Here is a 72,089-nt window from a genome sequence, read left to right as displayed (position 1 = left end):
CCCTCAACCTAAACCTAACCCTCACCCTCACCAAAACCCTCAACCTAAACCTAAACTTAAACCGAACCCTAACTCTCACCCTAACCCTAAACCTAACCCTCATCCTAACCCTAAACCTAAACTTCACCCACACCCTAGCTCTCACCCTAACCCTAAACCTAACCCTAACACTCATCCTAACCCTCCCCCTAACCCTTACTCTAACCCTCACAGTAACCCTAACCCTCACCCTCAAACTCACCCTCAGCCTATCCCTATTCCTAACCCAAAACCTAACCCTAACAAACGCATGCACCCTCATTCTTACCCTAATCCTAACCCTTTCCCTAACCCAAAACCTCCAAGTAACTCTCACCCTAACGCTAACCCTAAACCTAACCCTAACCCTAACCCTCAACCTAACCCTCACCCTAAACCTAACTCTGACCCTAAACCTCACTCTCACCCTAAACTTAACTCTAACCCTTACCTAAACCCTAAACCTCAACCTAACCCTAACCCTAACCCTCACCCTCACCCTCACCGTAACCTTAACCCTAAACCTAACCCTAACAATAACCATAACCCCAATCCTAAACTTCAACCTAAACATAACCCTAACCCTAAGACTAACCGTAAACATAACACTAATCCTCAACCCCACCTCACCCTCAGCCTAACCCTAACCCTAACCCTAAACCTCAGGGTAACCCTAACCCTAACCCTAAAGCTAACACTAACCCTAAAGCCAAACCTAACCCTAAAACTAACCTTAATCCTCAGCCTCACCCTGACCCTAACCCAAACCCTAACCATAACCATCACCCTAACTCTAAGGCTAAACATAACCCTAACCCTAAGCTTCACCCTAACCCAAACCCTAACCTTAACCCTCATCCTAACTCTAAGCCTAATCCTAACCCTAATCCTAATTCTCACACTCACCCTCACCCTAACCCTAATCCTAAACCAAGCCCTATCCCTTACCCTAACCCTCACCCTAATCCTCAGCCTAGCTCTCACCCTTACACTTATCCTAATCCTAAACCTCATCCTAACCCTCACCCTAACCCTATCCCTAACCCTAACCCTCACCCTAACACTCAAGTTCATGCTCAGCCTAAGACTAAGCGAAAGCCTAAGCCTAAACCTAACCCTAACCCTCAGCCTAACCCTCACTTTAACACTAACCCTAAACCTAAACCTCATCCTAACCCTAACCCTAACCCTCACCCTCACCGTAACCTTAACCCTTTCCCTAACCCTAACAATAAACCTAACCCTAACCTAACCCTCACCCTAACAATAACCCTCACCCTAACCCTACCCCTCACTCTAACACTTACCCTCACCCTAACACTAACGCTAACCCTCTCACTAAACCTCACACTAACCCTAAAAATCACCCTAAACCTAAACCTCACCCTAACACTAACCTTAACCCTCAAACTCACCATAGCCCTCACCCTAACACTAACCCTCATCCTCACCCTAAACCTCACACTAACCCTAACACTAATCCTCAATATTACCTTCACCCTCACCCTAAAGCTAACATTATCCCTCACCCTAACCCAAACCCTCACCCTTACCATAACCCTCACCCTCAGCCTAACCCTCATCTTTACCCTTACCTTCACCCCCATGATAACCCGCACATTAACCTTAACCCTCATCCTAAACCTAACTGTACCCCTATACCTCACCCACACCCTAACACTAACTCTAACCCTAACCCTGACACTAAACTTCACCTTAACCCTAACCCTAACTCTCATCCTCACCTGAACCGGAACCCTAATCCTAAACCTAACAATAACCCTAAACAGAACCCTGACCCTCAACCTAACATTCACCCTATCCTTAACCCTAAAATTAACCTTAACCCAGGCCTCGAACTAACCCTCCAACTAACACTAAATCTAACCCTAAACCTCAAGCTCTCCCTAACTCTAATTCTACCCTATCCCTAAACCTCACCCTAACCCTAACCCTCACCCCCACCCTCACCCTCACCCTCACCATAACTCTAACCCTGACCCTAACAATAACACTAATCCTAACCTTAAACCTAACCCTCACCCTAAATCTAACCCTAATCCTATCACTCACCCTCATGCTAACCCTAATACCAACCCTAACCCTCACCCTAACCCTAATCCTCACCCTCAACATAACCCTAATCCTGAACCTAACCCTCACCCTAACAATAAACCAAACCCTAAACCTTAATCTAACACTAAACCTAACCATCAACCTCACCCTAGCCCTCACCCTAAGCCTAATCCTAACCCTAATCCTCATATTTATCCTCACCCTAAAACTAAACTTAACTCTCACCCATTCCTTAACCTTAACCCTAATTCTCAACCTAACCCTAAACCTCAATCTAACCTTCACCCTAACCAGAACCCTAACCCTAACCCTAGCCCTCACCCTTACCCTAATCCTAACCCTAAAACTCAATCTAACTTTCACACTTACCCGAACCCTAACCTGATCCCTAACCCTCACCCTCACCCTCACCCTAACATTAACTCTAACACAAACCCTAAAACTAAACTTCATTCTAACCCTAACCCTAACCCTAACCCTAACCATAACCCTAACTCTAACCCTAACCATAACAATAACCCTAACTCTCACACTCACCCTAAACATAACCCTCACCCTAACCCTAACCCTCACCCTATCCCTTAATCTCATGCTCACCCAACCCTCACACTAAGCCTAAACTTCAAACTAACCCTAACTCTAAGCCTCACCATCACCCTCAACTTCACCCTCACCCTAACCCTCACCCTCACCTCGCCTTCACCCTAACCCAAAACCTGACCCTTACCCTCACCCTAACTCTAACCCTCACACAACCTTAAACTTAACCCTCACCCTCACCCTAAGCCTCACCCTAACCCTCATCATCACAATAACCCTAAACCTAACCCTAACCCTTATCCTCACACTAACCCTCACCCTCACCCTAACCCTAATTCTAAGTCTCACCCTCACCCTAACCTTCACTTTCACCCTAACCCTCACCCAAACCCTAACCCTCACACTCTCCCTAAACCTCACCCTTACCCTAAAGCTAACACTAAAGCTAAACCTCACCCTAACACTCACACTAAACCTAACCCTCACTCTCACCATAACCCTAACACTAAACCTTACCCTAAACCTTACCCTAACCCTTACCTTCACCATAACCCTAAACTTAATCCTCACACTAACCCTAACACAAACCCACACACTAAAATTCAACCTAACCCTCACCCTAACCCTAACCCTAAACCTCAAGAACACTCTCACCTTCAGCCTAACCCTAACCCTAACCCTAATCCTAACCCTGAATCTCAATCTCACCCTGAATCTAACCGTAACCCTAAGCTTCACCCTCACCCTAAACCTAACCCTTAACCTAACCCTCAATCTAACACATACACTCACCCTCACCCTAACCCTCACCCTCACCCTCACCCTAAACCTCCCCCTCCCCCTAACATCACCCTAAACCTTACCCTGACCCTAACCCTAACCCTAAACCTCATCTTCACCCTAACCCTAACACTAAACGTATCCCTAACACTATCCCTAACCCTAAGCCTAACCCTAACTTTAAAACTAACACTCACTCTCACCATCACTCTAACCATAACCCTGACCGTATCCCTAACCCTCACCCTAACCCTAACCCACACCCTAACCCTCACCCTAAAACATACGCTCCCCCTAATCCTAACCCTAACCCTAACCATAAACCTAACACTAACCCTAACCCTAAACCTTACCCTAATCCTCAGCCTCACCCTCACACTAACCCAAACCCTAACCCTAAACCCCACCCTAACTCTAAGCCTAACCCTAACCCTAAACCTCACCCTCACCCTCACCCTACCCCTAATCCTAAACCTAATTCTATCCCTAACCTTAGCCCTCACCCTAACCTTAAACCTAGCCCTCACCCTAACCCTAATCCTAACCCTAAACCACAATCTAACCTTCACCCTAACCCGAACCCTAACCCTCACCCTCATGCTCGGCCTAAGCCTAAGACTAAGCTTAAGCCTAACCCTAACCCTCACCCTAACCCTAACACTAACACTAACCCTAACTCTAACCCTAAATTTCACCCTCACCCTAAACATAACTCTAACCATAACCCTAAAACTAAACTTCATCCCAACCCTAACCCTAAGCCTAACCCTAACCATAACCCTAACTCTAACCCTAAACCTAACAATAACCCTAACCCTAACCCTCACACTCACCCTAACCATAACCCTCACCCGAACCCTAACCCTCACCCTAACACTTACCCTCACCCTAACATAAACCCTAACGCTAACACTAACGCTCACACTAACCCAAAGCATCACCCTAAACGTAAACCTCACTGTAACACTTACCCTAACCCTCATCTTCACCCTAAACCTCACACTAACCCTAACACTAATCCTCAAACTAACCCTCACCCTCACCCTAAACCTAACACTAACCCTCACCCTAACCCTAACCCTCACCCTTACTGTAACCCTCACCCTCAGCCTAACCCTCAAATTTACCCTTACCTACAACCCCAACCTAACACACCTAACCCTAACCCTCAACCTAATCCTAACTCTACCCCTAAACCTCACCCTCACCTTAAACCTAACTCTAACCTTAACCCTAACACTAAACTTCACCCTAACCCTAACCCTAACTCTCAACCTCACACTCACCGTAACTCTAACCCTAACCCTAACCCTAACAATATCCCTAACCCAAACCCTCACCCTAATCATAACCCTCACCCTAATCCTAACCCTCACCCGAACAATTACCCTCACCCTAACACTAATCCTCACACTAACCCTAAACCTAACCCTAACCCTAACCCTCACACGAACCCTCACCAAAACACTAACCCTAACCCTAACTCTCACCTTCACCTTAACCCTCACCCTATCCCTTAACCTCATGCTCATCCAACCCTCACAATAAGCCTAAACCTCAACCTAACCCTAAACCTAACCCTCACCATCACCCTCAACTTCACCCTCACCCTAACCCTCACCCTCACCCTCACCCTCACCCTAACCCAAAACCTAACCCTAACCCTCACCCTAACCCTAACCCTCACACAACCTTAAACTTAACCCTCACCCTCACCATAAGTCTAACCCTCACCCTAACCCTAATCCTCACACTTACCCTAACCCTAACCCTAACCCTTATCCTCACACTAAGCTGAACCCTAACTCTAAGTCTCACCCTCACCCTAACCTTCACCTTCACCCTAACCCTCACCCAAACCCTAACCCTAACCCTCACACTCACCCTAACCCTCACCCTCACCCTAAAGCTAACACTAAACCTAAACCTCACCCTAACACTCACACTAAACATAACCCACACTCTCACCATTACCGTAACACTAAACCTTACCCTAAATCTAACCGTAACCCTAACCTTCACCATAACCCTAACCCTAATCCTCACACTAACCCTAACACTAACCCACACACTAAAACTCACCCTAATCCTCACCCTCACCCGAACCCTAACCCTCACCCACAACCTCACCTTCAGCCTAACCGTAACCCTAACGCAAACCCTAATCCTAACCCTGAACCTCACCCTCACCCTGAACCTAACCCTACACCTCACCCTCACCCTCACCCTCACCCTAAACCTAACCGTAAACCTATCACTAACCCTCACCCTAAACCTAACCCTCAACCTAACCCTCAATCAAACACATACACTCACCCTCACCTTAATCCTCACCCTAACCTTCACCCTAAACCTCACCCCCACCCTCACCCTAAACCTCACCCTAAACCTTACCCTCACCCTAACCCTAACCCTAACCCTAACCCTAACCCTCACCGTCACCCTAACCCTAGACCTAACCATATCCCTAATCCTAACCTTAATACTAACACTCACTCTCACTGTCACTATAACCATAAACCTAACCATATCCCTAACCCTCACCCTAACCCTAACCCTCACCCTAACCCTCACCCTAAAACATACCCTCACCCTAATCCTAACCCTAACCCTCAACCTAACCCTAAACCTCTCCCTAAACCTCATCCTCACCATAAAACTCATCCTAACCTTTACACTCACCCTAAACCTAACCCTAAACGTACACCTCACCCAATCCCTCACCCTAACCCTCAACCTCAACCTAACCCTAACCCTCACCTTAACCATCACCCTCACACTAACCGTCATCCTAAACATAACCCTAACCTTAACCCCAAACCTCTCCCTAACCCCCACCATAACCCTAAACCTAACCCTAACCCTCACCGTAACCCTTACCCTCACCTTCACCCTACTCCTCACACTAACCCTAACCCTCCCCCTAACACTAACCTTAACCCTCATCCTCACTCTAACCCTAAACCAAACCCTAACCCTTACCCTCACACTAACCCTCACCCTAACACTAACCCTAACCTTAAGTCTCACCCTCACCCCAACCCTCACCCTACCCCTTACCCTCATGCTCACCCTACCCTCACACTAACCCTAAACCTCAACCTAATGGTAACCCTTAACCTCAACCTCACCCTAACCGTAACCCTAATCCTAAACCTAAACCTAATATTCACCCTCTCCCTTATCCTAAACCTAACCCACACCCTCAACCTCACCCTCACCCTAACCCTCACCCTCACGCTCACCGTAAACCTAACCCTAACCCTCACACTAAGCCTGACCCTAATCCTAATGCTTACCCTAAAGCTCAACCTTACCCTAACCCTCACCCTAACCCTTACCCTCACCCTAAACCTAAACCTAAGCCTAACCCTCACACTAAACCTAACCCTCACCTTCACCCTAACCCTAACCCTAACAATAATCCTAATGCTAACCCTAAACCTAACCCTCACCCTCACCCTAACCCTAACGCTAACCCTAACCCTAACAAAAACCCTATTCCTAAGCCTAATCCTAACACTCATCCTCACCCTCACCTTAACCCTAAATCTAACCCTAAGCCTAACTCTAACAATAACCCTAACCCTAACCCTAACCCTAATCCTAACCCCAACCCTCAGTCTAATCCTCAGCCTAAACCTAAACCTAATCCTAAACCTCGCCCGAACCCTACAGATCACCACAACCCTAACCCTAACCCTCACCCTCACCCTAGTCTAACCTTAACCCTAACGCTAATTCTAACCATGAACCTTACCCTCAACCTGAACCTAACTTTAAAACTAACACTCACCCTCACCATCAACCTAACCCTAACCTTAACCGTATCCCAAAACCTCACCCTAACTTTAACCCTCACCCTAACACATACCCTCACCCTAATCCTAACCCTAACCCTCAAACTAACCCTCACCTTAAACCTAACCCTCTCCTTAAACCTCAGTCTCAACCTAAACCTCACCCTAAAGCTTACCCTCACACTAACCATCACCCTAACTCTAACACTAATACTCACACTAAAACTAACCCTAACACTAACCATCACCCTAATGTTAACCCTTACCCTAAACCTCACCCTCACCCTAACCCTCACCGTCACCCTAAGATTCACCCTTTCCCTATATATCACCCTTACACTAACCCTCACCCTAACACTAACCCTAACCCTGACCCTTAGCCTCACCCTCACACTAAGCCTAACCCCAAACCTAACCCTAATCCTAAACCTAACCCTCTCCCTCAACCTCACGCTAAACCTAATGCTAACCCTAACCCTAACCCTCACCCTAACCCTCACCCTCAACATAACCCTAACCCTAAAACTCACCCTCAACATAACCCTAACCCTAACGCTCACGCTAATGCTAACCTTAACCCTCACCCTCACCCTAACTCTCACCGTCACCCTAACCCTCACCCAAAACCTAACCCTCACAATCACCCTAACCCTCACCCTCACCTTAACACTCACACTTTCCCTAATTATCACCCTAACACTAACACTCACCCTATCCCTAACCCTAACCCTGACCTGAAGCCTCAGCCTAACCATCACCTTAACACTAACCCTAACCCTGACCCTTAACCTCACCCTCACCATCACCCTCACACTAAGCCTAACCCCAAACCTAACCCTAATGCTAAACCTAACCCTCTCCCTCACCCTCACGCTAACCCTAATGCTAACCCTAACCCTAAACCTCACCCTAACCCTCACCCTCAACATAATCCTAACCCTAAAACTCACTCTCAGCATAACACTAACCCTAACACTCACTATAATGCTAACCCTAACCCTCACCCTCAACCTAACCCTCACCCAAACCCTAACCCTCACAATCACCCTAACGTTCAACCTCAACTTAACCCTCACCCTTTCCCTAAATATCACCCTAACACTAACTCTCACCCTAACCCTAAAATTAATCCTGAACTGAAGCCTCAGCCTAACCATCACACTAGCCCTAAGCATAACCGTAAACCTAACTCTAATCCTAAACTTAACTCCATCCTTCACCCTCATGCTTACCCTAATGCTTTCCCTAACCCTAACACTCACCCTCACCCTAACCCTAAACCTAACCCTAACCCTAACAATAACCCTAACCCTAACATTAAACCTATCCCTAACGCTCACGCTCAGCCTAACCCTAACAATCACCCTCACCCTAACCCTAAAACTAAACCTAACCTTCACCCTAACACTCACCCTAACACTCACACTAAACCTAACCCACACTCTAACATTAACCCTCACACTAAAACTTACCCTAACCCTAACCCTAATCCTTACCCTCAGCCTAACCCTAAACCTAATCCTCACAATAACCCTAATCCTAACCATAACCCTAATCCTAACCCTCTCCCTAACCCTAACCTAACCCTAACACTCACCCTAATGCTAACACTCACCTGAACCCTCACCCTCACGCTAACCCTCACCGTCACATTAACCCTAACCCTAACCTTACCCCTAACACTCACCCTCACCCTAACAATCACCCTAACACATACCCTCACCATAATCCTAAACCTAACCCTCATCCTAACCCAAACCCTCTGCCTAAACCTCATCCTCTCCCTGAAACTCATCCTAACTTTTATCCTCACCCTAAACCTAACCCTAAACGTATCCCTCAACAGAACCATCACGCTAAACCTAACCCTCAACCTAACCCTAACCCTAACGCTAAACCTCACCCTCAACCTAGCCCTGACCCTAACCCGAATCCTAACCCTAAACCTCACCCTAACCCTCACCCTCAACCTCACCCTAACTTTCACCCTCACACTAACCCTCACCCTCACCCTAACCCTCATGCTAAACATAACCCTAACCATAACCGCAAGCATCACCCTAACACCCACCATAACTCTAAACCTAACGCTTACCCTCACCCTAACCCTAACCCTAACCCTAACCCTAAACCAAAACCTAACCCTTACCCTCAGACTAACCCTCACCCTAACACTAACCCTAACCTTAAGTCTCACCCTCACCCTAACCCTCACCCTAACCCTTACCCTCACGCTCACCCAAACCTCACCCTAACCCTAAACCTCAACCTAACCGTTAACCTAACCCTCAACCGCATCCTAACCCTAACCCTAATCCTAACCCTAAACCTCATCTTCACCCTCTCCCTTAACCTAAACCTAACCCTCACCCTCAACCTCACCCTCATCCTAACCCTCACCCTCACCCTAACACTAAATCTAACCCTAACCCTCACCCTAAACTTAACTCTCAACCTAAACTTAACCCTAACCCCCACCCTCACCCTCACCCTAACCCTAAACCTAACCCTAACCGTCACCCTAACCCTAACCCTAAACCTAATGCTAAAACTATAGCTCAACCTTACCCGAACCCTCACCCTAACCTTTACCCTCACCCTAAACTTAACTCTAAACCTAACCCTCACACTCACCCTAACCCTAACCCTAACAATAATCCTAATGCTAACCCTAAAACTAACCCTCACCCTCACCCCAACGCTAAACCTAACCACAACAAAAACCATATTCCTAAGCCTAATCCTCACACTCATATTCACCCTCACCCTAACACTAACTCTAAAACTAAGCCTAACCCTAACAATAACCCTAACCCTAAACCTCACCCTAACCCTAATCCTAACCCCACCCCTCAGCCTAATCATCATCCTAAACCTAAACCAAATCCTAAACCTTGCCCTAACCCTAAAGATCACCCTAACCCTAACCCTCACCCTCACCCTCACCCTAGCCTAACCCTAACCCTAAACATAATTCTAACTATGAACCTCACCATCACCCTAAACCTAACCCTAACCCTAACACACACCCTCACCCTCATCCTTACCCTAACCCTAACCCTATCCCTAACCCTCATCCTAACTTTAATCCTCACCCGAGCCCTCACCCTTACACATACCCTCACCCTAACCCTAACCCTAACCCTCACCCTAACCCTCACCTTAAACCTAACCCTCTCCTTAAACCTCACTCTCAACTTAAACCTCATCCTAAACCTTACCCTCACCCTAACCATAACCCTAACCTTTACCCTAATCCTCACACTAACACTAACCCTCACCCAAACCCTAACCCTCACACTCACCCTAACACTCACCCTCCTCCTAACCCTCACCCTTTCCCTAAATATAACCCTTACACTAATCCTCACCTAACCCTAACCCTAAAGCTGACCCTAAGCCTCACCCTCACCATCAACCTCACCCTAAGCCTAACCCCAAACCTAATCCTAATCCTAAACCTAACCCTCTCCCTTACCCTCATGCAAACCCTAATGCTAACCAAACACTAACCATCACCCTAACCCTCATGCTCAACATAAACCTAACCCTAAACCTCACCCTCAACATAACCCTAACCCTAACCCTCACCCTAATACTAACCCTAACCCTCACCCTAACCCTCACCGTCACCCTAACCCTCACCCAAACCCTAACCCTCACCATCACCCTAACCCTCACCCTCACATTAACCCCCACCCTTTCCCTAATATCACCCTAACACTAACCCTCACCCTTACCCTAACCCTAATCCTGACCTGAAGCCTCACCCTTATCATCCTCCTAACCCTAACCCTTACTGTAAACCTAACCCTAATCCTAAACTTAACTCCCTACTTCACACTCATGCTTACCTGAAAGCTATCCCTAACCCTAACCCTCACCCTCACCCTAACCCTATACCTAACCCTAACCCTCACCCTCACCCTAACTCTAACAGTAAACCTAACCTTTACCCTAAGACTCACCCTAACACTCACACTAAACCTAACCCACACTCTCACCCTAACCCTCACACTAAACCTTACTTTAACCCTATCTCTAACCCTTACCCTCACCCTAAACCTAAACCTAAACCTAATCCTCACACTAACCCTAACCCTAACCATAACCCTTATCCTAACCCGAATCCGAACCCGAACCCTCACCCTAACACTCACCATCACCCTAACCCTAACACACACACTAATCCTCACACTCACCCTAACTGTCACCACCAACATAATCCACACCCTCACCATAAGAAACACTCTAACCCTAACCCTCACCCTAAGCCTCACCCTCACCATGACCCTCGCCCTAAGCCTAAGCGTAAACCTATCCATAATTCTAAACCTAAACCTCTCCCTTACCCTCATGCTAACCCTAACGCTTACCTTAAACCTAAACCTCACCATAACCCTCACTCTCACGCTAACCTTAACCCTAATCCTCACACTAACCCTAACCCTTAACCTAAACCTAACACTAACTCTCACCCTCACCCTAACCCTAACCCTCAGCCTTACCCTCACCCTCAGCCTAACCCTAACCCTAACACTAATCCTAACACTGAACCTCACCCTCAACCTCATCTTAACCCTAAACTAACCCTCACCCTCATCGTCACCCCAACCATAACCCTAAGCCTATCCCTAACCCTCATCCTAACCCTAAACCTAACCCTCACTCTAACACATACCCTCACCTTAAACCTAATGCTATCCCTCACCCTAACCCTCACTCTCTCCCTAAACCTCACCCTCACTCTAAACCTCACCCGAACCTTTACCCTCACCCTAACCCTAACCCTAAACCTACCCCTCACCCTAACCCTAATCCTCACCCTCACCCTAGCCCTCATCATATCCCTAACCCTATCCCTAACCCTATTCCTAACCCTCACCCTAACCTTCACCTCACCCTATCCCTAAACCTCATCCTAACCATAAACTTAACCCTAAACCCAACCCTCATGCTAACCCCCACCATAAATCTAAACCTAACCCTAAACCTGACCCTAACAATCAACCTAACCCTCAGCCTCACCCTAACCCTTAAACTCACAGTCACCCTATCCCTCACACTAACCCTAACCGTCACACTAACCCTAACCCTAATCCTCACCCTAACCCTAACCCTAAACCTAACTCTCACCATCACTTTAACCCTCACCCTATCCCTTAAACTCACACTCACCCAACCCTCACCCTAACCCTAAACCTAACGCTGGCCCTAAACCTCACCCTAACGAAAACCCTAAAGCTCAACCTCAAACTAGCCCTCACACGAACCCTAATCCTAACACTAACAATCAAACTAACCCTAACCCTCACCCTCACCATAACCCTTACCCTAATCCTCAACCTAACCCTAAACTTAAACCGAACCCTAACTCTAAACCCGACCCTAACACTAGCCCTCACCCTAACACTAACCCTCACCCTTACCGTAACCCTCACCCTCAGCCTAACACTGACCTTTAACCTTACAGACACCCTCACCCTAACCCTAACCCTAACCCTAACCCTAAACCTCACCCTAAAGCTAACACTAAAACTCAACCTCAAACTAGCCCACACCCTAACCCTAATCCTAACCCTAACCCTCATCCTAACCCTCACCCTAACACTAACCCTAAACTTCGCCCTCATCCTAACCCTAATACTAACACTAACCCTCAACCTAACCCTAACCCTCACCCTCATAGTAACCCTTACCCTAACCCTAAACCTAACCCTAAACTTAACCCTAATCCTAACCCTCTCCCTAACCCTAAAACTCACCCTTACCGTAAACCTTACCCTCAGCCTAACCCTCAACTTTAACCTTACCGACACCCTCACCCTAACTCTAACCCTAACCCTAATATTCAACCTCACCCTAACACTTAACCTCACGCTCACCCTCAACCTCACTATAACTCTAACCCTAACCCAAACAATAACACTTACCCTGACCCTAACCCAAACCATAACCATAACCCTCACCCTCAGCCTCAACCTCAGCCTAACTGTAAGCATAAGCCTAACCCTAATCCTAACCCTCTCCATAATTCTAACCTAACCCTAAACCTAATTCTAACCCTCACCCTCACCCTAAACCTGACCCTCAAGCTCATCCTAAACTCACATTAACCCAAACACCAATCCTCAATCTAACCCTCATCCTATCCTTAACCCTAACCCTTACACTAACCCTAAACCTAATCCTAACCCTCACCCTTATCTTAACCCGCAACCTCAGCATAAACCTCACATTTATCCTTACCATTATCCTCACTCTAACCTCATCCTAACCCTAAAACTCATCCTAACCCTCACTCTAACCATAAACCTAACCATCACGCTAACCCTAACACTCACCCTCAACCTCACCCTCAGCCTAAACCTAAGCCTAAGCCTAAGCCTTACCCTAACCCTCACCCTCACCCGAGCCCTCAGCCTAAGCCTAAGCCTAAGCCGAACCCTAACCCTAAACCTCACACTCACCCTCACCCTCACCCTAACCCTAACACTAACCATAACCCTAACCCTAAACCTCAAACTAACCCACAACCTCACCTTAACACTAACACTAACCTTAACCCTAACCCTCGACCTAACACTCCCCCTAAACCTAAATCTAACCCTAAACCTCACCCTAACCCTAACCCTAATCCTAACCCTAACCCTAAACCTCACCCTATCCCTCACACTAAGCCTCACCCTCACCCTCACCCTCTCTCTCAATGTTACTCTAACAATAACACTAACAATAACACCAATCCTAACCCTAAACCTAAACCTAACCCTAACCCTAACCTTAATCCTAACACTCACCCTCACCCTAACCCTAATACTAACCCTAAACCTTACTCTAACCCTAACCCTCACATCACCGTAACCCTAATTCTCATCCTAACCCTCACCCTAACCATAACAAAAAACCTAAACCTCATCCTAACACTAAGCCGAACCCTCACCCTCACCCTAGCCCTCACCCTAACCCTAATCCTAATCCTAATCCTCATCCTAACCCTCACCCTAAGCCTAACCCTAAACCTCACCCTAAACCTAATGTTTACCCTAACACTCACCCTAAACCTCAACTTAACCCAAACCCTAAGTCTCACCCTAACCCTGAACCTAACCCTCAACCTAACCCTAACCCTCACCCTCATGCTCACCCTCAGTCTAAACCTAGCCTAACCCTAATACTAAACCTAACCCTCACACTCACCCTAAACCTTACCCTAAACCTAATCCTAACCCTAAGCCTAACCCTCACCCTCACCCTAACCCTCACCCTAACCCAAAATCTAACACTAACCCTAACACTAACCCTAACCCTCAGCCTCACCCTAACCCTAATTCTAACCCTAAACCTCACCCTCACACTAACCGTAATCAGAAACCTAACCCTCAACCTATCCCTAACCCTAAGACTCACCATAACCCTTACCCTAACCCTCCCCTTAACCCTAAACTTATCCCAAACCCTAACATTCACCCTAACCCTAACCCTCACCCTCAACCTCACCCTCAGCCTAACCCTGAGCCGAACCCTAAACCTAACCCTAACACACAAACTCACCCTCACCCTAAACCTAATCCTAAACCTAACCTTAACCCTAACCCTAACCCTCCCCCTAACTCTCACCATAACCCTAACGCTAACACTAACCCTAACCCTCAACCTAAACGTCACCCTAACCCTAACTCTAACCCTAAATTTCCCGCTCACCCTAAACCTAACTCTAACCCTAACCCAAACCCTAAACCTCAACCTAAACCTAAACCTAACGGTAACCCTTACCCTAACCCTAAACCTAAACCTAAACCTCATCCTAACCTTAACCCTAACTCTCAACCTCACCCTCACCATACCGTTACCCTAACCCTAACCCTAACAATAACCCACACCCTAAACCTAACCCTCACCTTAACACTTACCCTCACACTAACACTAACCCTAAATCCAACACTAACTCTAACCATCACCCTAAAGCTCACCCTCACTCTAACCCTATTCCTTACCTCACTCTCACCCTAGCCCTCACCCTACCACTAACCCTCATTCTCACCCTAACCCTCACCCTCACCCTCACCCTCAGACTAACCCTAACCCTAATCCTAATCCTAAACCTATCCCTAACCCTCACCCCCAATCTAACACTCACCCTTACCCTAACCCTAAAACTAACACTAACCCTAACCCTAAACCTCATACTCAGCCTCACCCTAAACCTAACGCTAAACCTAAACCTCACAGTCACCGTCACCATAACCCTAACCCTAACAATAAACCTCACCCTAACCCTAACCCTAAACCTCACCCTCACCCGAGACCTTACCCTAACCCTAATCCTAACCCTAACCCTCATACTAACCCTCCCCCTAACCCTAACCCTATCCCTCTTCCTAACCCTCAACCTCACCCTCACCCTCAGCCTAAACCTAAGCCTAACCCTACACCTAACCCTAACACACACACTCACCCTCAACCTAATCCTAATCCTATCCCTAACCCTAACCTCAACCCTTCCCCTAAATCTCACCATAACCATAACCCTCACCCTCACCCTAAGCCTAACTATAAACCTAAACCTCACCCAAACACTAACTATAACCCTAACCTAAACCTAACTCTAACCCTAACCCTCACCCTCACCGTAACCATAACCCTAAACCTAACCATAACAATAATCCTAACCCTAATCCTAACCCTCACACTTACCATAACACTCACCCTAACCCATATCCTAAACCTAACACTTACCCTCATCCTAACACTAACCCTAACCCTAAAACTAACCCTCACACTAACCCTAACCCTAACCCTAACCCTAAACCTCAACCTAACCCTCACCCTCAACCTAACCCTAACACTAACCCTAATCCTAACACTTACCCTAACCCTCCCCCTAACTATATATCTAAACCTCACCCTCACCCTAAAAATAAGCCTCACTTTTACCCTTACCACAATCCTCACACTAACCTCACCCTAGCCCTAAACCTCATTCTAACCCTCACCCTAACCGCAAAACTAACCCTCACCCTAACCCTCACACTCACCCTCAACCTAAACCTAATCCTAAAGGTAACCATATCCCTCAACCTCAACCTAAAGTTCACCCTCACACTAACCCAAACACTAAACTTATCCCTAAAACTCACCCTAACCCTCGCCCTAACCCTAACTCTAACTCTAAACCAAACCCTCACCCTAACCCTAACCCTAACCCTAAACCTCACAGTAACCCTAAACCTCAACCTCACTCTCAACCTCACCGTAACTCTAACCCTAACTGTAACAATAACACTATCCCTAATCGTAACAATAAGGATAATGCTCACCCTCAGCCTCACCCTTACTGCAAACTTAACCCTAAACATAACCCTATCGATAACCCTAACCCTAAGCCTAACCCTAACCCTAACCCTAAACCTAACCCTAACCCTCACCATAACCCGAACCCGAATCCTAACCCTAACACAAACGCTAAACCTAAACCTAACCCTAATCCTCAGCCTCACCCTCACCCTAACCCAAACCCTAAACCTAACCCTCACCCTAACTCTAAGCCTAACCCTAACCCAAAAACTACACTCACCCTCACCCTAACCCTAATCCTAAACCTAACCCTATCCCTAACCCTAGCCCTGACCCTAAACCTCATCCTAGCCCTCACCCTTACCCTAATCCTAACCCTAAACCTCAATCTAATCTTCGCCCTAGCACTAACACTAACACTCACCCTAACCCGAAGCCTAACCCTAAAACTAACCCAAACTCTCACCCTAAATCTCACCCTCGTCCTAAACCTAACTGTAAACCTAACCCTACACCTAAACGTCATTCTAAACCTAACCCTAACCCTCACCCTCAGTGTAACTGTAACCTAACCCTAACCCTAACCCTAACAATAACCCTAACCCTAACCCTAACCTTAACCCTCACCCTTACCCTAAACTTAACCGAACCCTAACTCTCACCCTAACCCTAACCTAACACTCACCCTTACCCTAACACTCACCCTCACCCTCACCCTCAGCCTAAACCTAAGCCTAACCTTAAGCCCAACCCTAACCCTCACACTCACCCTAACACTTACCCTTATCCTAATCCAACCCCTAAGCCTAACCCTCACCCTCAACCTAACCCTCACCCTAACCCTAACTCTAACACTTACCCTAACCATAACCCTCAACCTCAGTCTCAACCTAACCCTAAATCTAACCCTAAACCTCAACCTCACACTAACCCTAAGCCTAAACCTCAACCTAACCCTAATCCTAAACCTCACCCTCAGCCTAGCCCTCACCCTAACCCTAATCCCATCCCTAACTCTCATCCTATCCCTCACCCTAATACTAACCCTAACCCTCACCCTAACCCTAACCCTAATCCTAACCCTAACCCTCAAATTAACCCTAACTCTCACCCTCACCGTAACCCTTACCCTAACCCTCACCCTAACCCTAAACTTAACCCGAACCCTAACTCTCACCCTAACCCTAACCCTAACCCTCACACTAACCCTCACCCTTACACTAAACATCACCCTTAGCCTAACCCTCACGTTTACCCTTACCATCACCCCCACCCTAACACTCACCCTAACCCTACACACTCAACCTCACCCTCACCCTAACCCTAACTCTAACACTAACCCTAACCCGAACGTTAATACTTAACCTCAACCTCAACCTCAGCTTAAACTTAAGGCTAACCATAACCCTCACACTCACCCTAACCCTATCCCTAATCCTAATCCTAACCCTAACCCTAACCATCACCCTCTCCCTCAGCCTCAACCTAAATCTAATTCTAACCCTAAACCTCACCCTTACTCGAAGGCTAACCCCAACCCTAACCCTAATCCTCCCTCTAACTTTCACCCTAACCCTAACCCTAACATTAAACCTAAACCTCAACCTCAACCTAACCCTGACCCTAAACCAAACTCTAACCCTAAACCTCACACTCACCGTAACCCTTACTCTAACCCTAACCCAAAGTCTAAACCTTACCCTAACGCTTAACCTAAACCTCAACCTCAAACTAGCCCTCACCCTAACCCTTATCCTAACCCTAACCCTCATCCTAATCCTCACCCTAACACTAACCCTAACCTTCACCCTCACGCTAACCCTAATCCTAACACTAACCCTCAACCTAACCCTAACCCTCACCCTCACCATAACCCTTACCTAACCCTCGACCTAACCCTAAACTTAACCCGAACCCTAAAGCTCACCCCAACCCTAACCATAACCCTCACCCTAACCCTAACCCTCACCCTTACCGTAACCCTCACCCTCAGCCTAACCCTCACCTTTAACCTTACCGACACCCTCACCATAAACCTAACCCTAAACCTCAACCTAACACTAACCCTCACCCTCACCCTCAAAATCACCATAATTCTACCCCTAAACCTAACAATAACACTTACCCTAAGCCTAACCCTAACCGTAACCATAACCATAACACTCACCCTCACCCTCACCCTCAGCTTAAACCTAAGCCGAACCCTAACCCTAACCCTCACCATAATCCTACGCTAACCCTAACCCTAATCCTAAATCTAACCCTAAACCTAACCCTAATCCTCAGCCTCACCCTCACCTAAACCAAACCCTAACCCTAAACCTCAGCCTTACCCTAAGCCTAACCTTAAACCTAACCCTCACACTCACCCTCACCCTAACCCTAATCCTATACCTAACCCTATCCCTAACCCTAACCCTCACCCTAACACTCAACCTAACATTTACCCTCACCCTAACCCTAACCCTCATACTAACCATAACCATCACCCTTAACCTAACCCTCACCCTACTACTTAACGTCACCCTAAAACTAACCCTAACCCTAAAACTAACCCTCACACTAACCCTAACCCTCACCCTCATCCTAGCCCTCACCCTAACCCTAATTCTAACCCTCAACCTCAACCTAAACCTGATCCTCATCCTCACCCTAAACCTCACACTAACTTGAACACTAATCTTATATCTAACTCTCATCCTATCCCTAAACCTACACCTTACATTAACCCTAAAACTTACCCAAACACTCACCCTTATCTTAACCCTCAACCTCAGCCTAAACCTCACCTTTACGTTTACCATCATCCTCACCCTTACCCTCACCCTAACCCTAAACCTCATCCTAACCCTCACCATAACCGTAAACTTAACCATCAACTTAACCCTAATCCTCACCCTCAACCACACGCTCAGGATAACCCTAAGACTAAGCTTAGCCCTTACCCTAACTCTCACCCTCACCCTAGATCTCACCCTAACCCTAATCCTAATCCTAACCCTCATCCTAACCCTCACCCTAGCCCCAACCCTAACCTAATCTTCACACCCACCCTCACCCTCAGCGTAACCTTAAGCCTAAGCCTAAGCCTTACCCTAACCCGAGCCCTCACCCGAGCCCTCACCCTTAACGTAATCCTAAACATCACCCTAACCCTAATCCTCACCCCAACCCTCACCCTCAGCCTAACCCTAAGACTAAGCCTAGCCCTAAACCTAAACCTCAACCTAATCCTCATCCTAACCTTAACCCAAACACTAACCCTAACCCTAACCCTCACCTTAACCCTAAAACTAACCGTAAACCACACCCTCACCCTAACCCTAAGCCTAACATTAACCCTAACCCTCACACTCACTCTCACCCTAACCATAATCCTAAACCTAACCCTATCCCTAACACTAACCCTCACCCTAACGCTCACTCTCACCCTCATCGTAACTCTAAACCTCACCCTAACCATAACTATAACCCTAACCCTAACCATAATCATAACCCTCACCCTCAGACTCACCCTCACAGCCAACTTAACCCTAACTATAACACTAACAATAACCCTAACACTAACCCTAACCCTAACCCTAATCCTCATACCCACCCTGAACCTCAGCTTAACCCTAAGCCTAACCCTAACCCTAACCCTAACCCTCAACATGACCCTAACCCTAACCCTAATATAAAAACCTAACCCTAACCCTAATCCTAAACCTAAACCTAATCCTCAGCCCCACCCACATCCTAACCCAAACCCTAACCCTAACCCTCACCCTAACACTAACTCTAATCCTAAACCTCACCCTCACCCTAACCCTAACCCTAAACCTAACCCTAAACCACACCCTAACCCTAACCCTCACCCTCAACCTCAACCTCACTGTAACTCTAAACCTAACCCTAACACTAACCCTAACCCTAACCCTAACCCAAAACCTAACCCTAATCCTCAGCCTCACCCTCAAACTAACCCAAACCCTAACCCTAACCCTCACCCTAACTCTAAGCCTAACCCTAACCCTAAACCTCCCACTCACCCTCACCCTAACCCTAAACCTAAACCTAACCCTATCCCTAACCCTTACCCTAATCCTAACCCTAAACCACAATCTAACCTTCACCCTAACCCAAACCCTAACCCTCACCCTCATGCTCGGCCTAAGCCTAAGCCTAAGCCTAAGCCTAACCCTAACCCTAACCCTCACCCTAGTCCTAACACTAACACTAACCCTAACTCTAACCCTAAATCTCACCCTCACCCTAACCTTAACTCTAACCCTAACACTAAAACTAAACCTCATCCTAACACTAACCTTAACCCTAACCCTAACCCTAACCCTAACCCTAAACCTAACAATAACCCTAACCCTAACCGTTACCCTCAACCTCACCATAACCCTCACCCTAACACTAACCCTCACACTAAAACTTACCCTCAACCTAACAAACCCAAAAGCTTACACTAACGCTCACACTAACATCTAAGCATCACCCTAACGGTAAACCTCACCCTAACAATAACCCTAACCCTCATCTTCACCCTAAACCTCGCACTAACCCTAACCCTAATACTCAATCTAACCCTCACCCTCACCCTAACCCTAACACTAACACTCACCCTAACCCTAAACCTCACCCTTACTGTAACCCTCATCCTCAGCCTAACCCTCAAATTTACCTTTACCTTAAATCCCACCCTAACCCTCACCCTAACCCTAACTCTATCCCTAAACCTCACCCTCACCTTAACCCTAACTCTAACCCTAACCCTAATACTAAACTTCACCCTAACACTAACCATAACTCTCACCCTCACACTCAACGAAACCATAACCCTAACCCTAACCCTAACAATAACACTAACCCTAAACCTCACCCTAACCATAAACAAAACCCTAAACCTAATCCTCACCCCAACACTTACCCTCACCCTAACACTAACCCTAACCCAAACACTAACACTCACACTAACACTAAACCTCACCCTAATCCTAAACCTCACCATCACCCTAACCATAACACTCACATTCACCCTAGCCCTCACACTAACCCTATTTCTAAACCTGACCCTCATCCTAACCCTAACCCTCATCCTCACCCTAAACCTCACACTAACCCTAACCCTAATACTCAATCTAACCCTCACCCTGACCCTAACACTAACCCTTACCCTAACCCTAAACCTAACACTAACCCTCAGCCTAACCCTCAACCTCAGCCTAAACCTCACCTTTACCATTACCATCCTCACCCTAACCCTCACCCTAAATCTAATCCTCACCCTCACTGTAACCATAACCCTCAACTTAACCCTCACCCTAACCCTAACTCTAACCCTAATCCTTAATCTAACACTAACCCTAAACCTCACCCTCAACCTAGCCCTCACCCTATCCCTAATCCTCATTCTTACCCTCACCCTAAACCTAACCTTAACCCTTACCCTAACCCTAATCCTAACCCTAAACCTCAACCTAACCCTAACACTCAAGCTCACCATAAACCTAACCCTAACCCTCACCCTAACTCTAAACTTAATCAAACCCTAACTCTCAACGTAAACCTAACCCTAACCCTCATTCTCAACCTCACCCTCAGCCTAACCCTACACCTAAGCCTAACCCTAAACTTCACACTCACCCTAACCCTTATGCTAATCCTAATCCTAACCTTAAGCCTAACCCTCACTCTCAACCTAATCCTCACCCTAATCCTAAATCTAACATTAAACCTAACCCTAACCTTCAATCTCAGCCTCACCCTAACCCTAACTCTAACCGAAAACCTCAACCTCACCCTAACCCTAACCCTAACCCTAACACTAAACCTCACCCTAACGCTAACCCTAAACCTCAACCTCAAACTAGGCCTCAACCTAACCCTAATCTTAACCCTAACCCTCATCCTAACCCTCACCCTATCACTAACCCGAACCTTTACTCTCACCCTAACCCTAATCCTAACACTAACCCTCACCCTAAACCTAACCCTCATCCTCACCGTAACCCTTACCCTAACCCTCAACATAACCCTAAACTTAACCTGAAACCTAACTCTCACCCCAACCCTTACTGTAACCCTCACCCTCAGCCTAACCCTTACCTTTAACCTTTCCGACCCCCTCACCCTAAACCTAACTCTAACCCTAACCCTAACCCTAAACCTCACCCTCACCCTCACCTCACGATCAACCTCATCATAACTCTAACCCTAACCCTAACAATAACACTTACACTAACCCTAACCCTCACCCTAACCCTAACCATAACCCTCACCCTCAGCGTCAAACTCATCCTAAACGTAAGCCTAAACCTAACCATCACCATAATCCTAACCCTAACCCTAAATCTAACCCTAACCCTAACCCTAAACCTAACCCTAAACCCAACCCTAATCCTCAGCCTCACCCTCACCCTGACCCAAACCTTAAACCTAACCCTCACCCTAACCCTAAGCCTATCCCTAACCCTAACCCTCACACTCACCCTCAACCTAACCATAATCCTAAACCTAACCCTATTCCTAACACTAACCCTCACCCTAACACTCACCATAACATTTACCCTCACCCTCACCCTAACCCTCACACTAACTATAACCCTCACCCTAACCCTAACCCTGACCCTACCACTTACCGTCACCCTAACACTAACCCTAAAACTAACCCTCACACTAACCCTAACCCTCACCCTCACCGTAGCCCTCACCCTAACCCTAATTCTAACCCTCAACCTCACCCTAAACCTGACCCTCATCTTCACACTAAACCTCACACTAACCCTAACACTAATCCTCAATCTAACCCTCATCCTATACCAAACCCTAACCCTTACACTAACCCTAAACCTAACCCTAACCCTCACCCTTATCTTAACCCTCACCCTCAGCATAAACCTCACCTTTACCCTTACCATCATCCTCACCCTAACCTCACCCTAACTCTAAACTTCATCCCAACCCTCACCCTAACCGTAAACCTAACCATCACGCAAACCCTAACCATCACCCTCAACCTCACCCTCACCCTAACCCTAAGCCTAAGCTAAGTCTTACCCTAACCCTCACCCTCACCCGAGCCCTCAGCCTTACCTTAATCCTAATCATCACCCTAACCCTAATCCTCACCCCCACACTCACCCTCAGCCTAACCCTAACCCAAACCCTAAACCTCCCCTTAACCCTAACCCTAATCCTAAACTTCACCCTAACCCTAAACCTAAACCTAACCCTCACCCTAACCCTAACGCTAACCGTCACCCTTAGGTTAACCCTCACGTTTACCCTTACTGTCACCCCCACCCTAAACCTCACCCTAACCCTAACACTCATCATAACACTCACCCTAACCCTAACTCTACCCCTAAACCTCAACCTCACCCTAACCCTAACTCTAACACTAATCCTAACACTAAACCACATCCTAACGCTAACCCTAACCCCCAAACTAACCCTAACACTCACCCTCACCCACACCTTCAGCCTAAACCTAAGGCTATCTCTAACCCTCACACTCCCACTCTCCCTAACCCTAATCCTAATCCTAACCCTAACCCTAACACACAACCTCACCCTAACCCTCACCCTAACCCTAACTCTAACACTAACACTAAGCCAAACCCTCACACTAACACTCACCCTAACCCTATCTCTAACCCTAAACCTCTAACTCACACTGACCCTAACTCTAACCCTAAACCTCACCCTAACCCTTACCATAAACCTCAACTTCTCCTTAGCCCTCACCCTAACCCTAATCCTAAACCTAACCTTTATCCTAACCCTCACAGTAACCCTAACCCTAACCCTCACCTGAACCCTAACCCTCCCCCTCAACCTAACCCTCAGCCTAAACCTAAGCCTAACCCTAAACCTAACACTAACCCACCCACTCACCCTCAACCTAACCCTAATCCTAACCATAACTCTAACACTTAACCTCACCCTAACCCTAAAACTAAAACTAACCCTAACCCTAACCCTCATCCTTAACCCTCACCTGAACCTTAACTCTAACCCTACACCTAACACTCACCCTAACCCTAACTCTAACCCTAACCTTAACCCTAAAACACCCCTAAATCTAACCCTCATCATCACCCTCACCGTAACCCTAACCCTAAACCTCACAAAAACCCTAAAACTAACCCTAAACGTCACCCTAACCATAACCCCCAACCTAACACTAACCCTCACGCTAACACTTACCCTCACACTAACACTAACCCTAACTCTAACACTAACCCTGACAGTAACCCTAGCTCTCACCTTAACCCTAAAACTAACCCTCACCCTAACCCTAACCCTAAGCCTCACCCTAGTCCCCACCCCAAACTTAATTCTAAACGTAACCCACACCATAACCCTAACCCTCATCCTCACACTAAACCTCACACTAATCCTAACCCTAATCCTCAATATATCCCTCACCCTCACCCTAACACTCACCCTAAACCTAACCCTCATACAAATACTCACCCTAACCCTAACCCTATCCATCTCCCTAACCCTAAACCTCACCCACACCCTCACCCTAGCCCTCACCCTAAACCGATTCCTAACCCTAAACATCATCATAACCCTCACCCGAACCCTAATCCTAAACATCACCCAAAACCTATTCCTAACCCCCAAGATCACCCTCAGCCTAACCCTAAGCCTAAGCCTATCCCTAGCCATAACCCTCACCCTCAGCCTCACCCTCACTGCAAACTTAACCCAAAACATAACACTAAAAATAACCCTAATTTAAACCCTAACCCTAACCCTAATCCTCACCCCACCCTTTCCCTCAGCCAAACCATAACCCTAACCCTAACCCTCTCAATGAAAGCCTAACCCTAACACTAAACCTAACCCAAAACCTCATCATAACCTTAAACCTAATCCTAAACCTCATCCTCACCCTCACCCTAACCCAAACTCTAAACTTAACCCTCACCCTAAACCTAAGCCTAACCCTAACCCTAACCCTAACCCTCACCCTCACCCTCACCCTAAACCTAATCCTAACCCTAACCCTATCCCTAACCCTAACCCTCACCCTAACCCTCACCCTAGCCCTAATCCTAACCCTAATGCTAACCCTAAACCTCACCCTAACCCTCACCCTAACCCTAACCCTAACCCTAACCCTAACCCTAACCTTAACCCTTAACTTCATTCTCGGACTAAGCCTAAGCCTAAGCCTAATCCTAACCCTAAACCTCACTGTAACCCTAATTGTAACACTAAGGCTAACTCTAACCCTAAACCTCACTCTCACCTTAACCCTAACTCTAACCCTAACCCTAAACCTAAACCTCATCCTAAACCAAAACATAACCTTTACTCTCACCCTCACTATAACTGTAACTCTAACCCTAACCCTAAAAATAACCCCAACCATCACCTGAACCATAACCCTCACCCTAACCCAAACCCTCACCCTAACAAATACCCTCAACCTAACACTAACAGTAACCCTAACACTAACCCGAATCCTAACCCTACGCCTCAACCTAACCCTCACCCTCACACTAACCCTAACACTAACCCTAAACTTAACCCTCACCCTAACCCTCCCCATAAAACTATATCTAACCCTAAATCTCACCCTCACCTTAACCCTAACCCTAACCCTAACCCTAAACCCCACCACAACCCTAAAGCAAACCCTCAGCAATACTCTCACCCTCACCATAAATCTAACCATAACACTAACAATAACACTAACCATAACCCTAAACATAACCCTAAACCTAAGCCCAACCCTAATCCTAACACTCATCCTCACCCTAACCCTAATCCTAACCCTAAACCTCACCCTAACACTAACCCTCACCCTCACCCAAACCCTAACACTAAACCTAACCCTAACCCTAAGCCTAATCTAGATCCTAACCCTCACCCTAACCATAACATTAACCCACACCCGCAATCTTACCCTCACCCTCACCGTAACTCTAACCCTAACCCTAACAATAACACTAACCCAAACCCAAACACTCACCCTAACCCTAATCCTCACCCCCACCCTCACCCTAAGCCTAAGCCTAAGAATCACACTAACCCTCATACTCACCCTCACCCTAACCCTAATCCTAAACCTAAACCTATCCCTAAACCTCAACCTAACCCTCAACCTCCCCCTAACCCTAACACTAAGCCTAACCCTAACCCTCACCCTAACCATCCCCCTCACCCTAACTCTCACCCTAAACCTCACCCTCACCCTAACCCTAACCCTTACCCTAAAACTCACTCTAAACCTCACCCTAACCAAAAGCCTCACCCTCACCCTCAACCTCACCGTAACTCTAACCCTAAAACTAACATTAATACTAACCCTAACCCTAACACTAAACCTGACCCTAACCATTAACCTCACCCTCAGCCTCACCCTCACCGCAAACTTATCCCTAATCATAACACGAACAATAAACCAAACCCTACCCTAACCCTAAACCTAACCCTCACCCGCACCCTCACCCTCACCCTCAGCCTAACCCTAGGCCTAAGCCTAACCCTAACCCTAACCCTCACCATAATCCTAACCTTAACCCTAAACCTAACCCTAACCCTAACCCTAAACCTCAGCCTCACCTACACCCTTACCCAAACCCTAACCCTAACCGTCAGCCTAACCCTAAGCCTAAACCTAACCCTAACCCTAACCCTAACAATTACCCTCACCCTAACACTAACCCTAACTCTCACACTAACCCTCACAGTAACCCAAGCTCTCACCCTAACCCTAAACCTCACCCTAACCCTAACTCTTATCCTCACTCTAAACCTCACACTAACCCTAACTCTAATCCTCAATCTATCCCTCACCCTCTCCCTAACTCTCACCCTAAACCTAACCCTCATCCAAACACTCACCCTAAACCTAACCCTATCCATCACCCTAACCCTAAAACTCACCCTCACACTCACCCTCAGCCTAAACCTAAGCCTAAGCCAAAGCCTAACCCTAACACTCACCCTCACCCTAGCCCTCACCCTAACCTAATCCTAACCCTAACCCTCATCATAACCCTCACCCTAACCCTAATCCTAACCATCATCCAAAACCTATTCCTAACCTCCAAGATCACCCTCAGTATAACCATAAGCCTAAGCCTAACCCTAGCCATAACCCTCACCCTCAGCCTCACCCTCACTGCAAACTTAACCCAAAACATAACACTAAAAATAACCCTAATTTAAACCCTAAACCTAACCCTAATCCTCACCCCACCCTCCCATTCAGCCTAAACCTAAGCCTAAACCTAGGCCTAACCCTAACATTCACTGTTACAGTAACCCTAACCCTAAACCTAAACCTAACCCTAAACCTAACCCTAGTCCTCAGCCTCACACTCACCCTAACCCAAACCCCAACCCCAACCCTTACCCTAACCCTAACCCTCACTGTCACCCTCACAGTAACCATAACCCTAAACCAAACCCTAACAATAGCCTTAACCCTAATATTAACCCTCATCCTAACAATAATCCTCACCCTAACCCAAACCCTCACCCTAACACTTAACCTGACCCTAACACTAACCCTAACCCTAACATTAACCGTCACACTAACCCTAACCCTATCCCTAAACCTACACCTCAACCTAACCCTCAACCTCACCCTAACTCTAACACTAACCCTATCCCTAAGCCTCACCTTAAACCTCTCACTAACCCTATATCTAACCCTCAACCTTACACTCACCATAACCCTAACCCTAACCCTAAACCCCACCCTAATCCTAACCCTAACCCTCACCCGCACCCTCACCCTCACTGTAACTCTAACCCCAACCCTAACAATAACACTAACCCTAACTCAAAACATCACCCTAATGCTCACCGCCACCTCACCCTCAGCCTAACCCTAAACCTAACCCTAACACTATCCCTAATCCTCACCCCCACCCTCACCCTCAGCCTAACCCTAACACTAAACCTCACACTAACCCAAATGCTAACATTCTCCCTCACCCTATCCCTCACTCTAAAGCTAATCCTCAATCTAACCCTCAATCACACCCTTCCCCTAACCCTAACCCTCACGCTAACTCTAATTCTACCCCTAAACCTCACCCTCACCATAACCCTAACTCTAACCCTAAACCTAAAACTAAACCTCACCCTCACCCTAAACCTAACCCTCACCCTAAACCTAACCCTCACCCTCACCCTCACCCTCAGCCTAAACCTAAGGCTAACACTGACCCTAACCCTAACCCACACACTTAGCCTAACCCTAACCCTAATCCTTATCCTAACCCTAAACCTAACCCTCAACCTCACCCTAACCCGAACCCTAACCCTAAACCTAACCCTCAACCTCAGCCTCAAACTAACCCCAATTTTAACACTAAACTTCACCCACATCCTAACCTAACACTAACCATAACCCTAACCCTCCCCCTAACTCTCAACCTAACCCTAACACTAAGAATAACCCTAACCCTAAACCTCAACCTAACCCTCACCCTAACCCTAACTCTATCCCTAAACCTCACCCTCACCCTAACCCTCACTCTAACCCAAACCCAAACCCTAATCCTCACCCTGACCCTAACCTAAACTTCACCCTCACCCTCACAGTAACCGTAACCCTAAACCTAACACTAAACCTATCCCTAACCCTCACCCTAACCCTCTCCCTAATCCTATATTTAAACTTAAAACTCACCCTCACCCTAACCCTTACCCTAACCTTAAACCCCACTCTAACCCTAAACCTAACCCTCACCCTCAGCCTTACCCGAATCCTAATTCTAACACTAACTAAACCGCACCCACATCTTAACGCTAATGCTAACCTAACCCTAACCCTAAACCTAAACCTCCCCCTAACTCTCAACCTAAAGCTAACACTAACACTAACCCTAACCCTAAACCTCAACCTAACCCTCAACCTCACCCTAACCCTAACACTAACCCTATCCCTAACCCTCACCTTAACCCTCTACCTAACCCTATATCTAAACCGAAACCTCACCCTCACCCTAACCCTAACCCTAAACCCCACCCAAACCCTAACCCTAAACCAGACCCTCACCCTCAAAATCACTGTAACTATAACCTTGACCCTAACAATAACACTAACCCTAACCCGAACCATCACCCTAAACCTAATGCTCACCTCCACACTCACACTCAGCCTAACCCTAAACCTAACCCTAAAACTAACCCTGATCCTCACCCCCACCCTCACCCTCAGGCTAACCCTAAGCCTAAGGCTAACCCACACCCTCACCCTCACCCTATCCCTAGTACTAAACCTAACCCTATCCCTAAATCTCAAACTAACCCCCACCCTCACCCTCACCCTAACACTAACCCTAACCCTAAACCTCACCTTAACTCTGCCCATAACCCTAACTCTAACCCTAAACCTCATCCTCACCCTAATCCTAAAACTAACCCTAACCCTAACCCAAACCCAAACCCTCAACCTAACGCTAGCCCTAACCCTAAACCTAACCCTAAGCCTAACCATAAACTTAACAGTAATGCTCAGCCTCACCCTCACCCTAACCCAAACCCTTAACCTAACCCTCACACTCAACCTCAGCCTAACCCTAAGCCTAAGGCTCACCCTATTCGTAACCCTCATCGTAACCCTCACTCTGACCCTAAGCCTAACCCTCAATCTAACCCTAACCCTAACCCTAACACTAACACTAATCCTCAGCTTCACCCTCACACTAACCCAAAACCTAACCCTAAACCTCACCATAACCCTAAGCCTAATGGTAACCCTAAGCCTAACCCTCTCCCTCACCCTCACCCTCACCCTACCCCTAATCCTAACCTAACCCTATCCCTAAACCTAACCCTCACCCTAAACCTCAGCCTAGCCCTCACCCTAACCCTAATCCTAACCCTAAACCTCATCCTAACCATCACCCTAACCCTAACACTACCCCTCACCCTAACCCTAACCCTAACCCTCACCCTCATGCTCGGCCTAAGCCTAAGCCTAAGCCTAAGCCTAAGCCTAACCCTAAACCTCAGCCTCACCCTAACCCTAACATTAACCCTAATTCTAGCTGTAAACCTCATTCTCAACCTAACCCTAACTCTCACCCTAACCCTAAAGCTAAACCTCATCCTAACCCTAACCTAACCCTAAGCATCACCCTAACTGTAACCATAAGCCTACCCCTAAACATAACAATAACCCTAAACCTAACCCTAAACCTCTACCTATCCATAACCCTCACCCTAACCGTAAACCTCACTCTAACACTTACCCTCACCCTAACACGAACCCTAACCCTAACACTAACCCTCACACTACATCTAACCATCACCCTAACCCTAAATCCCACCCTAACCCTGACACTAACCCTCACCCTCACCCTAGACCTCACCCTAACCCTAACCCTCATCCTCACCCTAAACCTCACACTAACCATAACACTAATCCTCAATCTAACCTTCACCCACATCCTTCCCATAACCCTAACCCTCACCATATCCCTAACCCTCACCGGACCGTAAACATTACCCTCAGCCTAACCATCAAGTTTGCCCTTACTGTCACCCCAACCCTAACCCTTACCCTAACCCTAAAACTCACCTAACCCTCACCCTAACCCTAACTCTACCCCTAAACCTCACCCTCAACCTAACCTTAACTCTAAATCTAAACCTAACATTAAACCTCATTCTAACGCTAACCCTAACCCTCACACTAACCCACACTATAAACGTAAACCTAACCCTAACCCTAACAATAACCCTAACCCTAACCCTCACCCTAACCATAACACTCACCCTAACACTTACTCTCACCCTAACCCTAACCCTAACCCTAACACTAACCCTTACACTAACCCTAACCCTCACCCTAATCCTAAACCTCACCCTAACCCTAACTCTAACCCTAAACCTCACCCTCACCCTAGCCCTCACCCTAAGCCTAATTCTAACCCTCACCCTCAACCTAACCCTATCCCAATTCCTCTCCCTAAATCTCACATTAATCCTAACCCTAATCACTTAATTAACCATCACCCTAACCCTAACCCTAACCCTAAACCTAAACCTATCCGTAACCCTCAACCTTATTTTAACCCTCACCCTCAGCCTAAACCTCCCCTTTACCCTTACCATCATCCTCACCCTCACCCTAAACATCATCCTAACAGTCACCCTAACTGTAAACCTAACCATGACCCTAAACCTAACCCTCACCCTCACCCTAGCCCTCACCCTAACTCTAATCCTAACCCTAACCCTCATCCTAACCCTCACCTTAACCCTAACCCTAATCATCACCCTAACCCTAACACTCAACCCCATCCTCACCCTCAGTCTCAACCTAAACCTAACCCTAACCCTAACCCTGATATTCACCCTCACACTAAACCTAATCCCAACCCTAACCCTAACGCTAACCCATAACCCCAACCTAACCCTCACCCTAACCTTAACCCTAACACTAACCCTAACTATAAACCACGAACTAACACTCCCCCAACCCAAATCTAACCCTAAACCTCACCCTAAACCTAACCCTAACCCTCACCCTCAGCCTCACACTCAGCTTCAACTTAACGCTAACACAAACCCTAAAAATAACACTTATCCTAACCCTAAACCTAACAGTAACCCTAACCCTAACCCTCATCCTAAAACTCACCATCACCCTCAGCCTAACCCTAAGCCTAAGGCTATCCCTAACCCTCACACTTACCCTCACCCTAACCCTAACCATAACCCTAAATCATAACCTCAACCCAAGCCTCACCCTAACCCTAACCCTCACCCTCACCCTCACCGTAACTGTAACCCTAAACCTAACCCTAACAAAAACCCTAAAACTAATCCTAACCCTCAACCTAACCATAGCCTTCACCCTAACCCAAACCCACACCCTAACACTTAACCTCACCCTAACACTAACCCTAACCCTTACACTAACCCTCACACTAACCCTAACCCTAAATCTCAACATAAACCTCACCCTCACCCTAACCCTAACACTAACCCTTACACTAACCCTCCCACTAATCCTCCCCCTAACACTATATCGAACCCTAAACCTCACCCCCACACTCACCCTAACCCAAACCCTAACCCTTACCCTAACCATAACCCTCACCCTCACCCTAAACTCCAACATAACACTTACCCTCACCCTAACACTAACCCTAAACCTAACACTCACCCTCACACTAACCCTAACCCTCACCCTAATCCTAAACCTCAACCCTAACCCTAAAACTAAGCCTAACCCTCACCATCATCCTAGCCCTCACCCTAACCCTAATTCTAACCCTCATCCTCACCCTAAACCTCACACTAAACCTAATCCTAACCCTAATCCTCAATTTAAACCTCACCCTCACCCTAACCCTAACCCTTACCCTAACCCTAAACCTAACACTAACACACACTTATTTTAACCCTAACCCTCAGCCTAAATCTCACCTTTACCATTACCATCATCCTCACCATTATACTACCCCTAACCCTAAACCTCACCCTAACCCTCACCCTAACCGTAAACCTAAACATCACCCTAACCCTAACCCTCACCCTCAACCTCACGCTCAGCCTAACCCTTAGCCAAGCCTAAACCTTACCCTAACCCTCACCCTCACCCTAGTCCTCACGCTAAACCTAATCCTAACACTAAACTTCATGCTAAACCTTAACATAACCCTAACCCTAACCATCATCCCAACCATAATCCTCACCCCCACACTCACCCTCACCCTAACCCTAATCCTAACCCTAACTCTAACCCTAATCCTAACCCTTAACCTCAACCTAACCCTCACCCTAAACTTAACCCTAACACTAATCCTAACCCTAACCAGGGAAAAACCCTCTCTCTAACCCTAAATCTAATCCTATACCTCACTCTCACCCTAACACTAATCCTAACCCTAACACTAAACCTCACCCTAAACCTAACGCTAACCCTCACCCTCACCCTCACCCTCACTGTAACTCTAACCCTGACCCTAACAATAAAACTAATCCTAACCCTAAACCTAACCATAACCCTCACCCTCACACTAATCCTCAACCTAACCCTCACGCTAACCCTAACGCTAACCCTACCCCTCACCCTCAGGCTCGACCTAACCATAACTCTAACCCCCAAATCTCAAACTCACCCTAACCCTAAACCTAAACCTAACCCTAAACCTCACCATAAACCTAACCCTAAAACTCACCCTCACTCTAGCCCTCACCCTAACCCTAATCCTAACCCTAACCCTCATCCTAAACCTCCCCATAACCCTAACCCTAAACCTCACCCTAACGCTAAGCCTAACCCTAACCCTAACCCTAACCTTCACACTCACCCTCACCGTAACCTAAACACTAACCCTAACACTAACCCTCACCCAAACCATAACCCTCACCCTTACCCCAACCCTCAACTTAACACTTACCCTCACCCTAACCCTAACCCTAACCCTCACCCTTACCCTAGCACTCACCCTAACCCTTACCCTCATCCTCACCCTAAACCTCACCCTAACCCTAAACCTCACCTTTACAATAACTCTCACCCTCAGCCTAACATTCATGTTTACCCTTACGGTCACCCCCACCCTAAACCTCACCCTAAACCTAACCCTCACCCTAACCCTCACCCTATCCCTAACCGATAAACTTCACCCTCACCCTAACCCTAATTCTAACACTAACCCTAACAATAAACCTCACCCTAAACCTAAACCTAACCCTCAACCTAAACCTAACCCTAACCCTCACCCTCATATTCAGCCTAAACCTAAGGCTAACCCTAACACTAACCCTAAAGCTAATCATAATCCTAATCCTACCCTAACTCTTATCCTCACCCTCACCCTAACCCTCACCCTAACCCTAACCCTAACACTAACCCTAAAATTAACCCTCACCCTCAGCTTCACCCTAACCCTAATTTATCCCTAAACCTCACCCTCACCCTAACCCTAATGCTAACCCTAAGCCTCACTCTAACACTAACCCTCCAGCTAACTCTCACCTTAAACCTAAGACTAACACTAAACCTAACACTAACACTAAACCTCACCCTAACACTAACCCTAACCCTCACCCTCACCATAACCCTCATCCTCACACTCACCCTCAGCCTAACATTTCGCCTAACCCTAATACCAACCCTAAACCTAACACTAACCTAACCCTCACCCTAACACTCACCCCAACCCTAACCCTAAACCTCACCCTCACCCTAGCCCACACCCAAACCCTAAGCCTAAGTTTAACCCTCACCCTAACCCTCACACTAACCCTAACCCCAACACTCACCCGAACCATAACCCTCACCCTCACTCTAATCCTAATCCTAACCCTAACCCTATCACTCACACTCACCCTCAACCCTAATCCTAATCCTAACCCTAACACTAACCCTCACCCCCACACTAAACCTCACCTTAACCCTAACCCTAACAGTAACCTAACCCTAACACTAACCCTAACCCTCACCCTAACCTTATCTCTAACCCTAAACCCCACCTTCACCATAACACAAACCCTAACCCTAATCCTAAACCTCACCCTAAACATATACCTTACCCTAACACTTACGCTAACCCTAACACTAACACTAACCCTCACACTAACGCTAACCATCACCCTAAACCTAAACCTCAACCTAACCCTAACCCTAACCCTCAACTTGACCCTATCCCTCACCCTAACCCTAACCTTCATCCTCACCCTAAACCTCACAGTAACCCTAATACTAATCCTCAATCTAACCCTCACACTCACCCTAAACCTTACCCTCATCGTCACCCTTACCATAACCCTCACCCTCAGCCTAACCCTCACCTTTACTCTTACTGTCACCCTCATTCTAACCCTCATCCTAATCCTAACCCTCATCCTAACCCTCACCCTTACTGTAACACTAACCATCACCCTAACCGTAACCCTCACCCTCACGTTCAGCCACAGCCTAACCCTAAGCCTAAACCTAAACATAAACATAAATTTCCCACTCACCCTAGCCCTCACCCTAACCCAAATCCTAACCCTAACCCTCATGATAACACTCAACCTAACCATACCCCGAACCATCATTCTAAACCTAAGCCTCATCCCCAAACTCACCCTCAGCCTAACACTAAACCTAAGGATAATCCTAACCCTAACCCTTACACTCACCCTCACACTAACCCTAATACTAAGCCTAACCCTAACCCTAAACCTAAACCTCAACCTAACCCTCACCCTAACCCTTAACCTAAACCTCACCTTAGTCCTCACAATAACCCTCAATCCAAAACTAACCCACACCCTCACCATAACCCAAAAGCTCACCCTGAACCAAACCCTAACCCTTAACCTCACCTTCACCCTAACCCTACCCCTAACCATAAACCTTACCCTAACCCTGACACTTACCCTCACCCTCACCCCAGCCCTCACCTTAACCCTAATTGTATCCCTAACCCTCATCCTAAACCTCACCCTAAACCTAACCCTAAACCTCACCCAAACCCTAAACCTCACCATCACCCTAAAGCAAACCCTAGTCCTAATCCTCACCCTAACCCTAAGCCTAACCCTAACACTAACCCTAACCCTCACACTCACCCTCAACTTAAACCTAACCCTAAGCCTAAACCTAACCCTCACCCTTACCCTCACCTTCACCCTCAATGAACTCTAACCTTAACTCTAACAATAACACTAATCCTAACCCTAAAACTAACCTTAACCCTAATCCTATCCATAAATCTCACCCTCAGCCTCCCCCTCACTGCAATGTCACCATAATCATAACAATAACAATAATCCTAACCTTAACCCTAATCCTAAACCTCACCCTCACCCTAACACTAATCCTAACCCTAACCCTCACCCTAACCCTAACCCTAACCCTCACCGTAACCCTAACCCTCATCCTAACCCTGACCCTAACCCTCACACAAACGCTAAACCTCACACTAACACTAACCCTAACCCTCACCCTCACCCTAGCCCTCACCCTAACCATAATTCTAACCCTAATCCTCATCCTAACTATTACTGTAACCCTAACCCTAACCCTCACCCTAACCCTAATCCTAACCCTAACCCTCTCCCTAACTCTAACCCTCACCCTCACCATAACCCTAAACATAACCCTCACCCTGACCCTAAACTTAACCCTAAACCTAACTCTCACCCAAACGTTAACCCTAACCCGAACCCTAACCCTAACCCTCACCCTCATCCTCACCCTCACCAAAACCCTAATCCTAAACCTAACCCTATACTAACCCTAACCCTCACCCTAACCCTCACTCTAATCCTAACCCTAACCCTAAACCTAACAGTAACCATCACACTATCCCTCACCTTAACACTAACTCTAACCCTAAACATCAGTCTCACCCTAACCCTCACCCTCACCTTCATGTTCAGCGTTTCACTAAGCCTAACACTAACCCTAACCCTAAACCTCAAACTCACCCTCACCCTAACCGTAAACCTAATCCTAAACCCTAAACCTAACCTTCACCCTAACCCTAACCCTCACCTTAACCCTTACCCTAACACTCACCCTAAACCTAAAACTCACGCTCACCCGCACCCTCACCCTAACCCTAACCTAAAACATCACCCTCACCCTAGCCCTCACCCTAAGCCTAACCCTAACCTGAACCCTAACCTGAACCCTAAACCTACCCCTACCTCTAACCCTAAACCTCACCCTAACCCTAACACTTACCCTCACACTCACCCTAGCCCTCACCTTAACCCTAATTGTATCCCTAACCCTCATCCTAACCCTCACCCACACCCTAACCCTAACCCTCCTAACCGTAAAACTAATTCTAACCCTCAACCTAACCCTAAACCTGACCCTCACCGTAATTCTAACCCTAACCCTCACCCTATCCATAAACTTAATCCGATACCAAAACCTCACCGTAACCCTCACCCTAACCCTTACCCTAACCCTAGCCCTCATCCAAATCCTAATCCTCACCCTAACCCTCATCCTAAACCTAACCCTCATGCTAACCCTCACCCTAACCCTAAACCTAACCCTCGCCTATCCTTAACCCTCACATTCAACATTACCCTTAGCCTAACCCTAAGCCCAACCCTAAACCTAACCCTAACCCACACACTCATCCTCACTCTCACCGTAATCCTAACCCTAACCCTAATCCTAACCATCACCCTCAACCTAGCCTTCACCCTAATCCTAATCCTAGCCCTAACCCACACTCTAACCTTAACCCTAACCCTAAACCTCACCCTAAACTTAACTCTAAGCCTCAGCCTCACTGTAAGGGTAACCCTAACCCTAACCCTAAAAAGAACTCTAACCCTAACCCTAACCCTCACCCTAATACTTACCCTCACCCTTACACTAACCCTAACCATAACACTAACCTTCACACTAATCTTAAACCTCAACCTAAACCTAAACCTCACCCTAACCCTAACCCTAAACCTAACGCTCACCCTAGCCCTCACCCTAACCCTAATTCTAACCTAACCCTCACCCTAAACCTAACCCTCATCCTCACCCTAAACCTCACACTAACCCTAACCCTAAATCTCAATGTAACCCTCACCCTCACCCTACCATAACCGTAACCCTTACCCTAAACCTCACGCTAACAATAACACTTACCCTTATCTTAACCCTCACCCTCAGCCTAACCCTGACCTTTACGCTTACCATCACCCTCACTTTAACCCTAAGCCTCACCCGAACCCTCACCCTAACCTTAAACCTAACCATCACCCAAACACTAACCCACACCTTCAACCTCACCTTCAGACTAACTCTAAGCCTAAGCCTAAACCTAAACCTAATCCTCAACCTCACCCTAGCCCTCAGCCTAACCCTAATCCTAACCCTAACCCTCATCCTAACCCTCAACCTAACCCTAACCCTAACCATCACCCAAACCCTAATCCCCAGGCCCAACCTCACACTCAGCCTAAACCTAAGCCTAAGCCTAACACTAACAGGGACCCTCACCCTCACCCTCACCCTCACCGTCACCCTAACCCTAACTGCAACCCTAACCGTAAACCTCAACTTAAACCTCACCCTAACCCTAACACTAACCCTAACACTAACCCTCACCCTAAACCTCCCCCTAACCCTTACAGGAACCCTCACACTCACCCTCACCCTAACGCTAATCCTAACCCTAACCCTAAACCTCACCCTAACCCTCAACCTCACTGTAACCCGAACCTTAAATCTCACCCAAACCCTAAACTTAACCCTCATCCTATCCCTCACCCTAACCATTACACTAACCCTTACCCTAACCCTCACCATAACCCTCAACCTAACCCTAACTCTAACCCTAAATCTCACGCTCACCCTCACCCTAACCCTAACCATAACCCTAAAACTCACTCTATCCCTAAACCTCCCCCTCGCCCTCCCCCTCTCTGTAACTGTAACACTAACCCTAACAATAACACTAAAACTTACCCTAACTCTATCCCTAACCCTCACCCTCACTGTAACCCTAACACTAACCCAAACCCTCACCATCACCCTAACCCTAACACTCACCCTAAACCTTACCCTAACCCTAACTCTAACCCTATACCTCACCCTCACCCTAACCCTAATTCTAACCCTAACACTAAAACTCACCCTAACCCTAACCCTAACCCTCACTCTAATCCTAAACCTCACCCTCACCATAACCCTAACCTTAACACTCACCGTAACTCTAATATTAACCCTAACCATAAGCCTCACCCTAATGCTAAACCTAACCCTCAGCCTCACCCTAGCCCTCACCCTAGCCCTAATCCTAAACCTAAACCAAAACATAACCTTAACCCTCACCCCAACCCTAAAACCCTAACAATCACCCTAACCCTCACCCTCACCTTAACCCTAACCCTAACCCTAAATCTCACACTAAACCTAACCCTAACCCTAACCCTCACCCTCACTCTAACCCTCACCCTAATTCTAACTGTAACCCTAACACTTACCCTAAACCTTACCCTCAAACTCAGCCTCACCCTAACCCTAACTCTAACCCTAAACCTCAACCTCACCTTATCCCTAACCCTAACCCTAAAGCTAAACCTCACCCTAAACCTCACCCTCACCCTAGTCCTTACCTTAACCCTAATCCTAACACTAACACTCATTCTAACCCTCCCACTAACCGTAACTCTCACCCTAAAACTCACCCTTACCCTCAGCCTAAGCCTAACCCTAAACCTAACCCAAACCCTCTCCCTAACACTCACTCTAAACCTAACCCTAACACTAACCCTAAAGCTAACCCTCAACCTAACCTTCACCCTAAACCTAACTCTAACCCTAAACCTCACCCTCACCCTAACACTAACTCTAACTCTAAACCTCTACCTAACCCTAACCCTAACCCTAAGCCTAAACCTAAACCTCACCCTAACCCTAACCATAAACTTAACCCTCACCCTAGCCCTCACCCTAAACCTAATACTAACCTTAACCCTCATCCTAAACCACCCCATAACCCTAACCCTAAACCTCACACTCACCCTCACTCTCAGCCTAACCCTAAGCATAAACCTAAGCCTAACCATAAACTTAACCCTAAACCTCACACTCACCCGCACCCTCACCCTCACCGAAATTCTAACCCTAACCCTATACTTCACCCTAAGCCTAACAACCCTAAACCTGACCCTAACCCTCACCCTCACCCTAACAATAACCCTAACCCTAACCCTAACCCTCACCCTAACCCGCCGCCTAACCCTATATCTAACCCTAAACCTCACCCTCATTCGAAAACTAACCCTAATCCTAAACTCCACCCTAACCCTAAGCCTAAACCTCACCCCCAACCTCACCTTCACCGGAACTCAAACGCTAACCCTGACAATAACACTAAACCTAACCCTAACCATCACCCTAACCCTAATCCTCACCCGCACCCTCACCCTCACCCTAACCCTAAGCCTAAGCCTAACCCTCACCCTAACCCTCATACTCATGCTCACCCTAACCCTAATCCTAAACCTAACCTTATCCCTAAACCTCAACCTAACCCTCACCCTCACCCTAACCCTAACACTATCCCTAACCTTAAACCTCACACAAACCCTCCCCCAAACCTAACTCTAACCCTAAAACTCACCCTCACCCTAACAATAACTCTAAGCCTAACCCTAATCCTCATCCCCACCCTCACCCTCATCCTAACCCTCACCCTAGCACTCACCATAAGCCTAATTCTAAACCTCAACCTCACCCTAACCCTAACCCTCATGCTCACCCAAAACCTAACACTAACCCTAACACGAACCCTAGTCCTCAATCCAACCCTCACCCTAACGCTAACCTTAACCCTAAACCTAAACCTAAACCCCACAATAAACCTAACCCTAAACCTCACCCTCACCCTAGCCCTCACCATAACCTTATCCTAACCCTAACCGTCATCCTAACCCTCACCCTAACAATAACCCTAACCCTGACCCTCAACCTAACCCTAACCCTCAACTTCACTGTAAAACTTAACCTAAACCTCACCCTAACCCTAAACTTAACTGGAACCCTAACTCTCACCCTAAGCCTAACCCTCACCCTGACCCTCACCCTAACCCTCACCTTAACCCTAACCCTCACCCTGACCCGAAACCCATCCCTAAACCTCACCCTCAACCTAACCCTAACTCTAACCCTAACCCTAAAATTAAACCTCACCCTATCCCTAACCCTAACGCTCACACTCAACCTCATGCTCAGCCTAAACATAAGCCTGACACTATCCCTACCCCTAACCCTCACACTCACAATAAGCCTTACCCTAATCCTAATCCTAACACTAAGCCTTACCCTCACCCTCACCCTAACCCTCACCATAACCCTAATTCTAACACTAACCCTAACCCTAACACTCAGCCTAACCTTAAACCTAACTCTAACCCTAAAACTCAAACTAATCTGCACCCTCACCCTCACTGTAATTCTAACCCTAACTTTAACCCTAACCCTAAACCTCACCCTAACTGCAATCCTAACCATAACCCTAACCCTAACCTTCCCCTTAACCCTATATCTAACCCTAAAACTCATCCTCACCCTAACCCTAACACTAACCCTAACCCTAACCCTCACCCTAACCCTCACCATAACCCTACATCTAACAGTAAACCTCACCCTCACCTTCACCCTAACACTAAACCTAAACCTAAACCCCAACCTAACCCTAAACCTAACCCTCACCCGTACTTTCATCTTCACCGAAACTCGAACCCTAACCCTAACAATAACACTAACCCTAACCCTAACCATCACCCTAACCCTAATCCTCACCCCCATTCTCACCCTCAGCCTAACCCTAAGCCTAAGCCTAACCCTCACCCTAACCTTCATACTCACGCTCACCCTAACCCTAATCCTACCCCTAAGCCTATCCCTAAACCTCAACCTAACACACACCCTCACCTTAACACTAACACTAACCCTAAACCTCACACTAACCCTCCCCCTAACCCTAACTCTAACCTTAAACCTCACCCTCAACCTAACCCTAACGCTAAACTTCATCCTAAACTTAACCCTCACCCTCAACCTCATTGTAACTCTAAACATACCCTAACAATAACACTAACCCTAACCCTAATCCTAACCCTAACCATAACCCTCAGCCTCAGCCTCAACCTAACCCTAACCCAAACCCTAACACTAACCCTCACTCTAACCCTAAGCCTAACCCTAACCCTAACACTAACCCTCACACTCAACCTCACCCTAATCCAAATCATAAACCTAAACCTATCCCTAACCCTCACCCTAGCACTCAACCTAACACTAATTCTAACTCTCACCCTCACCCTAAACCTAACCCTCATCCTCACCCTAAACCTCACACTAACCGTAACCCTAACCCTAATGCTCAATCGAACCCTCACTCTAACCCTAACCCTAACCCTAAACCTAATCCTAACCCTCACCCTTATCTTAATCCTCACCCTCAGCCCAAACCTCACCTTTACCCTTACCATCATACTCACACTAACCCTCAACCTCATCCTAACCCTCACCCTAACCGTAAACCTAACCATCACCCTAACCCTAACCCTCACCCTCAACCTCACACTCAGCCTAAACCTAAGCCTAAGCCTAACCCTTACCCTTAACCTCACCCTCACCCTAGCCCTCACCCTAACCATCACCCTAACTCTAATACTCACCCCCAGCCTCACCTTCAGCATAACCCTAACCCTAAGCCTAACCCTAACCCTAAACCTCACATAGCCTAACCCTAACCCTAATTCTAACCCTAACCCTTAACTTAAACCTCAAACTAACCCTCAACCTAACTTTAACCCTAACACTAACCCTAACCTTAACCGTTGACCTAAACCTCCCCCTAACCCTAAATATAATCCTAAAACTCACCCTAACCCAAATACTATCCCTAAACCTCACCCTAACCCTAACCCTAACCCTCACTGTAACCCTAGCCCATATCCTAAACCTCACCCTAAACCTAACCCTAAACCTCACCCAAACACAAATCCTAACACTCACCCACACCCTACCCTCACCCGAACCCTAATCATAACCCTAACCCTCATCCTCACCCTACACCTCACGCCCACCCTAACCCTAACCCTCACCCTGACCCTAACCCTACCCCTAAACCTAACCCTCACCCGAACCCTAACTCTAACCCTAACCCTAACACTAAACCTCACCCTATCCCTAAACCTCACCTCACCCTCAAGCTCATGCTCACCCTAACCCTAAGCCTAAGCTTATCCCTTACTCTAAATTTCACCCTCACCCTAGCCCTCACCCTAACTCTAATCCTAACACTAAACCTCATCCTAACCATCACCTTAACCCTAATCATATCCATCACCCTAACACTAATCCTCATCCCCACTCTCACCCTCAGCCTAACCCTAAGCCTAATCCTAACCCTAAGCATCACACTCACCCTCACCCTAACCCTAATCGTCAGCTTAACCCTAACCCTAACCCTAAACCTAAACCTAAACCTAAAATTAACCTTAACCTTAACCCTAACACTAACGCTAATATTAACCCTCGAACCAACAATTCAACTAACCCTAAATCTAACCCAAACCCTCAACCTCACCCTCACCCTCACCCTCACCATAACTCTAAACCTAACCCTAACAATAACACTAATCCTATCCCTAAACCTAACCCTAACCCTAAACCTAATCCTAACACTCACCCTCACCCCAACCATAATTTTAACCTAACCCTCATCCTAACCCTAACCCAAACCCTAACCCTAAACCTAAACCTTACCCTAACACTAACCCTAAAACTCATCCTCACCCTAGCCCTCACCCTAAACCTAATCCTAACCCTAACCCTCACCATAACCCTAAACTTAACCAGACCCTAACACTCACCCTAAACCTAAACCCAACTCTCACCTTAACCTTAACCCTCACCCTCAGCCTCACTCAGCCTAACCCTAAGCCTAAGCCTAAACGTAACCCTAACCTTCACACTGACCCTTACCCTTACACTAATCCTAATCCTAACCCTAAGCCTAACTCTCACCCTCACCCTAACCCTCACCCTAACTCTAACACTAAACCTAAACCAAAACCTCAACCTCAGTCTCACCTTTACCCTAACTCTAAACCTAAACCTCACGCTCACCTTAACCCTAACACAAAACCTTTTCCTAAGACAAAACCTCACCCTAACCCTAAGGCTAACCCTCATCCTCACAGTAAAAATAACCCTAAACCTAACCCTAACAATAACCCTCACCCTCACTGTAACCCGAATCCTAACCCTAACCCTCAACATAAACCTAAGTCTCACCCACATCTTAAACATAACCCTCATCCTAACCCTCACCCTAACCCTAAACCTAACCCTATACCTCACACTAACCCTAACCCTACCTCTCACCTTCACCCTAGCCCTCACCCGAACCCTAATCCTAACCCTAAACCTCATCCTCACCCTCACCATAATATTTACACTAACCCTCACCCTGATCCTAAGCCTAATCCTAACCCTCAACCTAACCCTAACCCTAACCCTCACCCTCAATGTAACCCTAAACCTAACCGTCACTCTGACCCTAAACTTAACCCGAACCCTAACTCTCACCCTAAACCTACCCCTAACTCTCAACCTAACCCTAACACTCACCGTCACCCTCACCCTCAGCCTAACCATAACCCTAACCCTAACCCTCACACTCACCCTAACCCTTAACCTATTCCTAATCCTCACACTAAGCCTTACCCTCAACCTCACCCTAACCCTCACCGTAAACCTAACTCTAAGACTAAACCTAACCCTAACCCTCATCCTCAGCTTCACCCTAACGCTAACTCTAACCCTAAACCTCAACCTCACCCTAACCCTAACCCTAACCCTAACCCTAAACATCACCCTAAACCTACCCCTAAACCTCACCCTCACCCTAGCCCTCACCCTAACCCTAATCCTAACGCTAACCCTCATCCTAACCCTCACCCTAACAATAAACCTACCCCTCACCCTCACCCTCACCCTAACCCTAAAACTAAACCTAACCCTAACCCTCAACCTAACCCTAACCCTCACCCTCAATTTAACCTTACCCTAACACTCACCCTAACCCTAAACTTAACCTGAACCCTAACTCTCACGCTAACCCTAACGCTAACAGTCACCCTAACCATAACCCTCACCCTCACCTCACCTTCAGCCAAACACTAAGCCTAACCCTAAACCTAACCCTAAACCTCACACTCACCCTAACCCTAACCCTAATCCTAATCCTAACACTAACCCTAAACCTCACCCTCACCCTCACCCTAAACTTAAGCCTAACCCTAATATTAATCCTAACCCTAACCCGAACCCTAAACCTCATCCTCACCCTAAACCTCACACTAACCCTAACACTAATCCTGAATCTAACCCTCACCCTAACCCTCACCCTAGCCCTCACCCTAACCTAACCCTCATCCTCACCCTGAAACTCACACTAACCCTAACACAAATCCTAAATTTAAACCTCACTCTCACTCTAACCCTAACCCTCACCCTAAACCTAACCCTCAACCTTACCATAAACCTCACCCTCAGCCTAACTCTCACCTTTACCATTACCATCACCTCCACCCTAACCCTCACCCTAACCTTACCCCTCACCCTGTCCCTAACCCTACCCCTAAATCTCACAGTCAACCTAACCCTAACTCTAACCCTAACCCTAACACTAAACCTCACCCTATACCTAACCCTAACACTCACCCTCAACCTCATGCTCAGCCTAATCCTAAGCCAAAGCTTAACACTTACCCTAAACTTCACCCTCACCCTAGCCCTCACCCTCACCCTAATCCTACCCCTAACCCTCATCCTAACCCTCACCCTAACCCTAACCATAACCATCACCCTAACCCTGATCCTCAGCCTCACCCTCACACTCAGCCTAATCTTAAGCCTAAGCCTAACCCTAACCATAACCCTCACACTCACCCTCACACTAACCCTAATCCTTACCCTAACCCTAAACCTCAACCTCAACCTAACCTTAAACTTAACCCTAACACTAACGCTAACATTAACCCTCGAACTAACCCTTCAACTAACCCTAAATCTAACCCTAACCCTACCCTCAAACTCACCCTCAACCTCACCATAACTCTAACCCTAACCCTAACAATAACATTAATCCTATCCCTAAACTTAACCCTAACCCTAACCCTAATCCTATCACTCACCCTCACCCCAACCATAATCTTAACCCTAACCCTCATCCTAACCCTAACTCAAACCCTAACCCTAACCCTAAACCTTACACTAACACTAACCCTAATCCTCATCCTCACCCTAGCCCTCACCCTAACCCTAATCCTAACCCTAACCTTCAACCTAACCCTAAAATTAACCGAACCCTAACTCTCACCCTAAACCTATCCCTAACCCTCACCTCAACCCTAACCCTCACCCTCACCCTCACTCTCAGCCTAACCCTAAGCCTAAGCCTAAGTGTAACCCTAACCCTCACACTCACCCTAACCCTTACCCTAATCCTAATCCTAACCCTAAGCCTAACCCTCACCCTCACCTTCACCCTCACCCTCGCCCTAACCCTCACCCTAACCCTAACTCTAACACTAACCCTAAACCCAAACCTTTACCTCAGCCTCACCCTTACCCTAAAGGTAAAACTGAACCACACCCTCACCCTAACCCTAACTCTTACCCTAACTCTAACACTAAACCTCACCCTAACCCTAAACCTAACCCTCACCCTCACAGTAACCATAACCCTATTGCTAACCCTAACAATAGCCCTCACCCTCACTGTAACCCTAATCCTAACACTAACCCTCAAAAAAACCCTAACTCTCACCCACACCTTAACCCTAACCCTCATCCTAAACCTCACCCTAACCCTAACCCTAAGCCTAAACCTCATGCTAACCCTAACCCTAACTCTCACCCTAATCCTAAGCCTAACCCTAACCCTCAACCTAACCCTAACCCTCACCCTCACTGTAACACTAACCCTAGCCCTCACTCTAACCCTAAACTTAACCCGAACCCTAACTCTCACAAAAACCCTACCCCAAACTCTCACCCTAACCCTAACCATCACCCTCACCCTCACCCTAAGCCTTACCCTAAACCTGACACTAACCCTAAACCTAACCCTCACACTCACCCTAACCCTAACCCTAATCCTAATCCTAACACTAAGCCTTACCCTAACCCTCAACTTAAGCCTAAACCTAATATTAATCCTAACCCTAAACCTAACCCTAAACCTCATTATCACTCCAAACCTCACACTAACCCTAACACTAATCCTCAATCTAACCTTCACCCTCACCCTAATCCTAACCCTAACCCTCACCCTAAACCTAACCCTCACCCTTATCATAACCCTCACCCTCAGCCCAAACCTCACCTTTACCATTACCGTCACCCCCACGCTAACACTCACCCTAACCCTAAACTTCACCCTGACCCTAACCCTACCCCTATACCTCACCCTCAACCTAACCCTAAGTCTAACCCTAACCCTAACACTAAATCTCACCCTATGCCTAACAATAACCCTCACTCTCAACCTCATGCTCAGCCTAACCCTAAGGCTAACCCTAAACCTAACCCTCACACTCACCCTAACCCTTACCATAATCCTAATTCTAACACTAAGCGTCACCCTCACCCTCACCCTAACCCTCACCATAACCCTAACTCTAACACTAAACCTAACCCTAATCCTCACCCTCACCGTAACCGTAACCCTAAACCTAACCCTAACAATAACCCTAACTCTAATCCTAAACCTCACCCAAACCACAACCCTCACCGTAACCCATACACAAACCAAAACACTAAGCCTCACACTAACCCTAACCCTAACCTCACCCTAACCCTAACTCTAACCCTAACCCTAACACTAAAAACTTCAACGTACCCATAACCCTAATCCTCACCAGCAACCTCACCATAACCTTAACCCTAACAATAACCCTAACCCTAACCCTTATCCTAACCCTGAAACTCACCCAAACCCTAAACCTAATCCTAACCCTCACACTCACCCTAAACCCCACCATTACTGTAACCCTAACCCTTATCCTAACACAAACCCTAACAACAACCCTCACGGTAACGCACACCATAACCCAAACATTAACCCTCACACTAACCCTAAACCTAACCTCACCCTAACCCTAAATCTAACCCTAACCCTAACACTAAAAACCTGAACCTCACCTTAACCCTAACCCTCACTCTCACCCTCACCGTAACCTTAACCCTAAAAATAACCTTAACCCTAACCCTAATCCTAACACTCAACCTGACCCTAACCCTAAACCTAACCCTAACCCTCACCCTAACCCTAACCCTCACCATTACCGTAAACCTTCCCCTCATCCTAACCCTCACTCTAACTCTAACCCTAACCCTAAACCTCACCCTAACACTAATCCTAACCCTCACCCCAACCCTAACCCTAACCCTAACCCTCAATCTAACTCTACACCTCACACTCAACCTAAACCTAACCCTAACCCTCATCGTAAACCTAAACTTAACCTGAATCCTAACTCTCACCCTAACCCTAACCCTCACCCTTACCCTCAGTGTAAGCCTAAGCCTAACCCTAACCCTAACTCTTTCACTCACAGTCACCCTAACCCTTACCCTAATCCTAATCCTAACCCTAACTCTAACCCTCACCCTCAGCCTCACCTTAATCCTAACTCTAACCCTAAACCTCAATGTCAACCTAACCCTACCCCTAACCATAAACCTCACCCTAACCTAAACCTAAACCTCACCCTCACCCTAGCAATCAACCTAACCCTAATCCTAACACTAGCCCTCATCCTAACCCCCCCATAACCTTAACCCTAACACTCACCCTATCCCTAAACCTCACCCTCACCCTTAGACTAACCCTAAGCCTAACCGTAAGCCTAACACTAAACCTCACACTCATCCGCACCGTCACCCTCACCATAAATCTAACCCTAACCCTAACCATAACCATAAACCTCACCCTTACCCAAACCCTAACCCTAACCTGAACCCTAACCCTCATCCTTACCCTAACCCTAACACTAAACCTAACCCTAACCCTCACCCTAAAACTCCCCCTAACCCTAACCCAAACCATCACCCTAACCCTAATCCTAGCCCCCACCATGACCCACAGTCGAAACATTAGCCTAAGCCTAACCCTCAGCCTAACCCTCACCCTAAACCTCACCCTAACCCTAATAGTAAACCTAACCCTAACCCTAAACCTCAACCTAACCCTCACCTCACCCTAACCCTAACACTAATCCTCATTCTATCCCTAACCCTAACCATAAACCTAACCTCCCCCTAACCTTCCGCGTAACTCTAACTCTAAACCTAAATATCACCGTCACCCTAACCCTAACCGAAACCCTAATCCTAAACCTCACCCTAACCCTAACATCACCCTCACCCTAAACCTCACCGTAACTCTAACCCTAAACCTAACAATAACACTAATCCTAACCCTAACCGTAACCCTAACCATAACACTCACCCTCAGCCTCACCGTCACTGCAAACTTAACCCGAACCATAACACTAACAATAACCCTAAACCTAAGCCTAACCTAACCCTAACTCTAATCCTAACCACCACACTCACCCTCAGCCTAACCCTAAGCATAACCTTAACCCTAATCCTAACCCTAATCCTCAGCCTCAGCCTCACCCTAACCCAAACCCTACCCCTAATCCTCACCCTAATTCTAAGCCTAACCCTAACCCTAACCCTAACCCTAACACTCACATTTAAACTAACACTAATCCTAAACCTAACCCTATCCCTAACCCTAACCCTCACCCTAACCCTCACCCTAGCGCTCACCCTATCCCTAACCCTAACCCTCAGCCTCAACCTAGCCCTCAACCTAAACCTAACCCTCACCCTCACCGTAACCCTTACCCTAACCCTCATCCTAACCCTACACTTAACCTGTACCCTAACTCGCACACTAACCATAACCCTAGCGGTCACCCTAACCATAACCCTCAACCTTACCGTAACCCTCACCCTCAGCCTAACCCTCACGTTTACCCTTACCTTCACCCCTACCCTAACCCTCACCATACCCTCACACCATAACCCTCACCCTCAAACTAACTCTACCCTAAACCTCAGCCTCACCTTAACCATAACTCTAACCATAACCCTAACACTAAAACTCACCCTGACCCTAACCCTACCCCTCAAACTAAACATAACCCTCACCCTCACGCAAACCTTCAGCCTAAACCTAAGGCTAACCCTAACCCTAACTATAACCCTCACACTCACCCTAACCCTAACCCTAATCCTAATCCTAACCATAACCCTAACCCTCACCCTCCCGCTCAGCCTCACTCTAACCCTAATTCTAACCCTAATCCTCACACTCACCCTAACCCTAATACTGAAGCTCACCCTCACCGTAACCGAAACCCTAAACCTAACTCTAACATTAAGCCTAACCCTAACCCTAACTCTTCACCTAACTCTCACCCAAACCCTAACCCTAATATTAACCCTAACCCTAAACTTCATCCTAACCCTAAACCTAAACCTCACCCTCACCCTCACGGAAACCAAAAGCCTAAACCTAACCCTAACAATAACCCTAACACTAATCCTAACCCTCACCTTAATCCAAACACTCACCCTAACCCAAACTCTAACCCTAAAACTTACCCTCACCCTAACACTAACCCTAACCCTAACACTAACCCACAGAGTAAATCTAACCAAAACCATAACCCTAAACCTCAAACTAACCCTCAGCCTCACCCTAACTCTAACACTAACCCTATCACTAACCCTCATCCTAACCCTCCCCATAACCCTATTTCTAACCCTAAACCTCACCCTCACACTAACCCTAACCCTAACCCTAAACCCCACCCTAAAACTAACCCTAACCCTCACCAGCACCTTCCCTCTCACAGTAATTTTAAGCCTAACAGTAATAATAACACTAACCCTAACCCAAACAATCACCCTAACCCTAATCCTCACCTCCACCCTCACCCTCAGCCTAACCCTAAACCTATGCCTAACCCCCACCCTAACTGTCACACTCACCCTCACCATACCCCTAATACTAAATCTAACCCTATCCCTAAACCTCAACCTAACAATCCCCATAACACTAACTCTAACCCTAAACCTCACCTTCACCCTAACCCTAACCCTAAACCTCAGCCTAAACCTCACCCTAACCCTAACCCTCACCCCAACCCTCAATCTCACCGTAAATCTAACCCTAACCCTAAAAATAACACTAACCCTAACCCTAACCATAACCATAACCCTCAACTTCAAGCACACCCTCAGTGCAAACTTAACCCTAAACATAACACTAACAATAACCCTAATCCTAAACCATCCGTAATCCTCAACCCCACCCTCACCCTCAGCCTAATCCTAAGAATAAGCCTAACCCTAACCCTAACCCTAACCCTAACTCTAACCCTAACCCTAACTCTAACCCTAACCCTAAACCTAACCCTAATCCTCAGCCTCACCCTCACCCTAACCCAAACCCTAACCCTAACCCTCACTCTAACAATAAACCTAACCCTAACCATGACTCTCACACTGACCCGCAACTGAACCCTAATTCTAAGCCTAACCCTATTCCTAAACCTAACCCTCACCCTAATCCTCACCCTAACACTAATCCTAAACCTACACCTCATCCTAACCCTCACCCTAACCCTAACCCTAACCCTCACCCTAACCCTAACCCTAACCCTCACCCTCATGCTTGGCCTAAACCTAAGCCTAAGCCTAACTCTAACCCAAACCCTCACCCTAACCCTAACCCTAACAATAACACTAACCCTAACTCTATCCCTAAACCTCACTCTCACACTAACCCTAACTCTAACCCTTACTCTAAACCTAAACTTCATCCTAATCCTAAACCTAACCCTCACCCTCACCCTCACCCTCACCCTAACGGTAACCCTAAGCCTAACCCTAACAATAACCCTAACCCTAAACCTACCCCTCAACCTAACCATAACCCTCAACCTAATCCTAACCCTCACCCTCACCATAACCCTTACTCTAATCCTCACCCTAACCCTAATCCGAAACCTAACCCTCAACCTAACACAAAACCTGACCCTCACCCTAAACCTTACCATAACCCTCAACTTAACCCTAAACTTAACCTGAACCCTAACTCTCACACTTACCCTAACCCTCACCCTCAACCTAACCATAACCCTAAACCTCACCGTGACCCTAGCCCTCACCCAACCCTAGCCCTAGCCCTAACCCTTTTCCTAACCCTCCCCCTAACCCTACCCTAACCCTCACCCTAACGCTAACCCTCACCCTCAACCTCACCCTCAGCGTAACCCTAAGCCTAACCCTAAACCTAACAATAAAAAACACATTAACCCTCACCCTAACCCTAATCCTAACAATAACCCTCACACTCACTCTAACCCTAACCCTAACCCTAACCCTTACCCTCAACCTCAGCCTAAAACTAAGCCTATCCCTAACCCTAAACCTAACCTTCACACTCACCCTAACCCTAACCCTAATCCTACTCGTAACCCTAACTCTAACCATCACCCTCAACCTAACCCTCATTTAAGCCTAACCCTAACATTAATCCTAAACCTAACCCTCACCCTCAGACTCACCGTAAACCTAACTGTAACACTAAACCTCAACCTTACCCTAACCCTAACCATAACCCTACCACTAAACCTCATCCTAGCCCTAAATCTAACCCTCACCCCCACCATAACTGAAACCCTAACCCTAATGCTAACAATAATCCTAACCCTAACCCTAACCCTCACCCTAACCCTAACACTCACCCTAACCCTAACTCTCACCCTAACATTTACCATCACCCTAACACTAACCCTAACCCTAACACTAACCCTAACAATTATCCTAACCCTAAACCTCACCCTAACACTAACCCTAAACCTCACCTTCTCCCTAGCCCTCACCCTAACCCTAACCCTCATCCTCACCCTAAACTTCACAATAACCCTAACACTAATCCTCAATCTAAACCTCACCCTCACCTGAAACTTCACCCTAACCCTCACCCTTACTGTAACCCTCACTGTCAGCCTAACCCTCACCTTTATCCTTACTGTCAACGATACCCTAACCTTCACTCTTAGGCTAACCCTCACCCTAACCCTAACTCCACCCCTAAACCTCATCCTCACACTAACCCTAACTCTAACCCTAATCCTAACACTAACATTCACCATAACACTAACTCTAACCATCACCCTAACCCTAATCCTCACCCCACCCTAAACCTCAGCCAAACCCTAAGCCTAACCCTAACCCTAACCCTAAACCTCACACTCACCCTCACCCTAACCCTAATCCTAAACCTAAACCTAACCTTAACCCTAAACCTCAACCTAACCCTCACCCCAACCTTAACCCTAACACTAACCCTAAACCTAACCCTCGAACCAACACTCCAACTGAACCTAAATCTAAACATAAACCTAACCCTCACACTAACCCTAACCCTCACCATAACTCTAACCCTAACCCTAACAATAACACTAATCCTAACCCTAAACCTAACCCTAACCTAACCCTAACCCTAATGCTAACACTCAACCTCACCCTAACCCTAATCCTAACCCTAAACCTCACCCTAACCCTAACCCTCACCCTCACCGTAACCCTAACCCTCATCCTAACCCTCACCCTAACCCCAACCCTAACCCTAAACCTTACCCTAAAACAAACCCTAATCCACACGCTCACCCTAGCCCTCACCCTAACCCTAATCGCAACCCTAATCCTCACCCTAACCCTCACTTGAACCCTAACACTAACCCTCATTCTTACCCTAAACCTAACCCTAAACCTAACCCTAAAACTGGTGCTCACCCTAACCCTAACCCTCACCTTCACCCTAAACTTAACCGAACCCTAACTCTCACCCTAACCCTAACCATCACACTCACCCTCACCCTCATCATAACCGTAATACTCACTCTAACCATAACACTCACACTGATCCCCAAACTAACAATAACCCTATCCCTAAACACCACCCTAACCCTACCCCTAACCCTCACCCTCACCCTCAGCCTCAGCTTAACCCTAAGCCTAAACCTAACCCTAACCCTAACCCTCAAACTCACCCTAACCCTTACTCTAATCCTAGTCCTAACCCTAAACTAATCCTCACCCTCACCCTAAACTTCACCCTAACCCTAACCCTCACCCTAACCCTAATCCTAAACTTCATCCTAACCCTTACCCTAACACCAAGCCTAACCCTCACCCTCACTATCACCCTAACCCTAATCCTAACCCTAACCCTCATCCTAACCCTCCCCCTAACCCTTACCCTAAACCTTACCCTAACCGTAACCCTCACCTTCAACCTCATCCTTAGCCTAACCCTTAACCTAAACCTAAACCTAACCTAACACACTCACTCAAACTCACCTTAACCCTTACCATAATCCTAATCCTAACCCTAACCCTAAGCCTCACACTCTGCCTCAGCTTAACCCTAACTCTAACCCTATACCTCACACTCACCCTAACCCTAACCCTAAACCTAACCCTAAACCTCACACTAACCCTAACCCTAAACCTCAACCTCTTCCTAGCCCTCACTCTAACAATAATCCTAACCCTAACCCTCATCCTAACCCTCCCCATAACCCTAAACCTAACCTTCACCCTAACCCTAACCCTCACCCTCACACTCATCCTCAACCTAACCCTAAGCCTAACTCTAAACCTAACTATAACCCTCACACTCACCCTTACCCTAACCCTATTCGTAATCCTAACCCTAACCCTAACCCTAAACCTCACCCTTAACCGCAGTGTAAACCTAAGCCTATCCCTAACCATAAACCTACCCCTCAAACTCACCCAAACCCTAACCCTAATCCTACTCCTAACCCTAACTCTAACCCTCACCCTCAAACTAACCCTCATCTTAAGCCTAACCCTTACATTAATCCTAAACCTAACTCTCACCCTCAGCCTCATCCTAACCCTAACTCTAACACTAAGCCTCACCCTGACCCCAACCCTAACCCTAACCTTATAACTAAACCTCATCCTAGTCCTAAACCTAAGCCTCACCCTCACCTTCACCATAACCGTAACACTAACCCTAATGCTAAAAACAATCCTAATCCTCACTCTAACCATAACACTCACCTTAACCCTAACCCTCACCCTAACACTTACCTTCAACCTAACACTAACTCTAACCCTAACACTGACCCTCACACTAACCCTAACCATCACCCTAACCCTAAATCTCACCCTAACACTAACATTAAACCTCACCCTCTTCCTAGCCCTCACCCTAAGCCTAACCCTCATCCGCACCCTAAACCTCACACTAACCCTAACACTAATCCTCAATCTAACCCTCACCCTCACCCTAAAGCTAATACTAACCCTCACCCTAACCCTAATCCTAAACCTTACCGTAACCATCACCCTCAGCCTAACCCTCAACTTTACCCTTACCTTCACCCCTAAGCTAACCCGCAACCTAACCCTAACTGTACACCAAAACCTCATCCTCACCGTAACCGTAAATCTAACCCTAACCCTAACAATAAACCTCACCCTAACCCTCACCCTAACCTTAAACCTCACCTTCACACTCACCCTAGCCCTTACTCTAACTCTAATCCTAACCCTAAACCTCATCCTATACCTCCTGCTAACCCTAACCGTCAACCTCAACGTCACCCTCAGCTTCACTGTAAGCCTAAACCTAAACCTAAACCTAACACACAAATTCACCCTCACTCTAACCCAAATCCTATCCCTAACACTAACCCTAACCCTCCCCCTAACTCTCACTCTAACCCTAAACCTAAAACTAACCCTTACCCTAACTCTCAACATAAAACTCACCCTAACCCTAACTCTAAACCTAAACCTCAACCTCACCCTAACCCTAACTCTAACACTAACACAAACCCTAAACGTCACCCTAACGCTAAGCCTAACCCTAACCAACACCCTCAACCTCAGGCTAATCCTAAGCCTAAACCTAACCCTCACACACACCCTAACCCTCACCCTAAAACTCACCCTAACCCTAACCCGCACCCTCAACCGCAGCCTAACCCTAAGCCTATCCCTAATCCTAACCCTAATCCTCACACTCACCCTAAAACAAAACCTAATCCTACTCCTAACCCTAACCCTAACTCTCACCCTCAACCTAACCCTCACCTTAAGCCTAACCCTAACATTAATCCTAACCCTAAACCTCACCCTCAGCCTCACCCTAACCCTAACTCTAACACTAAACCTCACCCTAACCCTAGCCCTAACCCTAACCCTCACCCTCACCCTCACCATAACATTAACCCTAACCCTAACGATAACAATAATCCTAACCCTGACCCTAAGCTTCACCCTAACCATAAGCCTCGACCTAACCCTAACCCTCACCCTAACAATTACCCTCACCCTAACACTAACCCTAAATCTAACACTAAACCTCACACTAACCCTAAACATCACCCCAATCATAAACCTCACCCTAACATTAACACTAAACCTCACCCTCTCTCTAGACCGTGCCCTAACCCTAACCCTCATCCTCACACTAAAATTCACACTAACCCTAACCCTAAACCTCAACCTAACCCTGAAACTAACCTGTAACCCTAACCCTCATCCTCACCCTAAAATTCACACTTACCCTAATCCTAACCCTAGACCTAACCCTCCAACTAAACCTAAATCTAACCATGAAACTCACCCTCACCCTAACACTAACCCTAACCCTAAACCTAACCCTAACTCTAACCCTAATCCCCACCCTCACCATCAATCTCAACATAACTCTAACCCTAACCCAAACAATAACAGTAATCCTAACCCTAAATCTACCCCTAACCCTAACCCTAACCCTAATGCTAACACTCAACCTCACCCAAACCCTAATCCAAGCCCTAAACCTCACCCTAACCTTAACCCTCACCCTCACCGTAACCGTAACGCTCATCCTAACCCTCACCCTAACCCTAAACCTAACCCTAAACGTTACAGTATCACTAACCCTAATCCTCACCTTCACCCTAGCCCTCACCATAACCCTAATCGTAAAGCTAATCATCATCCTAACCCTAACCCTAACTCTAAGCCTAACCCTAACCCTAACCCCAACCCTCAATTTAACCCTAACCCTAATCCTAACACTAACACTAACCCTAAAACTAACTCTAAACCTAACCCTAATCCTCAGAATCACCCTCACCCTAACTCAAACCCTAACCCTCATCCTAACTCTAAGCCTAAACCTAACCCTAATTCTCAGCCTCACCCTCACCCTAACCCAAACCCTAACCCTCATGCTAACTCTAATCCTAACCCTAACCCTAATCCTAACCCTCACACTCACCCTCACCCTAACTCTAATCCTAAACCTCACCCTATCCCTAACCCTAACCCTCACTCTAACCCTCAGCCTAGCCCTCCCCCTTACACTTATCCTAACCGTAAACCTCATCCTAACATTCAACCTAACCCTAAACCTAACCCTAACCCTCACCCAAACACGAAGCTTAACACTCACCATCATGCTCGGCCTAAGCCTAAGCCTAAGCCTAAGCCGAACCTTAATCCCAATCGTTACCCTAACCCTAACTGTAACCCTAAACCTCACCCTCACCCTAAACCTCACCCTAACACTAACCCTAACCCTCACCCGCACCCGCACCATAACCATAACCTTAAACGGAACCCGAACAATAACCCTAACCCTAATCCTAAGGCTCACCCTAACCATAACCGTCACCTTGACCCAAACCCTCACCCTAAGACTTACGCTCACCATAACACTAACCCTAACACTGACACTAACCTCACACTAACACTAACCCTAAATCTAACCCTAAACCTCACCCTAACCCTAACCTTCACACTCACCCTAAACATCACCAGAACCATAAACCTCAGCCTAACACTAACCCCAACCCTCACCCTCAACCTAGACTTCACCCTAACCCTAACCCTCATCCTCACCCTAAACCTCACATTAACCCTAACACCAATCCTCAATCTAATCCTCAACCTCACCCTAAAGCTAAAATTAACCCTTAACCTAACCCTAACCCTCACCCTTAACGTAACCCTCACCTTCAGCCTAACCCGCGCCTTTACCCTTACCGTCACCCACACGCTAATGCGCACCCTAAACCTAACCCTTACCCTAACCCTAAATGTACCCCTAAACTTCAACCTCAACATAACTCTAACTCTAAAACTAACCCTAATACTAAACCTGACCCAAACCCTAACCCTAACCCTCACCCTCACCATAACCGTAACCCTAACCCTAAAGGTAACAATAACCCTAACCCTAACCCTAACCCTCACACGAACCATAACCCGCACCCTAACCCTAAACCTCACCCTAACACATACCCTCACCCTAACACTAACGCTAACCATAACACTAACCCTCACAATAACCCTAAACCTCACCCTAATCCTAGACCTCACCCTAACCCTAAACCTAACCCTAATCCTCACCCTGACCCTAGCCCTCACCCTAACCCTAATTCTAACCAGCACCCTCATCCTAACCCTAACCTTCATCCTCACCCTAAACCTCACTCTAATCCTAATCCTAATCCTAATCCTAAATCTAACGCTCACCCTAACCCTAACCCTAACACTTACCATAACCCCAAACTTTAACCTAACACTCACCCTTACCTTAACACTCAACCTCAACCTAAACATCAACTTTACCCTTATCATCATCACCCTAACCCTCACCCTAACCCTAAACCTCATCCCAACACTCACCCTAACCGTAAACCTAACCATCACCGTAACCCTAAACTTCACGCTAAACCTCACGCTCAGCCTAAGCCTAAGCCTAAGACTAACCCTTACCCTAACCCTCACCCTAACCCTAGACCTCACCCTAACCCTAATCGTAATCCTAACCCTCATCTTGACACTCATCCTAGCCCTAGCCCTAACCACCACCCTAAACCAAATCTTCACCCCCACCCTCACACTCAGCCTAACCCGAAGCCTAAGCTTAACCCTAACCATAACCCTCACACTCACACTCACCCTCATCCTAATCCTAACCCTAACCATAACCATAACGCTAAACCTCAACCTAACCCTCTCCCTAACCTTAACCCTAAAACTAACCCTAACCCTAACCCTCGACCTAACCCTCCAAAGAACCCTAAATCTAACCTTAAATCTCACACTCACCCTAACCCTAATCCTAAGACTAACCCTAAACTTCACCCTATCCCTATCCACATGCTCTCCCTAAACCTAACACTAACCCAAACCAGAAACCTAATCCTCAATCGAACCCTCACCCAAATGCTAACCTTAACCCTAAACCTAAACCTCACAATAACCCTAACCCAACACCTGACCCTCACCCTAGGAATCACCCTAACCCTAATCCTAACCCTAACCCTCATCCTAACCCTCACACTAACAATAACCCTAACCCTAACCCTCAACCTAACCCTAATCCTCACCTTCACTGTAAACATTAACCTAACCCTCACCCTAAACCTAAACTTAACCCGAACCCTAACTCTCAAACTAAGCCTAACCCTCATCCTGACACTCACCCTAACCCTCACCTTAACCCTAACCCCCACCCTGACCCGAAACCTATCCCTAAACCTCACCCTCAACCTAACCCTAACTCTAACCCTAACCCTAAAATTAAACCTCACCCTATCCCTAACCCTAACGCTCACACTCAACCTCATGCTCAGCCTACCCCTAAGCCTAACACTATCCCTACCCCTAACCCTCACACTCACAATAAGCCTTACCCTAATCCTAATCCTAACACTAAGCCTTACCCTCACCCTCACCCTAACCCTCACCATAACCCTAATTCTAACACTAACCCTAACCCTAACACTCAGCCTAACCCTAAACCTAACTCTAACCCTAAACCTCACACTAACCTGCACTCTCACCCTCACTGTAATTCTAACCCTAACCTTAACCCTAAACCTAAACCTCACCCTAAACGCAATCCTAACCCTAACCCTAACCCTAACCTTCCCCTTAACCCTATATCTAACCCTAAACCTCATCCTCACCCTAACCCTAACACTAACCCTAACCCTAACCCTCACCCTAACCTGATATCTAACCCTGAACCTCACCCTCACCTTCACCCTAACCCTAAACCTAACCCTAAACCCCACCCTAACCCTAACCATAACCCTCACCCGTACTTTCATCTTCACCGAAAATCGAACCCTAACCCTAACAATAACACTAACCCTAACAATCACCCTAACCCTAATCCTCACCCCCATTCTCACCCTCAGCCTAACCCTAAGCCTAAGCCTAACCCTCAACCTAACCCTAATACTCATGCTCACCCTAAACCTAATCCTAACCCTAAGCCTATCCCTAAACCTCAACCAAACACACACCCTCACCTTAACACTAACTCTAACCCTAAACCTCACACTAACCCTCCCCCTAACCCTAACTCTAACCCTAAACTTCACCCTAACTTAACCCTCACCCTCAACCTCATTGTAAATCTAACCCTAAAACCCTAACAATAACACTAACCCTAACCCTAATCCTAACCCTAACCATAACCCTCAGCCTCAGCCTCAACCTAACCCTAACCCAAACCCTAACACTAACCCTCACCCTAACCCTAAGCCTAACCCTAACCCTAACCCTAAACCTCACACTCAACCTCAAACTAATCTAAATCGTAAACCTAAACCTATCCCTAACCCTCACCCTAGCACTCAACCTAACGCTAATTCTAACCCTCACCCGTACCCTAACCCTAAACCTCATCCTCACCCTAAACCTCACACTAACCGTAACCCTGACCCTAATGCTTAATTGAACCCTCACTCTAACCCTAACACTAACACTAAACCTAATCCTAACCCTCACCCTTATCTTAATCCTCACCCTCAGCCTCAACGTGAGGTTTACCCTTACCAATATACTCACCCTAACCCTCAACGTCATCCTAACCCTCAACCTAACCGTAAACCTAACCATCACCCTTACTCTAACCCTCACCCTCAACCTCATGCTCAGCCTAAACCTAAGCCTAAGCCGAACCCTTACCCTTACCCTCACCCTTACCCTAGCCTTTACCCTAACCATCACCCTAACCCTAATCCTCACCCCCAGCCTCACCCTCAGCATAACCCTAACCCTAACCCTATCACTAACCCTCACATAGCCCAACCCTAACACTAATGCTAACCCTAACCCTAAACCTAAACCTCAACCTAACCCTCAACCTAACCTTATCCCTAACACTAACCCTAACACTAACCGTTGACCTAACCCTCCCCCTAACCCTAAATATAATCCTAAAACTCACCCTCACCCTAACCCAAATACTAACCCTAAACCTCACCCTAACCCTAACCCTCACCCTCACTGTAACCCTAAGCCTTATCCTAAACCTCACCCTAAACCTAACCCTAAACCGCAACCAAACACTAATCCTAACACTCACCCACACCCTAGCCCTCACCCGAACCCTAATCATAACCCTAATCCTCACCCTAACCCTCACCCTAACACTTACACTAACCCTCACCCTAATCCTAAGCCTAACCCTAATCTTCAACCTAACCCTAACCCTCAACCTCACTGTAACCCTAACCCTAACCGTCACTTGGGCCCTAAACTTAACCCAAACCCTAACTCCCACCGTAACCCTACCCCTAAATCTCACCCTCACCCTAACACTCACCCTCAGCCTCACCCTAAACTTAACCCTAAGCCTAACCCTAACCCTAACCCTAACCCTCACACTCATCCTAACAGTTCCCTAATCTTAATCCTAACACTAAGCCTTATCTTCAACCTCACCCTAACCCTCACCGTAACCCTAACTCTAACACTAACCCTAACCCTAACCCTCACCCTCAGCCTCACCCTAACGCTAACTCTAACCCTATACCTCACCCTCACTCTAACCCTAACCCTCACCCGCACCCTCCCCCTCACAGTAACTCTAAGCCTAACCATAACAATAACACTAAACATAACCCAAACCATCAACCTAACCCTAATCCTCACCCCCACCCTCACCCTCAGCCTAACCCTAAGCCTATGCCTAACCCCCACCATAACTGTCACACTCACCCTCAGCATACCCCTAATACTAAATCTAACCCTATCCCTAACCCTCAACCTAACCCTCACCCTCCCCGTAACCCTAACAATAACCATAACCCTAACCCTCACCCTCAACCTCATGCTCAGCCTAACACTAAGCCTAAGCCTAACCCTAATCCTAAACCTCACCCTAACCCTAACCCTAACCATCACCCTAAACCTAATCCTCACCCCCACCCTCACCCTCAGCCTAAACCTTAGCCTAAGCCTAACCCTAACAAAAACCCTCACAGTCACCCTCACCCTCACCCTAATCCTAACCCTAACCCTAACCATATCCCTAAACCTCATCCTAACCCTCACCCTATCCTTAAACCTAACACTAACACTAACCCTATCCCTAACGCTCGACCTCACCCTCCAACTAACCCTAAATCTAATCCTAAACCTCACACTTACACTAATCCTAATCCTATCCCTAACCCTAAACCTCACCCTAAACCTCACCCCAACCCTCACCCTCACCCTCAACCTCACCCTCACCGTAACTCTAACCCTAACCCTAACAATAACACTAATCCTAGCCCTAAATCTAACACTAAGCCTAATCCTCACCATCACGGTAACCCTGACCATCAAACTAACCCTCACAATAACCATAACACTAACTCTAAACCTTAATTTAACACTAACCCTAACCCTCACCCTCACCCTCACCCAAGCCCTCAATCTAACCCTAATCCTAACCCTAATCCTGATCCTTAATCTCAACCTAACCCTAACCTTAACCCTCACCCTAACCCTAAACCTAACCCTAACTCTCAACCGAACTCTAACCCTAAACCTAACCCTCACCCTAACTCTAAACATAACCGAACCCTAATTCTCACCCTAACCCTAAATCTAACCTCATCCTAACTCTCACCCTAACACTAAACCTAAACCTCACCCTCACCCTCACCCATATCCGAACCCTAACCCTCAACCTAACCCTAAACCTTACCCTCACCCTAACCCTTACTCTAACCCTCAACCTAACCCTAAACTTAACCTGAACCCTAACTCTCACACTTACCCTAACCCTAACCTCAACCTAACCATAACCCTAAACCTAACCCTCACCCTCAACCTCACCCTCAGCCTAACACTAAGCCTAACCCTAAACCTAACAATAACACACTCACTAACCCTCACCCTAACCCTAATCCTAGAAATAACCCTCACACTCACCCTAAACCTAACCCTAACCCTAACCCTTACCCTCAACCTCAGCCTAACCCTAAGCCTATCCCTAACCCTAACCCTAACCTTCACACTCACCCTAAACCTAACCCTAATCCTACTCCTAACCCTAACTCTAACCATCAACCTCAACCTAACCCTCACTTAAGCCTAACCCTAACATTAATCCTAAACCTAACCCTCACCTTCAGACTACCCTAACCCTAACTCTAACACTAAACCTCAACCTGACCCTAACCCTAACCATAACCCTATCCCCAAACCTCATCCTATACCTAAATCTAACCCTCACCCACACCATAACGGAAACCCTAACCCTAATGCTAACAATAATCCTAACCCTAACCCTAACCCTCACCCTAACCATAACCCTCACCCTAACCCTAACACTCACCCTAAAACTTGCCCTAACCCTAACCCTAACCCTAACCCTAACCCTCACCTCACCCTCAGCATAACTCTAACCCTAACCCTAACAATAACACTAATCCTAAGCCTAAACCTAACCGTAACCCTAACCCTAACCCTAATGCTAACACTCAACCTCACCCTAAACCTAATCCTAACCGTAAACCTCACCCTAACCCTAACCCTCACCCTCACCGTAACCCTAACCCTCATCCTTACCCTCACCCTAACCCTCATCCTTACCCTCACCCTAACCCTAACCCTAACCCTAAACCTTACCCTAAAACAAACACTAATCCTCACGCTCACCCTAGCCCTCACCCTAAACCTAATTGTAACCCTAATCCTCACACTAACCCTCACACGAACCCTAACACTAAATCTCATCCTTACCCTAACCCTAAACCTCAACCTAACACTAACACTGACGCTCACCCTAACCCTAACCCTCACCCTACCCCTAAACTTAAGGAAACCTAACTATCACTCTAACCCTAACCATCACACTCACCCTCACCCTCACGATAAGAGTAATACTCACCCTAACCCTAACAATCATACTAATCCCCAACCTATTAACCCTATCCCTAAACCCCACCCAAACCTATCCCTAACCCTCACCCTCACCCTCAGCCTCAGCCTAAACCTAAGCCTAAACCTAACCCTAACCCTAACCCTCAAACTCACCCTAATCCTTACTCTAATCCTAATCCTAACCCTAAACCTAATCCTCACACTCACCCTAACCTTCACCCTAACCCTACCTCTCACCCTAACCCAATCCTAAACCTCATCCTAACCCTCACCCTAACACTAAGCCTAACCCTCACCCTCACTATCACCCTAACCCTAAACCTAACACTAACCCTCATCCTAAGCCTCCCTCTAACCCTTACCCTAAACCATACCCTAACCCTAACCCTCAACTTCAGCCTCATCCTTAGCCTAACCCTTAACCTAAACCTAAACCTAACCTAACACAATCACTCACCCTCACCTCAACCCTAATCCTAATCCTAACCCTCACTCTCACCCTCAGTGCAACCCTAAGCCTAACCCTAACCAGAACATTAACCCTCACACTCACCCTAACCCTTACCATAATCCTAATCCTAACCCTAACCCTAAGCCTCACACTCAGCCTCAGGTTAACCCTAACTCTAATCCTATACCTCACACTCACCAGAACCCTAACCCTAAACCTTACCCTAAAGCTCACACTGACCCTAACAGTAAACCTCAACCTCTAACACTAATCCTAACCCTAACCCTCATCCTAACCCTCCCCATAAACCTAACCCTAACCCTCACCCTAAACCTAACCCTCATCCTCAGCCTAACCCTAAGCCTAACCCTAAACTTAACCCTAAACCTCACACTCACCCTAACCCTAACCCTATTCCTAATCCTAAGCCAAACCCTAAACTTCACCCTTACCCTAAACCTAACCCTCACACTCACCCAAACACTAACTGTAATCCTACTCCTAACCCTAACTCTAACCCTCACCCTCAACCTAACCCTCACCTTAAGCCTAACCCTAACATTAATCCTGAGTCACCTGAGGGTGACTCAGCCTCATCCTAACCCTAACTCTAACACTAAACCTCATCCTGACCCTAACCCTAACCCTAACCTTATAACTAAACCTCATACTAGTCCTAAACCTAAGCCTCACCCTCACCCTCACCATAACCGTAAACCTAACCCTAATGTTAAAAACAATCCTAACCCTCACCCTAACCATAACACTCACCTTAACCCTCACCCTCACCCTAACACTTACGTTCACCCTAACACTAACTCTAACCCTAACACTAACTCTCACACTAACCCTAACCATCACCCTAACAATAAACCTCACCCTAAAACTAACCCTAAACCTCAGTCTCTTCCTAGCCCTCACCCTAAGCCTAACCCTCATCCTCACCCTAAACCTCACACTAACCCTAACACTAATCCTCAATCTAACTCTCACCCTCACCCTAAAGCTAACACTAACCCTCACCCTAACCCTAACCCTAACCCTTACCGTAACCATCACCCTCAGCTTAACCCTCAACTTTACCCTTACCGTCACCCCCAAGCTAACCCGCACCCTAACCCTAACTGTACCCCTAAACCTCATCCTCACCGTAACCGTAACTCTAACCCTAACCCTAATCCTAAACCTCCCCCTAACCCTAACCCTAACCTTAAACCTCACCATCACACTCACCCTAGCCCTTACTCTAACTCTAATCCTACCCCTAACCCTCATCCAAAAACCTCCGGCTAACCCTAACCGTCAACCTCAAACTCACCCTCAGCCTAACCGTAAGCCTAACCCTAAACGTAAACCTAAAACACACTCACCCTCACTCTAACCCAAATCCTATCCCTAACACTAACCCTAACCCTAACCCTCCCCCTGACTCCCACTCTAACCCTAAACCTAAAACTAACACTTACCCTAACCCTGAACCTAAACCTCACCCTAACCCTAACACTAAACCTAAACCTCAACCTCACCCTAACCCTAACCCAAACCCTAAACATCACCCTAACACTAATCCTAACCCTAACTCACACCCTCACCCTCAAGCTAATCCTAATCCTAAGCCTAACCCTAACCCTCACACACACCCTAAACCTAACCCTAAACCTCACCCTAACCCTTACCCTCACCCTCAACCTCAGCCTAAACCTAAGCCTATCCCTAATCCTAACCCTAACCCTCACAATCACCCTAACACAAACCCTAATCCTACTACTAACCCTAACCCTAACCCTCACCCTCAACCTAACCCTCACCTTAACCCTAACCTTAACATTAATCCTAACCCTAACCATCATTCTCAGCCTCACCCTAAACCTAACTCTAACACTAAACCTCACCCTAACCCTAACCCTAAACCTCATCCTAGCCCTAACCCTAACCGTCACCCTCATCCTCACCATAACCTTAACCCTAACACTAACGCTAACAATAACCCTAACCCTAACCCTTAGCCTCACCCTAACCATAACCCTAACCCTAACCCTAACCCTCACCCTAACACTTAACCTCACCCTAACACTAATCCTAACCCTAACACTAAACCTCACACTATCCCTAAGCATCACCCTACACATAAACCTCACCCTAACCCTAACCCTCATCATCACCCTAAAATTCACACTAACCCTAACCCTAAACCTCCATCTAACCCTGAAACTAACCTTAACCCTAACAGTTACCCTAATCCTAACCCTAGACCTAACCCTCCAACTAAACCTAAATCTAACCATAAACCGCACCCTCACCCTAACACTGACCCTAACCCTAAACCTAACCCTAATTCTAACCCTAATCCTCACCCTCACCATCACTCTCAACATAACTCTAACCCTAACCCAAACAATAACAGTAATCCTAACTCTAAATCTAACCCTAACCCTAACCCTAACCCTAATGCTAACACTCAACCTCACCCAAACCCTAATCCAAACCCTAAACCTCAACCTAACCCTAACCCTCACCCTCACCGTAAACCTAACGCTCATCCTAACCCTCACCCGAACCCTAACCCTAACCCTAAACGTTACCCTATCACTAACCCTAATCCTCACCTTCACCCTAGCCCTCACCCTAACCTTAAACGTAAACCTAATCCTCATCCTAACCCTCACCCTAACTCTAAGCCTAAACCTAAACCTAACCCCAAACCTCACTGTAACCCTAACCCTAACCCTAACACTAACACTAACCCTAAACCTAACCCAAAACCTAACCCTAATCCTCAGACTCACCCTCACCCTAACCCAAACCCTAACCCTCATCCTAACTCTAATACTAACCCTAACCCTAATCCTAACCCTCACACTCACCATCACACTAACTCTAATCCTAAACCTCACCCTATCCCTAACCCTAACCCTCACTCTAACCCTCAGCCTAGCCCTCACCCTTACACTTATCCTAACCCTAAACCTCATACTAACATTCACCCTAATCCTAAACTAACCCTAACCCTCACCCAAACACGAACCCTAACACTCACCCTCATGCTCGGCCTAAGCCTAAGCCTAACCTTAATCCCAATCCTCACCCTAACCCTAACTGTAACCCTAAACCTCACCCTCACCCTAACACTAACCCTAACACTCATCCGCACCCGCACCATAACCATAACCTTAAACTGAACCCTAACAATAACCCTAACCCTAATCCTAAAGCTCACAATAACCACAACCGTCACCCTGACCCAAAACCTCAAGTTAAGACTTACGCTCACTGTATCACTAAACCTAATGCTAACAATAACCTCACACTAAAACTAACCCTAAATCTAACCCTAATCCTCAACCTCACCCTAACTAACCCTAACCCTAACCATAACCCTAAACCTCACCCTAACCCTAACCCTCACACTCACCCTAAACATCACCCGAACCATAAACCTCAGCCTAACACTAACCCCAACCCTCACCCTCACCCTAGCCTTCACCCTAACCCTAACCCTCATCCTCACCCTAAACCTCACACTAACTCTAACACTAATCCTCAATCTAATCCTCAATCTGACGCTAAAGCTAACACTAAGCCTCACCCTAACCCTACCCTCAACCTTACCATAACCCTCACCCTCAGCCTAACCCTCGCCTTTACCCTTACTGTCACCCCCACGCTAATGCGCACCCTAAACCTAACCCTTACCCTAACCCTAACTCTACCCCTAAACTTCAACCTCAACATAACCCTAACTCTAACACTAACCCTAATACTAAACCTGACCCAAACCCTAACCCTAACCCTCACCCTCACCATAACCGTAATCCTAACCCTAAAGGTAACAATAACCGTAAACCTAACCCTAACCCTCACACGAACAATAACCCACACCCTAACCCAAACCCTCACCCTAACACATACCCTCACCCTAACACTAACTCTAACCCTAACACTAACAGTCACACTAACCCTAAACCTCACCCTAATCCTAAAGCTCACCCTAACCCTAAACCTAACCCTAATCCTCACGCTGACCCTATCCGTCACCCTAACCCTAATTCTAACCATCACCCTCACCCTAACCCTAAAGTTCATCCTCACCCTAAATCTCACACTAACCCTAATCCTAATCCTAAATCTAACCCTCACCCTAACCCTAACCCTAACCCTTACCCTAACCCCAAACTTTAACCGAACCCTCAACCTTACCTTAACCCTCAACCTCAACCTAAACATCACCTTTACCCTTATCACCATCACCCTAACCCTCACCCTATCCCTAAACTTCATTCCAACCCTCACCCAACCGTAAACCTAACAATCACCCTAAACCTAAACCTGACCCTCAACCTCACGCTCAGCCTAACCCTAAGCCTAAGCCTAACCCTTAACCTGACCCTCACCCTAACCCTAGACCTCAACCTAACCCTAATCGTAATCCTAACCCTCATCTTGACACTCATCCTAGCCCTAAACCTAACAATCACCCTAAACCTAATCTTCACCCCCACCCTCACACTCAGCCTAACCCTAGTCTAAGCCTAACCCTAACCCTAACCCTCACACTCACCCTCACCCTCACCCTAATCCTAACCCTAACCCTAACAATAACACAAAACCTCAACCTAAACCTCTCCCTAACCTTAACCCTAAAACTAACCCAAACCCTAACCCTCGACCTAACCCTCCAAATAACCCTAAATCTAACCCTAAATCTCACCCTCACCCAAACCCTAATCCAAACCCTATCCCTAAACCTCACCCTATCACTATCCCTAACCCTCACCCTCACCCTCACCCTCATCACAACTCTAAGCCTAACCCTAACAATAACACTAATCCTAACCCTAAACCTAACCCAAACCCTAACCCTAATCCTAACACTCACTCTCATGCTAAGCCTAATTCTAACCCTCACCCTCACCCTAACCCTAATCCTAACCCTAATCCTCATCCTTACCCTCACCCTAACCCTAACCTTAACCCTCACCGTATCCCTAAATCTCATGCTCACCATAACTCTAACCATAATCCTCACCCTATCCCTAAACATAATCAAACCCTACCTCTCACCCTAACCATAACCCTAACCCTCATCCTTACCCTAACCCTCACCCTTAACCTCACCCTAATCCTAACCCTGACCCTAAACCTCGCCCTAAACCTAACCCTCACCCTCACCCTCACACTCACCATAACTCTAACCCTAACCCTAACAATAACACTAATCCTAAACGGAAACCTAACCCTAACCCTAATCCTAACACTCAGCCTCACACTAACCCTAATCCTAAACCAAACCCTCACCCTAACCCGAATCATCACCCTCACCATAACACTAACCCTCAACCTAACTCTCACCCTAACCCTAAACCTTAATCTAACACTAACCCTAACCCTCAACCTCACCCTAGCCCTCACCCTAACCCTAATCCTAACCCTAAACCTCATCCTTACCCTCACCCTAACCCTAACCTTAATCCTCACCCTAGCCCTAACCCTAACCCTAAAGCTCAACGTAACCCTAAACCTCAAGCTCACCTTAAACCTAACCCTAAGCCTCACCCTAACCATAAACATAACTGAACCATAACTCTCACCCTAACCCTAACGCTAACCCTAAAACTTAATCTAACACTAACCCTAACCCTCATCCTCACCCTCAGCCTAACCCTAAGCCAAAACCTAACCTAGCCCTAACGCTCACACTCACCCTAGCCCTTACCTTAAAACTAACCCTTACTCTAAGCCTAACCCTCACCCTCAACCTAACCCTCACCCTAGCCCTAAATCTAACACTAACCCCAACCCTAACCCTCGACCTCAGCCTCATCCTACCCCTAACTCTAACCCTAAACTTCACCATCACCCTAACACTAACCCTACCCCTAACCCTAAACCTCACCCTCACCCTAGCTCTCACCCTCAACCTACAACTAACCATAACCCTCACCCTCACCCTAACCCTAATCCGATCCCTCACCCTCAACCTAACCCTAACACTCACCCTCACCATAACCCTTACCCTAACCCTCAACCTAACCCTAAACTTAACCCAAACACTAACTCTCACCTTTACCATAATCCTAATGATCAAGGTAAACCTCACCCTAAACCTCATCCTCACTCTAGCCTGACCCAACCCTAATCATAACCCTATCCCTTTTCCTTACCCTCCCCCTAACCCTTACCCTAACCCTCATCCTAACACTAACCCTCAGCCTCAACCTCACCCTCAGACTAACCCTAAGCCTAACACTAAACCTAACCCTAACACACAAACTCACCCTCAGCCTAAACCTCACCCTAACCCTAACCCTCATCTTAACCCTCCACATAACCCTAAACCTAACCCTAACACTAACCCACACCCTCACCCTCAATCTAATCCTAAGCCTAACCCTAATTCTAACCCTCACACTCAACGTAACCATAAACCTAAACCTCACCCTAACCCTAACCCTCACCCTCAACCTCAGACTAACCCTAAGCCTATCCCTAACCCTATGCCTAACCCTCACACTCACCCTCACCCTAACCCTAATCCTACTCCTAACCCTAATCCTAACCCTCAGCCTCAACCTAACCCTCACCTTAAGCCTAAGCTTAACATTAATCCTAACCCTAACCCTCACCCTCAGCCTCACCCTAACACTAACTCTAACACTAAAACCTCACCCTGACCCTCAACCTAAACCTCACGCTCACCCTAGCCCTCTCCCTAACCTTAATCCTAACACTAAACCTCATGCTAACCCTCCCCCAAACCCTTACCCTAACCCTCACCCAAACCCTAATCCTCACCCTCACCCTCACCCTCAGCCTAACCTGAAGCCTAACCCTAAACCTAACACTAACATACACACTCAACCTCACCTTAACCCTAATCCTAACCCTAACCCTCACCCTCACCCTCTGTGTAACCCTAAGCCTAACCCTAACCCTAACCCTAAACCCTCACACTCACCCTAACCCTTACTCTAATCCTTATCCTAAAACTAACCCTAACCCTCACCCTCAGCCTCACCTTAACCCTAACTCTAATTCTAAACCTCAGCCTCACCCTAACCCTAACTCTAACCCTAAACCTAAACCTCAGCCTAACCTTAACCTTAAACCTCACCCTCACCCTAGCCCGCACCCTAACCCTAATCCTAATCCTAACCCCCATCCTAAGCCTCCCCCTAACCTTAACCCTAACCCTCACCCTAAACTTAACCCTCACCCTTACCCTCACTCTAACACTGACACTTACACTAACCTAAAACCTAACACTAACTGGAACCCTAACACTCACCCTCAGCTTCACCCTAACCCTAAATCTAACCGTAATCCTCACCCTCACCCTAACCCTAACACTTATCCTAAC

Source organism: Dipodomys merriami, unplaced genomic scaffold, assembly GCF_024711535.1.
Source record: "Dipodomys merriami isolate MVZ:Mamm:240054 unplaced genomic scaffold, mDipMer1.0.p SCAF_79, whole genome shotgun sequence".
Lineage (NCBI taxonomy): Eukaryota > Metazoa > Chordata > Mammalia > Rodentia > Heteromyidae > Dipodomys > Dipodomys merriami.
The sequence above is the reverse complement of the archived record's forward strand: the minus strand, read 5'-3'. Positions refer to the sequence as shown.